Here is a 72,089-nt window from a genome sequence, read left to right on the forward strand (position 1 = left end):
CTTACCTACTCTGAATAATCCTCCTTTTGCCAGATTATTGCCGATGTAATCATAAAAAGCTAATTTTTCAGGAATTTTAGACCAGGCTTCTGAGAAACATTGATGAATTCCAGTAATGTCGTACGGTCGAAAGACAATGTCATTGAAGGGCATAATATAGGACTGCTCACCAAAATTCACACTTGGAGAACTTAGTATACAACTTCTTCTCTGGCAATACCCCAAGAGCAATCCTCAAGTATTTCTCATACTCCTTCCTACTTCTAGAATATACCAGGATGTCATCAATGAACACTATCTCAAAGGAATCTAAACAGGGCTTAAACACACTATTCATCAAATTCATGAACGCAGCTGGTGCATTAGTGAGCCCGAAGGACATAACTAAGAACTCATAGTGTTCATACCTAGTCCTGAAGGCTGTCTTAGGAATATCTTCTGCCCGAATCTTTAACTGGTGATACCCTGAACTTAGGTCAATTTTAGAGAACACAGAAGCTCCCTATAGCTGATCAAACAAATAATGAATATGGCAGATGGGATACTTGTTTCGGATAGTAACCTTATTCAGCTGACAATAATCAATACACATACACATAGACCCGTCCTTCTTTTTAACAAACAACACAGGAGCACCCCAATGAGAGGCACTTGGGCGAATAAACCCCTTACTCACAAGATCTTGCAACTGCTCTTTCAATTCCCTTAATTCTGCTGGCGCCATCCTATAGGGTGGAATGGAGATGGGACGAGTCCCTGGGTCTAAGTCAATCCGAAAGTCAATATCAGGGTCAGGTGGCATACCTGACAAGTCTACTGGGAACACATCCGCAAACTCGCTTACCACTGAAACTGAATCAATGGGTAGAGTATCTACGTTGGTATCATAGATATGTGCCAAATAAGCTAAACAACCCTTCTCTACTAGCTTCTGAGCACGAATGAAGGATATAGCTTTCTTAGGGAGGGGACTAAGGTTACCTTTTCACTCAATCCTAGGTACCCCGGGCATAGCTAAAGTAACTATTTTTGAGTGACAATCGAGATTTGCATAATGCGGGGACAACCAACTCATGCCCAAGATGACATCAAAGTCTACTATGTTTAGGATCATTAGCTTAAGTACTATAGCCCATAAATGTAATAGCACAAGAACGGAAGACTCTATCTACCACCACCGAATCCCCGACCGGAATAGATACATGGATAGGGGCATCAAGAGTATCACATATCATATCCGAACCTACAAAGAAAATATGAAGACACATATGAAAAAATATAACTCGGATCAAATAAAATAGAAGCCATCCGGTCATAAACTGAGATAGTACCAGTGATGATGGTATCGGAGGCCTCAATCTCGGGTCTGCCTGGGAAAGCGTAGAAGTGACCGCGCCCTCCTGTAGCCTGTGAACCATTGCGATTACCCTGTCCAGTCTGAGCCCCGCCCCTGCCGGGCTGTTGTCCACCTCTGCCTGCCTGAGGATCACCTTGGTTAGGCTGGGCGCCACCCCTACCCATGGTGTGGCCGCCCCGCCCTGCCTGTGCACAGTCCTTGCCACTCTTATTTGGTGCAAATGGAGCTTGGGGAGCCTGATACTGAGCCTCTAACCACCCTGTCTGAGTCTAGGGAAAAACCTCTTAATATGCCCTAGTTCACTACACTCGAAGAACGAATGGTCCAGCGTAGGTCACTGAACGGAAGCTTATGAAGCAATATAGCCCCCATGCTGACCCGAAGAATGATAATTGGCCCCTGATGGGCCCCTGGTAGACAGCTGCATAACGGACTGAACCGGATGCCCTGAATACACCTGAGAACTCTGACCCCGAGAGAAGGAGGTGCTGAAACTTCCACCTTTTTGGGCCTTCTTCTCTGCCTGCTTTGCATAACCCTCCTATCTAATCCCCTCAACAACAAGGACATGCTCGCTACCTCCTGAAATGAAGCCCTAGTGGCTACAAGCTGAGGAGCTGACATCTAAAATCCAGTGTTCAATCCTTTCACAAAACTCCCGACCCTCTCCTCCTCAAAACGGCAATTGAAGAGCACATCGGGATAAGGAGCGAAAAGGGGACTTGTACACAACAATAGATGAGTTCCCTTGATCAATATTAGTAAACTTATCCTTCTTCTTGTCCCTCAGAATATACAGGACATACTTCTCTAGAAACACTGAATAGAACTGAACCCAAGTCAACGAAGGTGACCCAGCTGGCCTGCACTCCACATATGCCCTCCACCATAACTTGGCATCACCTAAGAACTGAAAAGTCACAAATTCAACACCATACTTGTCCACCGGCCCTATCTTATGGAGCCTTTCATGACAATATATGATGAACTCGTACGCATCCTCTGACTCAGTGCCATAGAAAATCGGAGACTTCATGTTAGTGAATCTCCAAAATAAATCATGCTCCTCACCGGTCTTCACCGACCCTGCAACTGGCCTTAAAAATGCCTTAAAACCTGGAACTTTATCCAAGCGAGGAACCACTACTGTGGCATGCTGAATTCCCAGAGCCTGAACTCTATCCGGACCTGGGGCTGCTATCCCTGCACCCCTACCTGCTGGAACGGCCGTATCGCTCCGGTCTGTGCCAACCCATGTAACTAGTTCAACACCTAAGCCATCGCATCTGGTAAACCTGGAGCGCCCGCAGCCCCTCAGAGAGATGGGAACCGCCGCCACCGGGCCAGTGCGGCTGCATCTCCCGCGGCCTCAATAGGAGCCACTGGAGGCATGGGATCAACTGCTGGGACTTTGACCCCAGCCGGTGCTGCTCCTCTACCTCCACCTTTACCTCCGGTTGCTGCCGCACGTGTTCTTGCCATCTGCGAGAGAATGAAGGATAGTCAGATACCAATTTGAATCATGTAGATACCAATTGGAATCAAGTAGCACGAAACAAAGAAAGAAAAGGGAATTTTCCTAGTGTCCGATAGCCTCTCGAAAATAAGTACAGACATCTCCGTACCGATCTGTAAGACTCTACTAGAGATGTCCTTGTACGACGAGATTGATGAACCTAATGCTCTGATACCAACTCTGTCACGACCCAACCCGCTATGACTGGCACGCACACTAACTCCTAGTGGGTGAGCCAATACGCTAATCATCTACTCATTCAAGTCCATTTTTATTTAGCCAATTCATAATAAAATAACGCAAGGTTAATCAAAAGTAGTCATGTCAATAAAACAATAATGTAAATGCGGAAGTCCTAACTATTACAACCCCAAAATTCAAAAGTCACCGTACAAGGACTCTAATTCAAAACATGTCTAAGGAATGTATACTGTCTGAAATAAATGAACATCAATGTCTGGAATGGAAATAGGCATTAGATAAGGAAGATCTTTGGGCGGCCTGGCATGGATAGAAGTTCACCCTCAATCTGTCAGCAAATGGCCTCAACGCTAAATGTGAGGTCGGGTAGCAGTCTCTGGATCACAATCTACACTAAAAAGAATGCAACAGGGTAGTATCAGTACAAACACTATGTAGCGGTCGATATCATAGGCCGACTAAGATTAGTATCATGCATGAATCACAAAATCAATAAAATAGACAGATCAGTCAACAACACATAATCAGATAACCAACACTAAGTCAATCAATGATATTATCAATCAAATCAACCAATGATATTAATAATCAAGCCAACGGAAACAAGCAATGGAGTAAGCTTCCCAACAACATTCTCTCTTACTCAGTCACTAATCACTCATGTACATAACTCATGTATATACATGCTAATTAATGTCTAGCCATGACCTGCAGGGACCCATGGTGTTGATGTACCACTTGTTCCAGAACGAACCTCGAACCACGAGCTCAAAACTAGGCCACATCCTCACCCCCTGTCAGATGTGCCTTTTTATAACTAGGTCACATCCTCACCCCCAGTCAAATGTGCCTTTTCATGTATATATATTTATTGTCACATCACTTTCCATGATCGATTATCAAGTAATATCTCAATTTCATCAAGAAGATCATAGTAACTTCTTACCACAATTGTCATCAAAATATAGATCACAACACATCGAGTAATGGCAATAAGCCCACATTATCACTTAATCAATAGCATATAGGAATTCCAACCACACATTATGCCTTAAAATTAGACATGCTTTCTCCTATCAATCTCATAACACATACAATCAACTAATCCAAGTCTAACTCAAGTAGACCATAACCTACCTTAACTGCAGAGCTGGAACAATGCGAATCACTCCGCTATAGCCTTTCCCTTCCGTAATGCCTCGGAACGCTCAAAGTCTAGCAATTAAGATGCTAAATAAGTCACAAACACTCTAGTTAACAATATTAATATAATGAACACCCTTACACCTTACCTCTTTCTAATGGGTGAATGATTACTAGGTATAAATCATTCTAACATTGGCCTTAGCAACCATAACTATCAATTTATAAGGTTATTCAATTAAGTTATCTCTTATAAGCAGTTTCTATGGTCACGCTACCATTTTTATGAAACCCTAAGTCTCAATTCACTTAATTCATGTCCCTAATGGTTCAATTCTTGATTAGAAAGTGATAACCCAACCTTTAGATGATAACCACAGAAAAATACTCATAACCCACCAACTATTGAAGGTCTATTAAGTTCTAGGGTTACTATTCTCAATTCACCATTATAGACCCATTAGAATGATAACAATCTTAGAGATGAAAGCGCAATGAAGGAAGGAATAGTTGAGACTTACCTCTTAAGAATATTCTTGCCCTAGCTTAGAATTTCACCCTAGGTACTCCTTGAAAACTGTTTTGGAGTTCTATGAATAAAGAATTCGGACATAAGTGTTTAAAACCCGAGATTTTATCCCCGTCGACCTCTGCGGCGGTCATTATGCTGTTGCAGCGGTCTCGGTATAGCCGGAAAGTGCCTATTGTAGCGGACCTAACCAAATATTTACCTCCGCTATGGCGAGCCTGGTTCCTCTACAGTGCTACAGCGGTCCAGTGCCCGCCATAGCAGAAACCTTAAATCCCGTCTGACCGCTGCGGCGAGAGGTCCGCTGTTACAGCGGTTCGGCCGCAGCGGTACCACTGAGCCAGTAGGCTCGCTAATTTTCACAGTTTTTCACTCTACCACCCAACACTTCATCCGAGGCCTCACAAACAATAACAAACACATGCACATTAATGTAAAAACACCATATGGACTCACCCGTGGCCTCGGAATCCCAAACGGAGGTCTAATTTCCTACGTCACCCCCCAATGAGCTCAACAAAACCACACAATAATCACAAACAAGCCAATTTTCCAGTTCTTAGACCTCTCCATTTGAGTTTCTATTAGCTCGTTCTACCCTTAGAAGGGTTCTATTTGGTAGGGTGATCCTAGATTTTTCATAACGATCGGGAGGGTCGTTACAGATTGCATTTGGAGGATGCAGTCTGGAAATTGACTTGACTGAGAAGCTAATAGCACCTTCAAAACCTATGCCATACCTAGAAGGCTGAAGTCAATGAAAATCAAGTATGTGAAAACTTACACCTCTACTATGACAAAGATAGCTTGAAAGTGAAAACCCTATAAAATGTTTTCATGAGCTGACATGTTACATTATCAATTTTTTCATTGAAGGATGGATCTTGGAGATGAAAAAGAAATACACTTTGGATTTCCACCTTTAGCTAAGCACCTACCCGTGGGACGGGACCGGCCTTCTCTTTTCTTTGTAGTTGGACTTGCCCGCCCATTTGACAAACATAACAGGCTCTCTAACAGGCTTGAACTGCAAAAAATGTCTATGCTAATCTATTTTTGTCAAAACAATAGTAAGTTTGTTTAGAAGAAACTGGAGAAGAATCTCCAAATCAATTGTAGTAATCTTATTTCTTGGTAATTTAGATTCTATACCCCAGATCTGGGAGTTAAGCAACCACGCAGTCATCAAGAATGTTTTCCATTGGCTATTATGTTTGTTTCAATTTGCTTCGTATCTACTGCCACGTTATTTTCAAAGTTACAGTGTTACAAGGTTAAATTGTTCTCTCTAAATTATCATACTTCAACTTATTCTGTTACGAGATTTCAAACATATAAATTGTAATGTTGGGCCCCTGCTCAGCATGGGCATAGATATCTAGTCTATAAAGAAGAGGTAGATCAAGAAAAATTAAATCTTTCTTGCCAGAATGTGAGATAGATTAACAATAATTTTCGGTCATATATGAGGTTGTACACGAAAATTTAAGGTAAAAGTACCCAAACTACCCATAAACACCAAAATAATTACCCGTATTTGGCTTTACTAAAACTAATTACACCGAGAGCTATTTGACACTAAGTTATTACCCAACATACCTCCCACAATTGTGATTTTTTTAATTTCCCACCTAGTGTTCGTACCCACATTGCGGTCCGACCACATCCGAATTTACGCTGCGTAGGCTCATTTTTGGGGGAAGCGTTCCCTCACAATTATGATTCTACCATTCCTTCTTTTGCTATCTATTTTACTTTGGCTTTTAGTCTTTTTGTTTCTTTCCTTATTTTATCTTTTGTCTTTTTTTTTTTTTTGTTTTTTTTCTTTTCTTTTTAAAGTTAAAAATAAAAAACAAAGATAAGAATATTAACTAATTATTTTTATATAAATAAAAATATAAGAAAATAAATAATTAGACTACAATGAGAAATAATTAAGAAAATACTAAAGTCACTAACTTATTTATTAAAATCTAAATTAATAAAAAAATATTCTTATAATTTTTCTCGCTTGCAAAAGAAAACAAAACTTATTTAAAATATGACTCTATTTTTGTAAATTTTTTTACAAAATTAACTTGCTAAAAATAATAGGAAAAAAATATCAAAGTTAAGCTTAAACTCTATTTGTTAACCTGTCCTTTACGATAGCATGTCAGTATATGATACAGTTTTACTATGTGGGCATCATAAAAGACAAAGGAATATTTTTTTTGAAGGAAAGAATAGTCCTTTATGATATCCTGTTAGTATATGATATATACAATCCGGGTATCATAAAGTATTGAGAAGTATTTTCTTTTTTTAGTGTTTAAGGAATGAACCAGTTCCTATGATACCCTGTTAGTATGTCATATATACCATGTAGGTATCATAGAGGATTGAATAATGTTACTTTTTAAGGAATGAATATGTCATCTATGATACGCTGTTATTATATGATATATACCAGTTTGGTCTCATAGAGGACTGAGTGTTTTTCTTGAAAAAATGAACTGTCAGTCCTCTATGATACCTTGTCAATATATAGTATACTAGGTTGGTATTATAGAGGACTAAGTGAGAGGATTGAGTGCTTGTTCTTGAAGGAATGAACTGTTAGTCCTCTATAACGCCTTGTCAGTATATGGTATACCGAGTTGGTATAATAAAGGACTGAGTGTTTTCCTTGATGGAGTAAACTGTCAATCTCTGTGATACCTTATCATTATATGGTATACCAGGTTGGTATTATAGAAGACTAAGTGTTTTTCTTGAAGGAATGAATTAATCTTCATGATACATGTGAGTATATGATATACACCATGTGGGTATCATAAAGGAATAATATTTTTTGAAGGAATGAACTAGTCTTCTATGATAACCCATCAGTATATGATATGTCAGGTGGCTATCATAGAGGATGAGTTGTATTTTTATTGAAAACATGAAGTAGTCCTCCATGATACCCTATCAATAAATGATATATACCATGTGGGTATCCTAGAGGGCTGAATAGTGTTTCCTTTTGAAGGAATGAATCAATCATTTACGATGCTCTATTAGTATATGCAATATACCATGTGAGCATCATTTAGAACTGTGTAGTGTTTTCAATGATTGAAATTACCATCTATGATACCTTGTCAGTACTTGATCTATACCAGTTTTGGTATCATAGAGGATTGAGTGTTTTTCTTGAAGGAATGAATGGCCAGTACTCTATGATATCCTGTTAGTATGTGGGTATCATAGAGAACTGAGGAGTACTTTTGAAGGAATGAACCGGTCTTATACTATATCCTGTCAGTATATGACACATTTCATGTGGGTATCATAGTATATTGTGACTATATACTTCAAGTGCTAGTGATTTGGTATACTTTATGCTAGAATAAGTTTGTTTTAAAAATATATACTATATCAGTTATCTTTTTTATTGATATAGAAAAAAAAAATAAAGGAGCCAAAAGGTGTATAGAATTAGATTATGAAAAAAAAAACCAAAAATAAAGAAAAAAAATTGAAAAGGGGAAAAAAGTGAATGAAAATCACCCGAAATTTGAAAAGAAGAATAAAGAAAAAGAGCAAAAAGAGATTAAATGAAATTAAAAAAGGAACAAGAAATGAAGAATTTTTTTTTAAAAAGAAAAAAACGAAAAGAAAGGAGGTAGAATTAAATATGGAATCAGATTATGGTGCAAAACGAAAATAAATAATAATATGATTTGAAAATAAAATAATAAAAGAACAAAAAAGGAGAAAACAATAAAGAAAACATGAGAAAAAAGAAAAAAGGAGAAAATAAAGAAAAGAAGATAAGAAGTAGAGAAATAAAAATTACAAAAGCTATAATGAGTAGAAAGATTAAATAGTTTTGGGATAGAAAAGTAAAGGGGTAGGGCTGTCTTATTAGTTTGTGTTTAGTGGGTATTTGTGTTATTTCCCAAAATTTAACAGTAATTTTAAGTCAATCTCTAAATAACCTTTGTATTTTACGCAAAATTAGATTTTTTTTTAATTGTTACGTAGTTAGTTTGCATTATCATTATCTCGGAATAAACTCCACTCAGGGATGATATTTTGTTTAGTTGCACAAAAATAAAATAAAAAGGAAAATAGATTTATGGACTGCTCAACCCGAGTTCCCGCGTTACAGCCCGGTTAACTCGGGATTATTCTGCTTATAAAACAATCCAAAAACAGTAAGAGTACTATAAAAACTAAAAAGGTGAAAGAAATAACAAAAGAAAATGGAAAATACATATTGATCATGAAATTTACTTTCCTTCCTGCTGAGTATTTGCCGCTTCACAGGTACCTATCTCTACTTTCCTTCCCTCTCTGTTCTTGTTTTTGCTTTTCTAATCTTCTGAGTATATTACTAAAATTGATATAAACAAACAGCTACAAACAGTTGTTGAATTTTGTTCCGTTCTTGTGGTTATTATTCTAGTTCTAGAAAAGGGGTGACCTTGTTCTTTTAAATTGACCGAGAGAAAACGTTTAGTCTTTATATCAAGGGTCATTCTTGGATTGATTTCATATTTATGATGAGTAAAGGGGTGTTTGGTTCACTCTTTCTTATGATTAGAGCAATACTTTTCTTTTCACCCCATGATTTAGACTATGTAAGAGGGTTTTAGAGGGGACAAAATGTATAGTCATAAGTACACTTAATTTTGTTAGAGGTTCCTTTTGGTGGGCTTATTTCATTCATCTATGTATCATTTTTCCTTGAATGCACAAATGACTAATTATTTCTGTTGGGTTCTAATTTGGTCTTAGTAATAACCTTTTGATTGTGAAAGTCTGTTGAACTCCTTAATTTATTTTCAATTTTGAAATACAGTGGGTCTTTCATTATGATTATAGGTGCAGCTCTGTCCTAAATGTGATCTTTCTTTCATTCTATTGTTTTTATGTTTGAAGATGACTTCCAGAAATTTACCTGTCTATGGTGCCTTGACATACTAACGTCTAGGGTGCCAATGCTTCTGTTTTGTTAGTTATTGTTAATATAATCATACTATCAAAATGCGTTCTACTTTCACCGTTTGGTCAATGTGGTCATTTTTAATACACAAAACCTACACTTTTATCAAAAATACAAAAAACCCTAAAAGATTTGTTTGATTAGGTTTGGTTTGATATGTTGGGTCGGGTTTAAAAGTATTTACACTCCTACCATATTGCTCATGAGTCATGAGATTCTGTTCTTCTTTAGTGCCATTAATGTTTGTGCTTTTTAACTAGATTTTGGTATATACTTCAATGTAAACAGAATCATTTTGGTTTGACCTTGGCTATATATAGACCTATTGCTGACGACAATTTCATCGCCTTTGTTTTATTGTAATTTTCTAATCAGTATATGATGGCGGGATGGTCGGCACTTCCATATGACCTAATTGAATCAATCGCAAACCAGTTGATCACAGTTGAAGACTTCATTTCATTTTCCTCAGTATGCCGCTCCTGGAGGATAGTCTATAAAAGCAATAAATGGCATCCTAGTCTTCAATTACCATGGCTCATGCTTGGGGAAAAGCAAACCAACAACGGGCCCATACGACAATTCGTTAGTATGTGCAAGTTTAAGTTTCATAACTTGACATTGCCTGAAACTCAAAATTGTCGGTTTTGGGGCGCTTGTCAGGAATCCGTCATCACCATTAACCCAAGATTTGAGGTTCGCCTTGTCAACCCTTTTACTCGTGTTTGCACTAATCTTCCATCGATTAGCACATTAAAAATCCAAGGTGATTGTTGGTTTTCTGCTATTCACAAAGCTAAACTCTTCAAGATTCAAAATGGATATATGGTTTTCATTATATATGGCCGTCATAATGATGTGGCATTCACTAGATTGGGAGATAACAGGTGGTCTTTGGTTCAATCTTTAGCTTGTTTTGTTGATGTTGTGTGCTTCAAGGATCAAATTATGGCACTTTCGTTTGTGGGAACACTCTTTTCTCTTGACAAAAATGGAGTTGATCCTCCATGGATGTTGGAGATTAGTCCTCCTCCCCTACAAGAGAAATCTTGGCAGCGGCTATATTTGGTAGAATAATCAGGAGATCTCTTAATATTATTTTATTATGGAAGTAGATTCAGAGCATACAAATTTGATATCTCGGAAAGGAAGTGGACGATGCTGGAGGACTTGGGTAATAATGTGCTACTTGTCGACGCCTATATTTGTACTTCCGTTCCTGCCTGTGGTCATCTAAAGTGCAATTGCATCTACTTTGTGGATGACAATGTGGACTTGTTGTTGGCACCCGAATGGAAATCTATGGGGAATCACTTGGGTATGTATAACTTAAGAGATGATTACATGGAATATATGCATTTAGGAAATGATACTTCCTTTAGGTATATTTGCCCAACCTGGGTACTTCCTAGTTTGTGGTAGAAACTTATGACATGCTTATTGTTTAACTAGATAATGGAAGAGCGGAAGAGCAAAAGATATCATCGTGTTGCAAGTATTAGTTTTGTGTATATCTTTGCATATCAGTGCCTCATATTAAATAAAGAGCAGGCAAACTCATAGAATGCTGTCTCCTGTTGTGATGCAAAAAAAAAAAAAAAAAAAAAAAGTTAATTGTGGACTGTCAAATAGCATTATCACTTCTGCAAGTAGGGTATTAGAAACATAAAAGTTGCAAAGTAGAAACAAGATAATACCACACTCCCTCCACGTACCTTGTGTTTCATTTGAGGTCCCTAAAGACTAACTCACTCTCGTTTCTTTTCCTCTCTCTGCATATAATCACATAAAAGGAGTTGAAAACTGCTGATAGGGTGATCAGATAGATCGACTTTGTATAGGTCTGTAATTTCTTCATTTTGTGGTAACAAACTTACAATGAGAAAAGAACATGCTCCCCATATCTTCACATTGCAATTTTATACCATACAATTCAATTTGAAAAAGCAGTCAACACAATATTTGTTCATCTGTAGACAGCAGAGAGATGCAGGGTATCCCTCTAACCAAGTATATGGGAAGCATGCTAGAGGAGATCATGTCGGGCAGCAGCTTTGTTTCTTAGTTCATTATTCTTACATGACCAAGACAATCATCCTTTATTTGAGAGAATTTATCTCAAATAAGCAATTATGTCGGGAAATCCCACCTTCTTAAAAAGATGTTCAAATTCATTACTGAAAACAGGGAGGTTGAAACACAAAATTCATTGCTGGAAATAAAGAGGATAATATTGGAGCACAGAAATAACTGAGCAAGGTCCCAATGGTCCAAGAACATGCTCCTCACTTTCCCCAACTATTCTTACTCACTAGAACAAATCGAAAAATAGTAAATTTGATGAATATTCATTTTATACTGTCTCATTTTTATCACACTTCTTTGTCTTCTGTGTCAAAAATAGTTTAGTTCTAAACTCCTTTGAATAAGAAGGTTTTGAAGAAATATAAAAAGGAAGTAACAACAGAAGAAGATTAAGCAAATAAAAGAGACTGAATAGGCATCATGGAACAGTATAATAGACGACAGGTCCTGAATACAAAATTAGAACTTTTAACTTTGAGGGGTCGATATGAAACAACCAGAAACATTCTTTTTGAAAATATCACTCTTCGTCAAGAATTGAGGACAAGATATTAAACAAATGGACTGCGTAGCATTAAATGTTGAACAAGCAAACATACCAAGTTCTAATTTCTAAGGAGCGTCACTGATACATTTTAGTATTTTTCTATTCTAGAAGTATGGCCCAATTAGGTAGCATTAATATTAGTGCAAGATCTGAGTCCAGCTTTCTCTTCTAATTGAAGAGAGTAATCTTCCAAAATAACTTTGCAGAAAAATCTCTTGCATAGTGCTTGAAACACATGTTTAATTCATATGAAGAAATGAAAGAAAACATCAATAGAAGAATAAGGTCATGGCTTCAATTGATGCTTATTGAAGGCCCAAAACAAACAAAGAGAACAAATAAAGTTGTTTGATATAGCCAGGCAAACTAAGAATACAATGACAAGCACTAAGGTAATTTGCCTGTCCTAAGAGAAAATTAATTTGACATACAAGAAGACCTAAAATGGTGGAAAAATTTAGATATAAGTAGAAGTAGGGGTGGGCGTTCGGTTCTTCGGTTCGGTTTTATCAAACTTCGGTTCGGCTATTTCGGTTTCGATTTTTTGAAGGTGGACACCGAACACCGAACCCAACTAGTTCGGTTCGGTTCTTTCGGTTTCGATTTTTTGAAGTTCGGTTTGGTTCGGTTTCGGTATTTTCAATTCGGTTTTTTTAATATGATATTAGAAGCGATTTCATTTACACTAATTCATATTCTCAAAAGCAATAAAATATAAAACTGATAAATTGAAATCAAAATAAATTTTTTTATTAATAATGAAAATAACGAAATCAATTACAAAATGAATAACTACGCTTTGCAAGAGTAAAAAACTATAATCAACCTAAGAGTATCTCAACTCTAAGTTGATTTCACAGAATATGGTCCTACCAAGTAATCGCAAAATAATTAAAACTACTAAGAAAAAATTGGTTCGAGTAGCCTTTACATCAATACAGCTCCTAATTTCTCCAAGCTCTCACCAAATGTGAGAGAATATACTTGTCAAGAAGAGAATAAACTATGGTGGGTGTTCGGTTTTTCGGTTCGGTTTTATCAAATTTCGGTTCGGCTATTTCGGTTTCGATTTTTGAAGGTGGACACCAAACACCGAACCCAACTAGTTCAGTTCGGTTTCGATATTTTTAATGGTTCGGTTCGGTCCGATTTTTTGGCTTTTGGTATTTATGCCCAGCCCTAAGTAGAAGAGAAGAAAAGGCAAAACAGAGAGGGAATAAGTTGGTTTATGCAAATTTTCTTGGTACCTCCTTAAATTAGTATTAGTCCTCGAACACGTGTGTTGCACGTGTACATCATGCAAGTAATATATACGGTATGAATCAATTTAAAACTGCAATGTAATGAGTAACAAAAAATTTGTTGGAAAGTACAAGCTGAAATAGATGAATAGTCAGTCTATTCGAATGACTCTTTGTTGAACTATAGATGATTAGATATTGTCTGAACCTACAAACTTGAACAACTAAATTTAGTTGGTATTTAAAATGTATAATAAGTTACATTTTTATGTTATTAGGTGCAAATGTGTAATATATTCGTATGCTACATGATATTTCTTTATAGATGATGTTCTTAGTGTATGTTCCACTTCATTATTTTGGTTACCGACTTTAGCTATTCATTTCATTTATCCACAGGTTTATCCACTTATGATTCTATAATAAAAAAAGGTTATGAAAAGCATGCAGAAACGGTGGAAGGATTGGGTAAATTTTAACACTTGTATATATCTATCTAATTCAGTATGTTGTTGCAACAAGTCCTGTAATTTGTTGAACTTGTTGCAACAAGTTAACTAGTTGGTCCAACAAGTTACTAAGTTGTTGCAGTAAGATACTTAGTTGTTCCAACAAGTTATCTATCTGTTGCAGCAAGTTAACTATTTGTTGCAATAAGTTAACTACCTGTTGCAGCAAGTGACTGAGTGTTTTGATACTTTTACTGTAGTATGTAGATGAAATCTTGTTACTGATGCGTATGAAGCAGCTCAATTTCCCTAAGCACTATGATTCCTCTGATAGAATCACGGACCTAACTTCTACCATCACATTCGCAACAGGTACTTAGAGTTGACCGATGAGGCTACACATGAGGGTGTTCTTCCCTATAAGGAAAGACTTGCTCTCTTTAGGTGGGACGATGATGATCTCGCTTATCCCAAAGGTAGTATACCCTACCCAGGTGGCTGCGAGTGGATTGGTGCCAAAAGGATCATATCTATTATGAATATTAATGACAACCATTTTGTCACTATTGAGATCATCATTGAGGTGGGTATCATAAATCCTTATGATTACAACATCCTATGTAATGAAGATAGTGTTTTCTTCTACCACATGCAGCCGGTATTGGATTTGTTCCCCAAGTTACTAAAGCAGAGTGGCATGTTCTCACACTTGCCTGAAAAGTTGCTGAATGAATCATGGACGTTTGATCGGAAGAAGAATATCCCCCGCAATGAGACCAATGGGGCATGTGCTTCCAGGTCACTTGCTTTTGTTGAGGCTTTGCTTACCTGCACGAATATGACCAAGCCCGATACTTTATTGAGTGACAATACTGTGGATAAGATGCAATTGAGGTGGGTTTGTGGAATTACTGATAAGGTGTTGGAGCTCTAATGGGGGGACAAACAATTTCTCTTATGTTATGTTTGCATTAAACAGTTTCTCTTATGTTTTGCTTGCATGAATTATGGTGGATGAAGACATTATGTAATTTTGTTAAATATATATTCTATGTTCAATACCCTTATATATTGTTTAAGTTGCTTCAGTAATTTTAGACAAGTCACAAATATATTGGAACAGATACCTAATCTGTTGGTAAAAATAAAACAACTGATGCAAATGTTGCAACAAATGTGACAAAGTTATTGCAACATATTCATTATATGTTGCAACAGATTCCCATATATTGGATAAAACCAAAGAGTTGATAGTAGAATTTGTTGCAACAGATACGTAATATGTTGCAACTGATGCGTAATATGTTGCAACTAATAATGAATCTGTTGCAAATAATCCAACAGTTGCTGAGGATGTTGCAACAAGTAAGGAATCTGTTGGAACATATGGATCTTCTGTTGCAAATAATCCAATAGCTGGTGAAGATTTTGCAACAAGTAAGGAAGCTATTGGAACATATGGATCTTCTGTTGCAACAATACACTTGCATTGTGACTTAAGTATTTTACATTGATTACTAAATATGGTTGATTTCCTTTGTTTGTCACTAAATATGGGTGAATCAGGTAGTTCACATCAATTCACTCTAATGATCCCTCGATTTAGTGCATACTGACTTAGTAGATCATCTTTCCTGACTCAAAATACATAAAGTTGATTAAGTATTTCACATTGATTACTAAATATGGTTAATTTCCTTTGTTTGTCACTAAAAATGGGTGAATCAAGTAGTTCACATCAATTCACTCTAATGATCACTCAATTTAGTGCATACTGACTTAGTAGATCATCTTTCCTGACTCAAAATATATAAAATTGATTAAGTATTTCACATTGATCACTAAATATGGTTGATTTCCTTTGTTTGTCACTAAATATGGTTGATTCCCTTTATTGATCACCAAATATGGGTGAATCAAGTAGTTCACATCAATTCACTCTAACGATCACTCAATTTAGCGCATACCGACTTAGTAGATCATCTTTCCTGACTCAAAATACATAAAACTAATTAAGTTTTTCACATTGATCACTAAATATGGTTGATTTTCTTTGTTTGTCACTAAATATGGTTGATTCCCTTTGTTGATCACTAAATATGGATGAACTAAGTAGTATATGTTGCAACAAATGTATTATATGTTGCGGCAAGTGTAGTATCAATTGCAACAATTGTAGTATCTGTTGCAGCTACTGTATTATCTGTTGTAGCAAGTGTAGTATATGTTGCAACAACTGTAATATCTGTTGCAGCAAGTGTAGTATCTATTGCTGCAAGTGAGTAAGTTGTTGAACAAGTCCTTACTCTTGTTGGATAAAACACAAGTTGTAACAGATAACTTAGTTGGAAAAACCCCAACATGTAACTTAGTTTTACGCAACAGATTTAATACTTCTTAAAAACTCCCATTTTTTATAATATGTTCAACAACTTACTAGTTGCTGCAACAAGGACTGTCAGTTGTTGGATAAAATGCAACAAGTTACTAGTTGCTGCAACAAGTCCTATTACTTGTTGGACAAAACCCAACAAGTTACAGAGCTGTTGCAACAGTTTCATTACTTGTTGGAAACTGTTCAACAATTTATTAACAAGAATACACACACTTGTGATTTGAACACGAATATAAACCAAGTTCACAAACAACAAGAGCATAAATTACCATGCTAAGAAAGAATAATATTAAAATGTCAGAAAGTTCCAACAGATAACTATTATCAATATAATGCAATTTACAACTATAGAGCATTTTGGCTTGGACATGTTGTTTTTTTGTGGCCAGCTATTTTGCATAAGGAGAATTTATTTTTCCTCGTTGGAAATGATTCCCTGATTCCACGCCTCCTCTTTGTCGGCCTTCTTCCGGGTTTGCTTGGATCAGTATATGGAGGAGGTATCTCTCTCTCTAAAATCTCCAAAGGAACTTCCCAAGATTCTTCAAAAGGCACAGGACAAATTTCCTCACAATATGAAATTATGTAATTCTCCACCTTATAATATGGAGATGAGTAATCATAAATCCGCCTTCCAAAGTCGTCACCATATTAGACCCGAAGCGTTGTCATTGCATGTGGACAAAGTATTTTGTCCAGGTCAAAAACTCTATAAGTACAAGATCTACTTTGCAGATTGACTGTCGCAACTACACCATGACCGATGATGCTGAACTTGTAGTTGGCAATTTGAGGGGCCAATAACTTGTTCCCCAAGTTGACAAATTTTGAAAAGAAAAAAAATTCAACTGAAGGAACAAAGATGTTTGGTGAGTCAATGAACTCCATACGCCTCTCATGAAATTTTTCTGCAAACCTCCTGTTTATGGAATCAAATAAAGCAGTAATGGGAAATTCTCTTTCAACATTGAACATTGAGTTCACCGACTCAGCAATGTTTGACGTCATAAGATTATACCTGTGAAAATAAACAATAACGTATTTCATTAACGTACAAAAGATTATAGCTGTTGGAAAATATCAAACAGTTGCTTAAATGTGTTGCAACAACTAAGTGACATGTTGGAACAAGTGAATTACTTGTTGCAACAAGTATGTTAGTTGTTCCAACAAATGTGTTACTTGTTGGAAACGGCTTCAGTTATTGTCTTTGTTTCATAACAAAATGCAACAACTAAGTGAGTTGTTGGAACAAGTGACTTACTTGTTGCAACAAGTAAGTTAGTTGTTCCAATAGATGTGTTACTTGTTGGAAACAGCTTCAGTTATTGTCTCTGTGTCATAACAAAATGCAACAACTAAGTGAGTTTTTGGAACAAATAACTTACATGTTGCAACAAGTAAGTTAGTTGTTCCAACAGATGCATTACTTGTTGGAAACAACTTCAGTTATTGTCTCTGTGCCTTAACAAAATGCAACAACTAAGTGAGTTGTTGGAACAAATAACTTACTTGTTGCAACAAGTAAGTATAGTTGTTCCAACAGATGTGTTACTTGTTGGAAACTTGACTTTAGTTATTGTCTTTGTGTCATATCAAAATACAACAATTAAGTGAGTTGTTGGAACAAATAACTTACTTGTTGCAACAAGTAAGTGACTTGTTCCAACAGATGTTTTACTTGTTGGAAACAATAATGTGTAAATACCTATTTTCGGGAAGAGTACCCTGCTCCATCTGGGGAATCCAACACATTCAAGATGTTCGGCGGCCCCAGGGACCATATCTTTTATATCCCGTGTTTTTGCACATTCGGGAAATTTGGACATAATTGTGATTTGTAAGAATAAGGCCATGCTTTGATTTTATGTGGTGTGTATGTTGTTGCTTATGGAAAATATTGACACGAGAACATTGGACAAGGCCTAAGGGCAAGCTTGGAATTTTGGGAATTAGTCCCGAGAATTTTTAAAATAGGATCCATGATGAATTGGGCTCAAAATAAATAAGAGAAAATGAGGCCCAAAATTAAGGGGGTGGCCGGCCATGTGCCTTGGCCCAACCCATAAAAATTTGTCATGTGATTTTTATATAAGTGAGACAAGTTCAAGAAGTTTCAAGAAAAAGAAAAGGAAACAAATCAAGAAGAAGAAAAAAAGAAGGCCTTCGGCCATAGAGAGAAAAAGGGAAAGAAAGAAAAAATTTTGGAGCCTTAGTCCTTGATTCAAAAATTTGTTTCTTCTTGGCTTCTTATTAAGTTCAAGATTCTCTACAAAGTGATACAAATATCTTGGCAAGAAAGTGCTTCTTTTGGTGAGGAGAATTTATTGGAAGAGGTAAGAATTTCATGTTTTCTTTCATGTTATGGAAGATTTATGAATGTTAGAATAAGTGGAATTGCATGGAAATCATGGAATTGTGATGTGTATGTGTGCAAGCCGTGTGTGTGTGTGTAGGTGTTGTAGCCGTGGGGTACCATGGTGAAGGGGAGATGAGTTGACATTTTTTTAGCATGTTAGTTGTGTTGTTGAAGTCTTGTGATGAAAATGGAAGGTTAATGGTCCAAGTTGGCATGGAAATCCATTGTTAGGTTGTTGTAAGAATTATATGATTTTATTCTAGTTTTATGTTAATATGGAAATGAAGGTGGTAAGGTGCAAATTATGTTGATTGTTGATAAAATTGGAAGATGGAAACATGCTATGAATATGTATGTTAAAGATTAAAAGTTTTGGATGCATTATGGCTTTGATGGAAATTTTGTATATTTTGTATATTTTGTGAATATTCTGTAGAAATGATATGAAATGTCTCCGAATTATATTTGAATGGTTTTAGATTAGTAAATGAATATGAGAACGTTGACATGAAGTTGGAAGTATGAAGTTGGAATGGGAGTTAATGCATTATGTAGAAGGAAAGATTATTTGTGTTAATATGTGTTTGGTAGCGATTATTGGTGTTGTTGATGTTGTTGTTGGGTTGGTTGTTGTCATTTAAGCCGAGTTTAATGCTCGGGGATGTTGAATGTATAGGGGAAATGCTGCCGAAATTTCGGTAGGCAAATATGGATTTAAACTTGAGTTCTTAAAAGCTTGTAACTCACATTTGGTAATTATGACCAATTGTAGATTTTGGTGGAAACAGGAGTTGAGCTCGGACGAGCGTAAGACGTGAATAAGGTATGTAAAGCTTGCTCTTTCCTTCTCTTGGCATGTCCTGGGTATGTTAGGCTAAGACACGCGCTTTGGGGACGACTCTACTCCTCGGAATCCGAGCTTTATTTTGGCCCTTTTCCATTCAATAGAATTGAATTATGTTTTTGGGTTTTGTTGAAAAAAATAGCCTAAGCACCGATAATTTTCACAAATGGGACCGAATTGTCCTAAAACTCTCGTAAGTGACTTCATAAAGGCTAATGTTCGTCGTTCACGTCCGCCACCCCGACCTGATCCGGGGTGGGCCCACAGTCCCGAGACTTTTGTATTGCTCCATTTGACTTATTTTGGTACAATAATTAAAGGAAACTTTTGGGCTGTTGTCCCGACTACCAAAGGACAGTTGTTGAACTCCTTCATTATGTTCTATAGTATACTTTGCTGTGTAACAACGTTACTAATATAATTATTGCTTTGGTTTTCCAAAAATGGCTTCGGAAACGCGTTTGTGGTTCACTAATTATTTTTTTTAAGAACTAGTTTTGTACAAAGAAACATAAAATTGATTTTTTTAAAACTTTCTAAAACCACTCCGAGAGGGGTGCGAGGCTTTACTATTTTATTTCATTTACTACTTATGTTTACGTTATCATTACTAATATGCCGGAAAAGCCGTGATTATTATTATGCTTAGGAAGCGGCACGCCGAAAGGGCCATTATTATTATTATGCGAGCGGCATGCCGAAGAACCATCATTCCTACGCCGGAAGCGGCTGCCCGAAGGGGCCATTGTTGATATAGGCGGGAAGCGGTGCCTGAAGGGCCATTATTGATATCGAGGGAAGCGAGTGCCCGAAGGGGCTATCATTATTTTGCCGGAAGCGGCGCGTGTGATGTATTGCATTACTCCTTTAGAAGAGGTGTTCTAGATTACATTACTTACTCTGGAATCGTTAGTTGGATTGCGATTATTTACTTAAAGCTTGTTTGGGACTCTGTGTATTTATTTATGTTTTCTCTTAAGCGAAGGCTGCAGATATTGGGTTGATTGTGATTTCTTCCTTCCTAAATTGCGCGGTGGTTATTATCTATCCTCGCTTTACATATTCGGTACATATTCCGTCGACCCCCTTTCTTCGGGGCGTTTCATGCCGCCGCGGTACGGGGACGCGACTCGGCGATCCGGTACTTAGGGGGATTCGGCTCTAGGAGTCGGACAACTCCACTCGTTCGGAGAAATTTGTTCCTATTTTGGTATAATTTTGTGTATATATTCTGCAAGTCGTACTTTTAGACGTACGCGAACGGCGTGGGTGTTATAGATCTTGTTTGGTTACGCCGTCTCTATATTGTTGTACGGAGGTAGCGGTAGCCTCTTGGCCCGCCTTGTCCTATGCCATGTATATATTTATGTATGTGTATATATGTCAGAACGTTTTAAGACGTTTTGAGTTATATATCGACTTTAGTATTTTATCTAGAATTTCAAAAAAAAAAAAAAAATCTATTGATTGCCATATTCGAGTGTAAGTAGCAAAGGTTGAGTTCTCAGACGGGGCAAGCCCGGTCACTTGTCATGGCCCCAGGTTGGGTCGTGACAATATCTCTGATTTGATTGAAATAGTGATTGAACTCATCTATATTGTACGATTTTGCTGCTTTATAAAACCAAGATACGACCTTCGCATTGTGAAAGTTGGTTCGGAGATTTTCCCCAAGGTGCCTTATGCAACAGCCATAATGAGATAAAGGGAAGACAATTGAAACCGCCTTTTTGATACTTAGATGCCTATCAGAAATTATGCACAACTCAGTGGTATCATCTGCAAAGCTTCTCATTTGTTCAAAAAAAAAATTGTATGAGGCATCACACTCTTTGTTCACTGCACAAAATGCCACAGAAAAAACATGATTCTCCATATCTTGTGCCACGGTACGACAACAATACTCCTTCGTACTTGCTCTTCAAGAATGTCCCATCGACATCTATGACTTTTCTCATTTGCGCAAAACCAAGCATCCAAGCCGCATAGGCTACAAAAAAGTACTTGAACCTCCCATTAGCATCAACCTTCAATGCTGTCTTACTTCCTGGATTTACGGAACGAAGCATATAACGGTACGCATCAATCACCGCATACCCATGCTCATGTGTCCCCCTTGTCAAATCCTTTGCAATCTCTATGCCCTTCCATACCTTCCAATAACTTACCTTACAACCCAATTCTATGCGGAATGATTGGCTCATATCTTTTGTAGATGGGCCTTTACCATTGGAAAACCTATCTCTGAAGTATTCACTAATGACTTTCGCTGTGGCGTGTGCATTATGGCTAATAATATGCTCAGAACCACAGGTGTGATACTTTATGTAGGTTGTAATACAAAATTTGTCAGAACTTGAAAGCTTCATAACCCTCAGCCACCACTTGCACTCCGGATGTACACATCTAAAGCAATACACAGTGCGCGAAGTAATCACCTTCTTGAGTGTAAAATATTTCTTCACGTAAGCAAGTTTCAACATAGTTGCTAGTTCTTCCTTGTTCTTGAATGGCATTCCTTTGTAAAAACCTGTTTCATCATCTTGAACATGGCTGGACTGGGACGATTATGCAGCTATTGCTCCTAATTTCGGGTATAGGAATCGGTTCACCCCCACTTTCATTATCTGGAATATCCATATCCATATCCATATCCACCCCATCCAATTTATCATTTAACACATCTTGTTGGTTTTGACCTAAATTATGGTTCTCTACCGGGCTTCCAAACACGTATACCCTTAAAATGGGCCTAGCTACATCATTCAAATAAGTACGCAAACGATCCTGATCGGTTATCTTAAAAGGCAAGACCCTCTGGTTTTCAAAAGAGCTATGCATGTAAGTGATGGCAAGATCTTTCGGTTCAGAGGTTAATTCACAATAGGTGATGATTAAGTTCACAAAATCATCAAACACAACATCTCTTTGGACAGTCATCGCTATCGTCTCTAACATGTGACTACCCTTGCATCGCTAAATATATAGATTATTCTTCTCGATCCATTCACCATGGCAATCAACACCTATTGTTATTGAGTCCCCCATTAATGGTACCTGAATATATTTTGTTTTTAAAAAAAGAGTCATGACAGTATAGTAACAAAATGCAATAATTGAATGACTTGTTGGAACAGATGAATCAGTTGTTGCAACAAGTAGACTACCTGTTGCAACAAGTACTATACTTGTTGCAACAACCAACTAATCTGTTGGAGTCAGCTTTAGTTTTTTGGGTTCTGTTTCATCCAAAGACAGTTGAAAATGTCCAACATATTAGTGAGATGTTGCAACAAGTATAGTACTTGTTGCAACAGGTAGTGTACTTATTGCAGCAACTAACTAATCTGTTGGAGTCAGCTTCAGTTTTTTGGGTTCTGTTGGACTGAAGCTGAATCCAATAGATTAGTGAGTTGTTGCAACAAGTAAACTACTTGTTGAAACAGGTATTACGCTACTTGCAACAACTCATAAATCTCTTGCTACTTATTTATACGATGTATTTAGCAACAATTAGTATAGAAGTTGCAACAACTACATAATCTGTTGTAATTATGGTGGCAACTACAATAGCTGTTGCATATACTACAACAGCTGTTGCATAAACTACGACAGTTGTTGCAGAAACTACAACAGTAGTTGCAAAAATTTAGAAGCTCTTATACAGCAGCTTTAGCACTTGTTGCAATAAGTACAATTGCTACTGTAAATTGTTGAAAAATCAGCAGCAAAACCCAGATAAATAATTGAAACAAAACAGCATTATTTTACTTACCAAATGAGCGGAAATCACTTATTAAGTAATGCCCAGTGCTACACAAACGAAATCCAACCAAAAAATTGCAAAATCTGGTGGTTTTGTTTTTTTCTTTATTGAGCAAATTCTTCAAAATGGCGCAGCAATGGAAGAAGAAGAAGAAGCAGGGGAAGTAGCAATACTTATGAATTAATGCCCAAGTAGACACGAACGAAATCCAGCCACAAAATTGCAAAATCTGATGGATTCGTTTTTTTCTTTGTTGAGCAAATTCTTCAAAATGGCGTAACAGTGGAAGAAGAAAAAGTAGGGGAAGAAGCAATGGAAGATGAGGAATAATAATGGAGGGAAAAATAAGGAGAATGAGCGGACGGAGAAGAAGAAGGAAGAAGAAGAAAAATGGAGGGAAAAATAGCAAAAACGAAGCTATTAGCGCCGTTTTTTTTTCTTTACCCATTTTGGTATTTTAGGGTTTATATTGGTTGGGTCAAAGTGTTAAAAATAAAACTTTGGGGTAAGGTGTTAAAAATAAAGCTTAGGGTCAAAGTGTTAAAAATAAATCTATTGGGCAAGTCCAAAACTCCTTAATCGCTAATAAAAAAATCATCACCTCTACTCAATAAAAAAACTTGAGTTACCTCCACTCAATTTTAAAACTTAAAAGTCACCTATAATTAAATAGCCCAATAATGTTTCCTATAGGATTGTCTTATCACATTCCAGGTATATTCTTGAGATTCTCTCGGAAGCGAATATGACAAACTGCAAAGGGGTCGCCACACCGATGTGTTCAAATTCACCACCCAAAGTTGTTGATGGTTCACCTTTGCCGATGCAACCCTATATCGCCACACTCTCAGTAAGCTACAATAGTTATCCTTCACACGTTTAGATATTTTATTTGCAGTAAACAAGTTACCCCAATTTATGCAAGTCTCGAGTTCAGAGCATTAGAAGGCAATAGAATGGGTTCTTTGATATCTCAAGTTATTAGCAACATCGTACTTGCAAACTCTTTGTCATCTTGATAGAAATTTGTGTATGCGTTCCTATGTTGACTAGGCGGGTGATCCAGGTGACATAATCCTACATCAGGTTATATATTTTTCTTGGGAAATAATCTCATCTACTAGTCCTCTAAGAAGCAATAATCAATTGGCTGGTCTTCCACTAGAGCATAATAAAAAATTACTGGCTAATGCACTTTTAGAGATCATGTGGGCCCAAAATTTGTTGGATGAACTACAATATCAAATCTCACAATGCCCAGTATTTTTTGTGATACATTTGTGTTTCATATCTTAGCAAGAATCCATTTCACCATAACAAGATAAAGCACAGTAAAGTGCGCTTCCACTATCTCGATAGTTGGTAACAGAGTGGAATCATGTAACGTTGTGAAATATTCATCTTCCTTGGATCATGTACATACACTCTCACCAAGTCGCTACCTAAACCTCCCTTTCTTCAAAGTTTATTGAAGTTGAGTGGCCAGGGTTTTATTTTTTCAAATTACAAAATTGTATGGTTTCAATTTGATAGCTTAATCCGGTAAAGAAATGTAATTTAAATTGATCCAAAAGATAGGTTTACTTATAAATAAATAAATAAATAAATAATACTATAATAATAATTAGAAGTTCAAAATTAATTGTTTACTTAAGTAATAAAAAGAATAAAGGATTACGTATTAGTGCATTACTGAGCTGCATGGTTAAGCAATTAGATAATATACATTATAGCTTAAAATTAAAATTTAAAACATAAAGCACATAAAACTGAAAGAGAAGATGTAAAATTATTGTAAAAACCATTCACCATAAGGTGGATCAGCACATAGAGAGGAGAATTCACAAAATCACTAATATGAGAAAGGGTTCCTTTCCATTTACCCATCTTGGTTGCCCTATTTTTTGTGGAAGAAGAAAGATTATCGATTATGTTGATTTGGTGAAGAAGGTTATGAAAAGGATTCTTTAATGGCAAAATAGGTTGCTTTTTTGTGGTAGATATACTCTTATTGCTCATGTTTTACAAACCATGCCAATATATCTTCTATCTACCATGAATCCATTATTAGGGATCATCAATCAATTGCACAAGTTGTTTGCAAAAAAAAAAAATTCTTGAATAATGCAAGGGGAAGTAAAACTAAGCATTGGGTGGCATGGGACAAGCTTTGTTTGCCAAAGGAAGAAGGGGGCATTGGCTTTAGATCTTTACATGATATCTCAAATGCTCTATTTGATAAGTAGTGGTGGAGTTTTAGAACTCAAACAATCTATGGAGTGTCTACATGTTACATGTGGAATAAATACTGTAAAAAAGCTGCATCCAAATATAGCACAAGGCCAGGGAGGATCTAATGCATGGAAGAAGATGATCATAGTAAGTGAACATGTCGACCATAACATCTTGTGGAAGTTGAAGAATCGAAGATCTAGTTTTTGGTTTGAAAACTAGACCTGTCACGTCCCAAACAGACGTGAGTGGCACCTACATTAGTCCTATAGTGGGCGAACCAATCCCTTAACCCATTATCAAGCCAATTTCAATTACTTAAATCAATTATAAACTTTACTCACGAATAAATGATAAAATAATCTAATAATAATATAAATAAATAACAAGTGCGGAAATCTAGCTATTACATCTCCAAAATCTGAAAGTCATCGTACAAGGACTCTAATCAACATTGTCTAAAGAGAAGAGATAACTATCTAAAAGAAACATAACGTCTGGGATGAAAATAGACATCTGAAATAAGAAAGATCTTCAGGCGGCATGGCACGGATAGGAGCTCACACTCTGATCTTGGTAACGAATAACCTCAACTAGATGTGAGGTCTGGAAGACGTCTCTGGCTCAAAATACGCACTCGAGAAAAAGTGCGACAAGTGTGTAGGTCAGTACAAACAACACGTACTGGTAGGTATCATAGGGTGACTAAGATTAGTATCATGCATAATGACATAAAATAAATGGAATGGGCAGCCAGGCAAAACAAACATGAAACCACACCAAGTAACCTCGAACAGTCCTCACTCATAAATCAGTCACCAATCATCAACAAGGAACACCGCTAGACAGGCTAAACGAAAAGCAATAAATGATAGAATCTCCCATGTCTGTACACACATGCTAAATGGTAATATTTTTCCAAAATAGCCATGACCTGCAGGGGACCCATGGTGTCCATGTACCACTCGTTCTAGAACGGACCTCGGACCACGAGCACATAACTAGGCTACATCGTCACCCCCTGTCAAATGTGCCTTAAGAAATGTATATGTCCCATCCCAATCATCATCAATAAATGCCTCATAATCACATCACAAGAATAACTCAAGAATACGTATCAAGTCAACACCAATGAAGTATAATCAAATAACACAAGTCACAATAAGACTCACAAATAATCTGCTCAATGATAATATAATATGTAGCTATCTCAATTCGTCTCTGAAGGGTATATATGAACACCTCCCTTTCAACGGTCTCAAGAATACAATTCAAGTTTATCAACCTCAACAATGGAGAATCACTTCACACAATTTATCATACATCTAACAACGATCGCCCAAACTCCATGTCCGAAGACCTAGACATGCTGTCTCCCATAAATTTCTACGACATATACAATCTACTAATCAAAGTCTAACTCAAGTAAACCGTAACCTACCTCAAAGCAGATTTGAGCGATGGAATCACTTCGCAATAGCCTTTCCCTTTCGCAATGCCTTAGAAGGTTCAAAGTCTAAAAATCATAATGTTAAGTAAGTAATGGAGCATTAACTCAATAATAACAACTTGGGGAAGAAAACCCCTCCACTTCTATCCTTAATCAATGGTTCACTTTCCTTAGGAACATATTCATCCTAATTCTAGTCTCAACAATCATATTAACTCCATTTATGGGTTCTATAGTCAATTCAACCTTACAAATCTGATTTTAGCCAAAGTTCTCATTTTTATTGGAACCCTAGGTCTCAACAAGCAATTTCCATCATTGAATAACCAGTTCTTGTCCTAGGAAGTGATAATCTCTACTCTTAGATGATTAAACGACATTAAACAACAATAAACAATAACCCATTAATATTCTCGGGTTTTCTTGGTGTTTGTGTTCTACCCTTCACTTCCCGTTAAGGGTCTTTTGATTGAAACAAGAATCTTATATGAACATTAAGCGAAGAAAGTTAGTGATTAAGGCTTACCTTTGATGGAGAATACTGCCCTAGCCTTAAAAATTCGCCTTTATGCTCTTGGGAACTGTTTTGGGGATTATGAGAAGCGTGGGCATGAAATAACTACTTAAACTCATCATTATACTTAAGTGGTCTTCGTTGCAGCGACCAAAGTCTCGCTCCAACGGACTCGTTGCAGCGAACCCAGTCTTCACTGCAACGGTCTCACTGCAATGAAGAATCATCGTTGCAGCGAGGCGTCGTGAACCAGTGAGCACGAAAATTCCAACATTTTTGTTAGTCTCTCAAAATCATTCTAAGGCCCTATGAACACAAGCCAACAACCAAACCAAGTTAAAACCACATCGCAGAGTCATTTATACGTCACAAAACACAACATACAACACCACCAAATTATTTAGGTCCGCTCATTTCTAGCCTCGAGAAAGTACTAGCAAGGATAGAATGGTCAAAGCACGCATCACGACCAAGTGGATCGTTAGAAGACCAAACTAGGTGCTCGATACTATATGATTCCAGAAGCTAATTTGGAAGAGGAAGTGGAAGTGAAGGAATATGTGGTAGCATGTAGGTGGAATGTGGAGAAACTATCAAAAGATCTACCTGATGATATTGTACTGCATATACATCAACATATCACAGTGCACTTATTTAGAAGGAGATGACAAAGCATGGTGGCAATAGACAAAGAATGGACTCTTTACAGTCAAATCAGCTTGGGATTTCATGAGGCAGAGAGAGGAGAGAAGAGAGGTATTCAATTACATCTGAGAAAAAAGAGTTCCAACAAAGATTATCTTCTTTATGTGGACGACATGGAAGGAAAGAATTGCTACAGATGATATTCTGAAAAAGATAAGAATTTCTATTCCATCCAGATGCTGGTGTTGTATCAACCTCGACAAGAGACCATGACACATTCATTTCTAACTTGTTTTATAGCTGTAAAGATATGGAGAAATTTTTCTAATTGTGCAGGTCTCATTATTGAAGGAAGACATCTAAACCAAATCATCTTATCACGGTGGTCGGCAGATGTCAATAATAAGTTGCAAGCTATACTCAGAGAAATTCCAGCAATAATCATGTGGGAACTATAGAAAAGAAGAAATGCAATCAAACATTTGAATGATATTACATATAGCAGGCTACAATATCAAGTGTTGTACAATATTCATCAATTATGCAAAACTAGATACCCCTAGCTATGTAATATTCCTACGGAATGGTTAGCTTTGATTCAGTACTTGGGCAATTACAAACCAAAGCTATTCCATACCAAGGCATTGTGGAATACACCTATCAATTGGAAGTTAAAATGCATTACTGATGCAGCAAGTATAGGGAATCTACGGAGAAGTTCATATGCTTTTTGTGTGAGGAACCATAGTTGAGATCTTGTATATTCACAATAGAGGAAATACACATGGAAACAAATATGGAAGCAGAAGCAGTGGTAATCAGGCAAGCATTCTTATTTTGCACGTTTCAACAGTTAACAAGTTTTCAGATAGAAACAGATTCAAAGGTTCTTCAGTAAATCATTCAAAAACAATAGAAACCACCATGAGAATTCATAGAAATGATAGAAGCTATTTAAAGGGACATGAAATTTTGTCACGCACAGATCAAACACATATTCAAAGAAGGTAATAACCTAGCAGTTTGCTTGGCCAATTATTTACTGGAAAACACAGGAAAATTTCAAGCAACTCAATTCAAGGATTTACCAACAACAACTACGAATATTATTAACATGAATAAAGCTCAAATGCCGTGTTTAAGAATTCGGACCAGGCGAATACAAGTTGAATGAAGACTAGAAGTGAGAAAAATCCTAGTGACATATTAAGGTTGAGGAAAGACAGAGAGCACCCAAGAAACAACAATCAAAGACTGACAAGCAAAGGAGAAGACAGATACTCACTCAAAGGATGGGAAGAACACCATAGATCTGTGCATTTCTTCAAAGTCCGCCATGAAACGTCAGATCTCGACCGACGAAATCGGTACCTACTCAAAGCTCAGATGGTCAATATATTCAAGGAAGACGATGCACCTGAAGGATTAAGCTTTAAAGATCGCTCAAAGAAGAAGAGATTGAGCTCAATTTGGGAATTTTTGGAATGGAGGCTCCTGGATCCCCTTTTGTTTTTGCTTTTTATTTCCGGCTTTTACGCTTTGTTGTTTTTATCTTATTTTTAACCCTTTGTTTTTTCTTCCTTTCTTTTACTATCTATAAAATCTCCCACTAGGCTTGCTTAGTCGTAATTAATTTTTTTTTTTAAAAAAATAGTTATTGTAGAAATAGGATAAGGGAAAAAGAGCTAGTGGAGCAGGGAAGCGTACGTAGCGGCGAAACGTGAATTCTTTCTCTTCTTTTAATTTTTTAATGGTACATGAATCATTCCTTTCCTTTTTGACTTATTTTTTGCAATCTTTTTCTTATTATTTATATGAGTTTAAGTTTCGTGCATCGTCGATGTACAAATTTTTTTTTACACGATCAGGTAAAATTAATAAAATTGACCTGCAATTACCGGTAACCTATCAAATTTATTTTTCCAGATTTCAAGGTTACTTTATCCTTTTTCTAAAATCAAATATAAAAAAATTGTCTGGTCTCGTTTTTCTCCTTGTAACTCAATATCTTGTAATACTCCATAAATCCGGGTTGGATATGAATGTATTAAATGAGTATTAATGTGACATTTTGGCCATATGAAGTTCTATCAAGATGAGATTCGATGGAATTAGTTGTTCTATGATCAAGACAAACAGTGGGGTGCATAAGATTCCATAGAATCGACTAAGTTTACAATAGGTCTGACTTCCGGCCAGTATATGTGAAAATCCATTGGGAATTTGAGAAAACTTCAAACATGAAAATTGTAGCCCTTTGCAATACCTTTCCAACCATATATGGACTAGCTCAATCGAAGCTTAATGCTACTAGTTATGCCCGTTTTACTGAACGTTGTCGGAAGTCATGACACCTTTGCGTAGCAAGGGTGGCGCGAGAAAAACCTGTCCCTGACAAGTTTTTGGCCTTGTACGATGGGCCTGTGACATAGAGCCATCGCAAGGGCAGTTACCTGCGAAGGGCTTGCGATGCAAGGCCATAGAAACCGCTCATTTTTTTGGTTCCGGACTTTATGAGTTTCTAACTTCATTATAACTTTTTCCCACTTCGTATTGGATGAAATTTTGGTGGAAAAGAACCCTAAGGACCTTTCTCAAACCCTAAGGTAAGTTCTTAATTCATCCCTATGAATTCTAAATCAAATCCAACCTTGTTTAACAGTAGTTCATCTTCTTAATCCCTAGATTTTTTTAAAACTCAAAGAAGGAAGAAGAAGGGACGTTTACGATTTCGTGAAAAAGGTATGACCTTTGATTTTTCTGATGTTATAGAAGAGGTTTAGGCTAGTGTAGAGTATCCTATGAAATTAGAATCCACAATAATTCATAAAGTGGTCAAGAACGTTTTGAGGCTAGGAAAAGCCCTAGCTTCCAAATTAGGAAGAAAACTCGTGGAATGAGCAAAGTTCTAAGCTTTATGATTTAAATTGATTGTAGAACAATTGTTGAACGAAGAGGGTTACGTTTGGTAGCTTTTAGCAGGAATTAAGGTATGTCTACATTTTTTAAACGTTTGGATATATATACATATGCTTTGAAATATCGTTTGAAATATATGTACTCTTAAGAATGTTTAAAAAGTAGGTGTAACCCTATCCCCAAAATGCTCTCTCCTGTCTCCTCTCTCTCTCTCTCTCAAGGCATCTATGGTGTGAATCTTAAAACACAACAAAAGACCCAAAATATGTCAAAAACAATACTAAAACCTGTTGAGTTTATTCATGAAGAACCTAATGTGCGATTTACTATGAAGGAAAGGGAGCAGTTTTCTAGGGAAGAAGGTTTACATCAAGCAGTGATTATCAAATGTGCATATGGAAACCCTGTGTTATCCGAGTTATGAAAGCTTTTACCAAAGCAATTTAATGTTAAAGGAAACTGTAATATCGGACTACTGATTTTTCGTCACCTTTTGGTCAGGTTTGATTTATATGAGGAATTTGTACATGTTCTGTCAAGTTCTTATGGCTATTTTAATTTTGATGGCGAAGAGTATTTGTTCAGAATATTTCTATGGATGCCATCGTTCAACCCTAAGGAGGAAACATCTAAAGCCTTGGTATGGATTTCATTGGCGGAGTTACCTACAGATCTCTTTGCGAGGAGGTCCTTATTGTCGATTGCGGCAGCTGCACGGAAGCCTATTGCAGTGGATAAAGCAACATAAGATCGCACCAGGCCAACTACTACTAGGGTTAAGATAATCCTAGACCTACTGGACAAGCATCCAAATCGGGTACGACTACAGTTTTTGGAGAAAGAATAGGGTAAAATTATTGAGCATTATCAAAAAAATTGTCATGATAATCTTCCACTGTATTGCACTCATTGTAAACATCAATGACATGAGGAAAATAAATGTCGTTTGTTAATGGGGAAGACGATATCTCAAGGTGATCGATTAGGCGATGAAGCTGGTCGTGATGTTGCAGTTATGCAGCCTGATTCTGAGGCTAATGATATGGAACAATTAATGGGAGATGCACGTGATTTTTTGAATGATCAGAGAGCTGGAAAAAAAGATATTGAAAAACCTGCAGGTGATCTAAATATGGGGCAGCAATTGTCTGAGAATTTTAATTCGAACAAGGATAATTCTTTTGCAATTGTTGCAATTACAACTGGTGGAAACCAAATTGTGGTTTTATGAGTTCAAAGTGGTCTTGCTATTGGTGCAATTACTCCTAATGTCGTTGAACAGAGAGTAGAAAAACAGGCTGCTGGTCACGTTGAGAAGGAGATGCCTAGTTTGCCTATTTTGAAACCTACCGGAATTACAATTTCAGAGCCAACTAATTTTGTTGTTGCGGCTTCACGGAATCGAACTCTTGTTCCCGCTGGAGAGATATTGGAGCAGCAAGATGTTTCAGGTGTTTGCAATAATCAGCAGGGTGTGGTTCTTGTAGATCCAGTTCATCGTGTTGGAGTTGAAGTGCAAAATAGTGGAATTATTACAAAAGCTTTGCTCGTAGCGTGGCAAGTCGATTCCGGGCAGCAACTAAATAGCAATTTTGTTGGAAACGGAGTGCTACTGATGCGAGGCTTGGGATTGAAGATACTGCTGGACAGTGTATACAAATTCAAAAGCCTTAGTCGGTACGCGACAAGTTGATTTTGCGCAACAATTAAAATTGCAGTGCTACTGGAAGCAAAAATGTGTGTGTTGGTGATCTTGGACAAGACAAGGAGCTGGTGCTGCAGTCCAGTGGTATCAAGAAGTTTGCTACAGATGGTAACAAAAGAATTGCACAATGCGATGCTTTACAGGTAAAAAAATCTATTGCGCAAGATGAGAAAATGGAAATCATTGCAGCTTCAAAACCTGTTGACTTACAAGCTGAAAATTCCAGCAGTGAAGAGAATGCATCTGGAAATTGGACCGTGATTACACACAAAAATCAGCTGGTAGTCGTATTGTTCCTTGACTAGTCGAAGTAATTCTCCAAGTTGGGAAATTGGTGTCGTAACGGTTCGCATTTCGCGGGGGCTTAGCGCTTGGAAAGCTACTTCGAACTTGTTGGTGCTCTTTCGGACTTTGTTTTAAAAGAGTCGCCACCTAATTTTTAGGAAATTAGGAAAACCAGTTTTGAAGGGTTTATTCATACACCGTGAAAAATCCTTCGTAATCCAAAGTTCTAGATAAGGGTTCTGGTGATCCCCTAGGGAAGGTGTTAGGCAACCTAGTATTAAGGATCCGTATTATACGGTTGACCTTCGAATTCCAATGTATGAGTATTTGCATGAACTGTTTATTTAGTGTTTTATTCCTGCTTTATAAAGTCTTTCATTTTGCAAATCATTTTCTTTTTGAAATAAATTGAGTATATCCCCTTTACATATAGGGCATTTAGGTTCGGATTTATAATATCCGGATACAACTAGTTCCTTTTATATATAAGGATAATAGTAGTTTTGTAAAGATAAAAAGGTTCATTTATTTAAAGTGCAGAATGAATGGGTTTTGTTCATGCTTGACTCATACATGGTTAGGGTTAATCCGTTTAACACGTTTTCATAATGTCCTTATCTAAAAAATTTATGTCTACAAATGATTTATACGGATTTCAATTTATATATAAGAAGTCTTTACATAACAAAAACTAACCTTTTCTTTAGGGAAAAAAACATAACTAGGCAATAGTTAAAAAATAATTCCAAGATCGTAGCAACATTAGTTAGTTTTCATTTCATAGCAATTAAATAATAGCAACTTCCCAAAAAAATCCCTAGAATTAAGTTGAATGAGGATCAATACGAAATTCTTCCTATATTTTTGGACAGAGTATTTATCTTCCAAAATTTTTTTGGTTCTTTCCTTTTCTAAGGTATATTTTGCAGAAAAAAATAAATCCTACCAGCATTTGTGTACATATCTAATTATACTCGTAAACATATATATTTATACATAACAAACACTAGTGAAATATACTTAGTATTTTCGTAAAATATATATTTATACCATAAATATACATGGTATTTTCACAAAAAAAAAATATTTATACCATAGATATACATGGTATTTTTTCAACTAAAACATATTTTTCATGTAGCATATTTATCCCATAGATATACATAGTATTTTCACAAAAATATACCATAAATGTACATGGTATTTTCACAAAAATATATACGATATAATAAAAATATAGTACATGGTATAACATATATAACCAATATGAAATAACGATAAAGGAAATAGATAATTTTATGTTTTGCTCAATCTGAAAACTACGATTCAATCTAATGCCTAGGTCGTAGCGTGCAGTTCGGCAACAACCGAAAAAAAAAAAAAAAGGAAGGAAGAGAAAATTGAGATATTAGGGTGTATTGATTAAAGAAGAACGAGAAAATTAATTGAAAAATAGAATTAAGATAAAATATTAAAAGAATAATTATGGATGTGGATTCCTAATTTAATGGAATGAATTTACTAATTTTCCCTGATTTGGTGGAGTAAATGACCGTGAGTGAGTGTACCCAAAAGTTATAAAAGTTGTTATTTTTGTTCAACTTTAAGAGTTATGCTAATTATGTTTATAACTCTTAAAGTGTGACTAGCTGTGTAAATTTCTCTTTTCTTTATCCTTGCATTAAACTTAAGGCCTAATACTTGTGATAGAAAGATTGTATTTTCACGCGGGGCTTGGCCCAAATTTATTTCTGAAAATTGATTAAGTGTCTAGATGTATTAATATTTTGTTGGGCCTTAGCTCGAATTTTTTTTGTTTTCCGCTTACTGGGCTCAGCCCCAAAATAGGCATCCTTTTTCTGAAAAAGAAAAAAAAATTATTAAATGGGGCTTGAAAATGTGGTTTTAATTGGGCCTTAGCCCCAAAATTCCCATTTTTTCGACTGAGCTTAGTCCAAAAAAACACTTGTGTCTGGTGTATGAATACACTTCACATATATGCAAATTAAAATCATTTTTCTGACTGGGCTTAGTCCAGAAATCTTCTATTCGTTTTTAGAAAAAACTGAGTTCTAAAAAAGATGTTCTTTTGGTTTTAAAAAACTGTAGCACATCTGGAACAAGGCAGCGGTACTAAAACAGTTGTGGTCTATTGCTGAAAAGAAAGATTGCCTCTGGATCAAATGGTTACACATATATTATATGAAAGGTGAATCTGTGGCACAGTGCTCTGTTCCTAGTAATGCTACTTGGGTAGTAAGGAAGATCATTGAAGCAAGAGAGACTATTATGCAAAATCCAACTCTGCAGGGTACTCTTTTTGAAAGACTTGGGTCTGTTGTTCACAATGGCAAGTATTCTATCAAAAGGATGTATACTGCACTACTCCCATTGCATGCTAAGGTGCCTTGGAAATGCATTACTATGCACCCAAGTATTCATCCTAGACACTGTTTTACTGTATGGTTAGCAATGTGGGGTAGGCTGGCCACAGTTGAGAGACTCCTGAAGTTAGGCATTCATGTTCCCCCTACGTGTGTGTTCTGTGGTACTGCAGTTGAGACTTTCCAGCACCTATTTTTCACGTGCATTACCATCCAGACACTCTGGCACAGGTTGCTTAGATGGCTAGGGATCACCAGGGGTATTGGGACTTGGCAAGAGGAGATTAAATGGGTAACAACATGGGCTAAGAAAAAGACTGGCAGTGGTGCTATTGTATGCTGCACCTTTTCCATGTTTGTATATATGGTATGGAGAGAGAGAAATCACTTAAGGTTTCAACAGGGGCACTACTCAGAGGATAGAGTCTGCAAGGAGATTGCCCTGCACTTGCATATCAGAGGAAGGAATCAGAAGAAATGCCAGAACTGGTTGATTCAACACAACTCAATCCCTTAGTTCAGAACTCATTGCTGTTGTTATATGGCTATGCTAATGGAACTGTTAGAGTCTTTTGTCCACAGAGTTTTCCGACTTCATTGTATTGATGCGCCTGTAGGTGTAGTGATTAGGTAGATTCCTAGTATTGTTGAGTCTTGGTAGGTTTATCTTTGAGAAACAGGAGGTCAGACCTGTTTGGCTATGTAATATTTCACTTTGGTTTGAATAAAATCTTTATTTACCAAAAAGAAAAAAAAAACATTCAGTTTGGTTTTTCCTTCATAAGATGACAACATTTCATAATAGTGTAATCCCCTTTTATCCTCTTCCTTGATTTATTTGCTTAACCATTTTTACTTTCAAAATCATTTACTAAGCTCGGGTTTGAAAAAATCGTGTGGGGCCCTAAAGTCGAACTAAACAGCATAGGCACCGTTGTCCTGAGACGACTAGTTCATAATCATAATGATTCCAATAATATACATGAGTTTTACAACTTTACAAATACAGGATACAATCAACTTCATCCAAAGGAAAAACGAATAATGCATGAGTAAAGAGGAAGGGAAGACTAAGGGCGTACCAAGCCCCTAGTTGGCCATTTTCACCCATGGCTGGGCCTTCTTGGTGTCTTTAACAATATTAGCTTCCATTTCTCTTCTTGAATTCAATAATCTTTGAAAGAATTTTCCTATTGGGCCTTTAGGTGGTTGGACTCGGCCCAAGTGGCCATGTAGTGAAGGAGAGGAAAAGAAAAAGGACCCGATTAGTTTATATTTACTGAACTTATTATATGTATAACTATGCACATATATATCAAATTTTTACAAGTTACACAATTAAGGTATTCGATAATGTGCTATGGGCCTTACTGGTCGAGATTTATACAACAAAAGGGGAAAAGTCGTCACCATCCGTATTCCCGACGCAGCACAAGATCCAAGGAGTTTCACGAACCCCAGGCATGGCTAGACATCGGGAAATGGCTAAGACCAGACCCCAAATCACCTCAAGCTCCCCAAACCAGTAAAGCCATAGGACAAATTAGAATCCCATAATCGTGCACACATATGGTATAAATCAACATATGTGGAAATAATTTAATTACAAGCAACACTGAAAGACAAACTCAAGGTCATAGTAAGGGAACAAAAATGGATACTGCAATATGATGATATAAAATAACACAACAACCCCAAAACACTTAATCATAAAATGAACCAAACAGAATCATCCTTTTTTTCTCTTACCTTTGAGACTTAATGAAATACGTCCAATTTTAATTAAAACTGGATTGGGCTAGGCCCAACTGCCTTCTAAATGGAGATTCATTTAAAATTTTAAGGCTTAAATGAGGTTTATATCCCCTTTACTCATTTATATACACTCTATATATGACTAACTTGTTCATTTATATACACATAGTACACTATCAAGTGTATACTATATATATACCTCTCCTCTTTTTCACTGACCTGTACATGCTTTGTGTATATCTAGCCTCTAAGTCCTCTCCCTAAAGTCTATGGCCCGATGAATCATTTAGTTAAACCATGTATTTTTAGCAAAAAATCTATCGTAGACTAAGGCCAGGGTGTGCTTTAGTTCAAGTAGACATCTATTAGGCAGAATTTGCCCCTACTCAACCTTTATAATCTCAACTAATCAATAACTCTTATGACTCTCATGTAGGATCAGACCAAACACATGTGCATATTTCATGAAACTAGACAATAACAGCACATAGTAGAACTTCACGGGCTTGGAAGGTTGAGTATTTTGCAATCATGATCATAAAGAAGATTTGAGCACCAAGAATCAGCACATAGGACAGTTCTAATCTTTCATAGCTCAAATGAATAAAACAGCACATTTGAAGATTGAGTTTAATAGATTCAGACAGCTAGAATAATGCAGGAGTGCTAACAGAAATAAAGACATGTGCAAAGAAAAAGGTACAGGACTCCTATGCATCATGGTTCAGATGAGGTAGAATATATGCCTCTCTGAACTTCTGTACTGGCCTAAGGGAAAGACAATGACACAAAGGACCTAAATAACTCTTTATGATTCAGTATTTCTTAGTTTTTTAAGAGAACACTTATTACTAACAGCTTCAAATTGATCCACCTCCCTTAAAAAGAAAAACTGTCAACTTATTCAAAAAATTTGTTTCTCTTCTTAATTTCCAAAGTTCCTTTAGACATCCAGACAAGTTAATTTCCCCCTTTCTATTTCAAACCTTTGATAAAATGGTGAAGTTTAAGGAGATCAATGCACTCCCATGACAAAGATGCCCCCATGGGTTTACAGAATGTGCCATGACACCCCTCATTTGGAGAGGAGGTACTATGAATCAAGCTAAGCTTGACTCTTCCCTACCCTCTTTTTGAGGTATCTTCGGAAAGGCCATTCTATGCCAAGTGGTTCATAAGCTGTTTAAGAACACTCACAACATCCTTAAACAACAACATTAGACGAACTCTAATTTAGCACTTATTCACAATTTGACACAGAACCAGTGTTTATGTATTTCATCCTAGAGTTCTAATCATGATATGACTTTAGATACACCAATATTATTGAGAAAAACCTCATTAAACAGAGTACACCCTCATCGTCTCGATCCAAGTTATACAACAGTGCATAGTAAGGTCTAAATGTAACAATTCAAGTTCAAAAGCAAGAATCCCTACGAATCTTAACTTAACTAAAGTTTTCTCTTCCCAGATTCAAGCTATGACCATGACAACAACACAGACAGCTCATCATAGAGGACTTTGACAAATTAGAACACAGATTTGCCATTTTTTATTTCTCATCTTACCCTTTTTATCTCTCAGAATTAGGGAACCACTCTCATGAAACAGTTAAGACAAGGTAGAGGTCCCTAGTTTTAAGTTCACATCAAATGAAGGATAGATTAGATCAAACCCTCCCTCTATGAGAATTGCACATAATCATTCAAGGTCAGACAAAACTTCACAACACACTCAATCCTACCAATTCAGGAAATCACATAGAGAGATCATGCATATTTAAGTAAGTTGACTCTTGGTCCAGAATCAGCTAACTACGTTCACAAGGTTTATCCTACTTCTAACTAATGATTAACAAGCAATTTAGTTCAGATATCTGATGACCAAACAAGGTATTCACATTGAAACTGGACAAGCAACAGATGCCATTTATACTTCAACTATTATATTTATTATATTTTCTCAAATGACAAATGACTCAATGTCTATTCTCTGCAATCATAACCAATCCTGAATTTTAACTCCAAGCAGTATCCTTCTAACTTAAGCTCACTTTAGCATTTTTCTCCCATTTTTCTCTTAATCCAGTCTTACTCAAGTAAATAATCAAGACAAAGGATGAATTATTACACTAGTGGCCTTAAGCCAAGCAGAACTACATTTAAACTTGATTTGTAGAGTACTACTGATAAATCATGATCATATGTTTACTATAAATAACCACAAACCAACACAACATCATTAAGATATCAACTTAAACCAAGCATGTTCACATTAGTAACCTTAACAAGTCATCATTCAACTAAACAAGGAAGATTACATGAGAATGATCACAAAATAACTAAACATAGCTCAGATTAGTAATACTTAACAGTCCAAGTAAGCAGAGGAAAACTAAAGAAAATAATATTAAGGTAGATCAACTAAGCATAACAATATTCCAAAATCAAACAGATCATCATTGAAGCTCAAACAAGGAAAATACAAGGAGGCAATAACAAGATAAAAATGTTACCTTTTTTATGCGCAACTGTGTCAAGAGTTGAATTTGGAGCCTTTAATTGTCACAGCCCAACCGGAGGACTATGACAGACACCCAGAAGCTGACCTCTTAGATGCCACTAAACGTACATGACATATCTGCTCATGCTCATTCTGGGCCACCTGAGGGCACTCACAACATGATCTGCTGACTGATAGATGTCATAAATTGGAGGGTCACAGCCCTCAAAGGATATACATATATACATGCATCACTAAACTGAACAGGGGTACAAGCCGACAAGGCTGCCGGAAAACTATGTAACCAAACTTGTGCTTTGAGCGGAACCATCTTGTCGGCCGAATATAAGCGCCTATGAGCCTCTATCGACATGCGGACATGCGCTGCCCGAATGGGACGGGGCCTCCGCACCCTACCCATAACATCAAGACACGTACCTTGCCTAGACGGCGAACTCCCGACAAGAGAGGAGTGCTCCGCTGCATCAAGCCGAAGAAGTAGCCTAAGGATGCGATCTCGTCTTCACCGGCTATGCGAACCGCGCATGAACGCGGTCCCCCATAATAGTGGATTCAAGACGGATAATGTACTGAGTATGTAAGGCAGAAGAGTAACTTACACATAGGAGTCATGAAGAAAATATGAGAATCATAAACTAAGCGATCGATCGAATACATCCGGATGAATGCGTATGCGTACGTATGTCGACTATACGAACATATACGTATGAATTCATCTATATGTCTGCTTACTGAAATTGCCTCTGCGGGCGTATGACATGCATAGGTCATAGTGTCGAGGAACGTACGGCCCGATCCATATCCTGTATAGGCCCCTTCGGGCATCATAGCATAATGGCCCTTTCGGGCATAATAGCATAATGGCCCGCCGGCATAATCATCATCACCGTGCACCACGATCGGTGGTAATGCGTATATAATGCCTCGCCCTTTTCCCCACACCCCATATAATATATATATATATATATATATATATATATATATATATATATATATATATATATATATATATATAATATACACATATATAACGCCTTCGGTCACGGTCAATATGCATATATGTAAATGAATGCAATGCATAAATGTGTGAACTAACATAATCATGATACGCAACTCGAGACCCGTGAACGAAGGGACAATCTCATAAGAGGGTACAGAACATCAAAGCACAAGTACTCCTACGCTAAGGAGTAGAGTAATATGGAAGCTCGTTTACTCGTTGTCCGCTCATATCATAGGATCATGCCAAAAAAAAGAAAGGGAAAGCCTTAACATACCTTTCGGTAGCCTTAGCCACTTAACGTTTATCCTTCCAAGCTCGTAAATCTACACGTAAACCATCCATATTATCATTAGGCTCAATATCATACACTTGTCTCAAGCATCCAAATGAAATCCTTTTAGAATCTGCCGAAATTCGGGCAGCATCTCCCCTGTTCATATGCCTAGCCCAAAATTATAATCCAGCAACCAACAAAAATAATAATAATACCAACATCAACCACAATATTATCAACACCAATAGGTTCCATAAAATATCCCACACGATGTTTTCCAAATTTCTCAACTAACCATAACCATATCCACAATACCATAATCAAGGAATTATATTTAATTAATCTCAAATTAGTCCAAAATCTTCTTTCAAATTCACCTCATGGCCATCAACTTCAATTCAAAACTTTATGATTTTTCTCCTATGATTCTTTCCTCTCTAAGAATTGCTAAACCTTTACATCATCTCAATCATGTAAATAATAGGAAGAACATACCTTATAGTAGAAGAACTTCACTTTATTCACCCCTTTCCAAGACCAAGTTCATCACCACCTTGAAGAGAAACAAGAACAATGACCTTCCATGGATTATCCTTGGGGTTTTGATGTTGGTATTCTCTCTTAATAATATGGAAAGGTTATGTAAGCAGGGGCGGATGCAGCCATTGCCCAGGGTGTTCACCCGAACACCCTGGACAAAAAATTACAGTGTATATTTAGAGTAAATTTTTTGTGTTTATGTACATATATTAACTTTTGAACACCCTGAACAAATACAAAAGACTAGCTCAAGCGATTCAGTTATTTTTTCCGAACACCCTAAATGAAAATCCCAGATCCGCCACTGTATGTAAGATTATGGAAGGTTATGGAGGATTATGGAAGATTACGGAAATTTATGGAGAGTTATGGAAATTTATGGAGAGTTATGGAACCCTCAAGAGCTCTCTAAAACTCTGTAGAAGTGTGGTGAATGAAAAGATGATGAAAAATGATGGGTTAGAGGGATATTTATAGGTGTGTTGGGTCGGTACTGTAGCAATCCGGGTACTGTAGCAGTCCGTTTCTGCTTTGTCAGCCTAACTTATAACGTCCATAATTCTCTATTCCGATGTCGTATCGACGAGCGGTTTGTTGTGGTGGAAACTAGACTCGACGAACTTCATTTTAAGTTTTTGAAACACCTTAAAACTCCCAATATACTAGGAGATATATCCCTCCAAAGTTAAGCTAAAATTCTGTCAACTTTTTGTCCAAATTTTCGACAAACTTATTTTCTCCGATTTGCTTGATCCTGAAACCTTTAGACGCTTGCTTAACACTTGGTAAGAGTATTCATTAACCTTATAAGTGTTCCATGACCTCTTCGAGCTTACGTTAGTTTACTCATAACGCACATGACGCGGAAATTTTTTCGAGGTGTAACATTAATGCTTCCAATCCTAGGACTCAGCCCCACACACACAGAAAAGAAACAATTTTAGAACTAGGGAAAGACTTTGTCTTGTACGGCTAAGTCTAAAAAATTTACTAAAAAACTTAAATTCGAGTTGGAACTCAAGATTCAAGCTCTGGTAGGTCGTGAAACTTCTTCCCCTTTTTTTCTGGGTTGATTTATAGAACCCCACAACTATTACAAAACCTAAGACCAACGATGTGGGACAAGTAGTTTTTCTAGATGCAAAACACTTAATTTATGAAATTAACGACTAGGATTTAAAGAAAACATGCATATATGGTAAGATTTGCTCCATGTTAGGTCGATCCGAACCAATACTTCATGAACTAATGAGAATTAAGCCTTTAAAAATTCAAAAATAACGACATCACTACTAGGATTTGCAATATTTGACTTAGAAAAGTGGAAAAAAAAAGGTGGTTTTACCTTGTTTGGCAAACACATTGAGAGTTTGTACAAGAACATTAATTGTTCTTTCCCAAACTAGACATACAAGGACTGTAAAAGCAATGTGCATCTGCCAAATTTCCATTTTGATAGTGTATGACGAGGAGAGAGAAGTGTAATCGAGGCGGCAACTATTAGGGTTTTAGGTAAAAGAGATGAGAGAGGGAAGAGAAAAGGAAGGGGCGTGTTTGGTATAGGAAAATGAAGAGTATAGAGGCATGAAGAGTATAGAGGTTGTTTTGCCCCTCTTATCTCCGTACTAGGCCGGGTCAGTCCTGGTGTTGGGCTCCTCGGTCCGTCTCACTTATTCACTGATGGGCTGATCTTTATACATGTGATATACATGTATGTTACATGTATATCCATGTATATATGTGCATTCGTACCGTATTTCGATGCTCATTTTAGTATATAACCATAGGTAAGAAGAAATTAATTGACCTAGACTCTTAATAGTAATTAAAAAGCTAATTGAACAAATAAAGGTTAATTTTGCAAATATGGGCTTGATTTGCAAATACAACCTTAATTGATTTAATCTGATTGATTATTTTAACTATGGCCATATTTGGCCTAATTAGCCAATTTAAAATTAAATTATACTAATGACTCTAATTAATTTGTGCTAATGAATTTGTTTATTTCAATCAAGGCCATTAAGAGGCTAATTTTACAAACTGACCCCAATTTCCTTAAACCATGAATTGGTTAATTTAATTGTGACCATAACAAAAATAATTAAACAATTAAAAGTCAATAATGACCATGATTGACTAATTAACTAATTATCATGATTAAATACTAGAAATAATTAATTCTACCAAATTGTGCCGATGCATATTAATGATACAGAATTAGGATTGAAAGGTAAAATGGTCAATTCTTTTAATTAATAAAATTCCTTGGATTAAAGGGAGTAAAATATTTGCTAATTTGATTTTTCTGACAATTTAATCAATTAAATAAATAATTATTTAAATTTATTTTCTTTTGGTTAAATCTAACAAATAGCTTATAATTGTTGCAAAATGTACCCATTAATTCCTAAACGATTTATGATGTTATAGAAATTATTTTGCCCAATAAGAATGGTAAAATATTTACCTAAATAATTTTATAAAATCATTCTGACCTCTAAAAATGCATGATTCACTTTGTTTATCATCCAAGGACTCTAATTAATTAAAATAAATTACGGGAGGTCAAAAATTAGGTGTCAACAGGAACGACCGCGAATTTTGAGTTGTGCGTTGATCCTAATTTAATTTTACAAACTCAAAATGTTTTTGAACCATTATCCGCTAATAAAAAATTTTAGCTAGAACATTGTATGGAGATGAGTGGTCCTAAGTGGGCTGATTTAGTTGATGAAGAACAGCAGGTTTCACCTCCTCCTTTGAATAGTAAATTAAGTCCAGAAGCTCCAGTATTTGTGCCTAAAAGTGTGATTGCAAAGAAGAATGAGCCAGGGGCCTTAGCGACAGGACTTAGTCCAACAAATGCTTTTGCTATTGATTTGGGCGAGGATTCTTTTGACAAGGATGAGGAAGATAATATTTTGGACATATGCTTTGATAAAAGGGCTAGGTTTGGGGAGATCTCACCTAGGAAACAAAGAAGTGGAAGCAACAAAGCAAAAAGAAGACACATGGAAGGCAGCATAGTCGGGATGGTAAAGTGCCTGGCGAGTTTGTTCCAAGGCACCTACCGGTGCGACTTGCAAAGCAGAATCATACGACAGTGTTAGTATTTACAACAAGATCCAACGAATGCAAGAAGAAATGATGAACTATCAAGAGATGCTGGACAGATTTGAAGAAGAAGACAAGAAGAAAATACTTCAGGTTACTTTAGACGAGAAATCTATCTTTTTTGATTCATACATTTGTAAAAGGAAGTTTGAAGTTGATAACTCAACTTTCTTCTTGGCTTTTGTATTTTTGCATTATTTAAGCATCCTCATTTGTAATATCATCATAGAGTGTATTACAAATTCTGTGATGGTCATAGAATACCTAGTTCTCTCTAGCTCTTATTTTATTCATGTTTGTTAATTAGTAGAGGTTCGTTACGTCATTAGGATTGGTAAGGTAAGGCTTATCCCCACTTGCTTGTACTTATCCCTATTAAGAATTTGTTATTTTTAATAAAAGGACGCTAGACACTCTGTCTAGTGGTATAAATTCGTCAAAAAACAACTCTTAAGAATGTTTTAAAAGCATGATTTGTTATGAAAATCCTTTTTTGACTATTTGAACATGTTAAAACTCTAGTTTGGTGGTTTAGAACTGGAACAAGGATCTGTATCTACACCCAAAGAAAGTGCAGAAAGTGTACTATGAGTATAACCACTAGTGCTCGTAGGTATCATAGGTTGACAACGAAGGGAAACACATATACAGAATGTAAAGATTGAAGATAATCACTCAATACGTCAATTCAACTTAGCTTCACCCACTATGCCCTTTAGATCATATTTCACACTAAGATAGGTAAGCACATACACTAAGACAGGTAAGCACAAACCACATAAGGAAAATAAGAGACAAATGGATATATGAATGCGTAGATGCAATGCGTTGGCCAATGTCAACCTGGTACACACATGCTAGCGGTTACTCCGTCCAGTCATGATCCATGGGGGACTCGCGAGGTCCATATACCTGTTACTATACCACCTGAGGTCCTTTTCCTTCGGACTGTGACCACTCACTGTACTGCCCAGTTTTACCACCGAACTGTGAGAACAATATCTTTACCTCATTCCGTTCCTCATACCATACCGTATCCTCCTTTTACCATAACTTATCCATAATGTGCATGTAAATAGGAAATGAGTGCAACATACATAATATCTTATGTCAACAAAGATTATGAATTTCAAGAATGAATATAATCAAGCAAGCATAAGTCAAATCACAGCTATCATATCCCATATAAACAACAATCATACCAACCTAAGTGGATTTATCACCACAACCACGCCCGAAGGCTCAACATGCTTTTTCCTTCATTCTAACTAGGCAACAGTATACATCGGTACCCACTTAAGTGCTCATCGAATTCACTAAGGTGGTACCCCCATCACGCCCAATATTTATAATCTATAGATGCCCTCCAATCGGAGTCTAAAGAATAAACTGTAACCTACCTCAAGGTCGAAGAGGAGCTACGAACCCTCAAGCCAACGCATTTCCTTTCCGAAGTGCTTCCAAACGGTCGAAGTCTATCAAATATGGAATCTACATCAAAATACGATTCTATGGATACCCATAATGCCATACTTTTACCCAAAACCCAAAACTGAACCCGAAATAATCAAACCCGAGCCCCAAGGGTAAAACTGGAATTTTAATGTGGAAATAGTTTACCCATAATCTAAATAATCAAGATCCTAAATAATCATCACATGCACTTGTGGCTGGAAGTTTGGAGTTGCACAAAACCGATTGCCAGAAAACAACTCAAGAGAAAAAAATGAGGAGAAGAATTTTTTTTGTGATGGCAATTCACCAAGAAGAGTGATTTATGTAGGCAGAAAATCTGAAGGGTCAAAGAAGGACTTAATGAGCCATTAACCAGCCATTAAAGAGGATTTAATGACCATTAACCTGACCATTCAAACCAGTCAATAAATCAGCCATTAAAGGGATTTGAAGAGGAGAGAGGATAATTTATTTATTCTTTGCATTACAAAAAGTTATTTTCAACAATCCCCAACTAATGCAAAGAAAAAGAGTAAGAACAATTTTGGGCAAAAAGAAGGAATACATAGGTGTATATCTTTTTCAATTTAAATTAACACATACTGAATGAAGCAACAACTAATATCCACAAAGTGAAGTACTCTTGAACTGAATTGACATAAGTTGAGACCTCACAACACATATCATATTCTTAATTCCGTGCAAACTCTACGATACTAACACAGTGCTTTTATCCATACACCAAACACCAGGTCTTTGTAAGGTGGTGATTGACACATAATATTTCGCTTTTCTCGAAATAATTTTCCGCTTTATTTATAATTAGTGTTTGGTTATAATTTGCAAGGTGGCAATTGACACATAATTTGTAAGGTGATAATTGACACAATTTTCCATGGAATTATTACACTTTTTTTCCAACTTGAAATTGGATTCCAAATTTGGAACGGTGTTCCAAACCTATTTTCAACTTCATTTTCATAAATTTCAAACAAAGCACTCTTTTTTCTTCTTTGCAAAAGTATTAACCAAACACAAATCTATCTTCAACTCCAATTTTCTAAATTTCGAATATATTGAAAAATATTTGTAATATATGGCCAAATGCCTACATAAACAAATTAATAAGGAAAAATAGAAATGGACAGAGTAACTGATTAGGTATTTGAAACTTAGCAATTAGATAAATCATTTTATGTACCTTACTTTTGTATAGTTCATTTAAAAAAAAAAATACTTATGTACAAATTCTTTAATTTCATCATTAGACCTTACCATTAACAAGGGGTAAAACCTGTGCTGGATATGAAGGATGAGTCGTGTGAAATTAAATAAAATGTTCAAAGCTTGATGCCAATTTGAAAGTAAACAATTCATATGTGTGTGGGTTTTTTTTTAACAATTTTAGTCACTTTTAAATAAGTTGTGAAATGCAGACATATCAAAATTGAAAAAATAAGTTTACTACCATATCACTTTGGAGCTATCCGGTAAGGAGCCAAGTTATACAAGATGTTTGAAGATTTACAAGACACTTATTTACATGTTAAGAAAATGTAATGCATCAACTTGAAGGTCAACCAAGATATGCAGTCGTTAGCCTCGTCTATTGCAATCTTCGACAAGAAAATTGGGACCTGTTACATGACGCAAATAAGTGTTGTGTAAGAACATGAAGGAAAAACAGTAGCAATATGTCGCGTGATAAGTGCAAAATCAAATACCAGTCAGCCGGTAATAAAGAAAAGGGAAAAGGGTCAAAAATACCCCTCTACTTTTATAAATTGACTACTTTTACCCTCCGTTACAAGTTGGGGCCAACTATAGCCCTACCGTTAGCAAAGTTGCAAAAATACCCCTCAGCAAGCTTAGTCATTAGAATTGAATGACATAGATGCGACATAACATTTAACTTATTCTATATTGGTGCCTGCGTGGCAATTTTTAAAAAACAATCTGAAAAATTAATTTTTTTTTAAAACAAATCTGGAAAAAATGGCTTTTAATAAAAATCTGAAACTTTTATCTTTTATAAAACACGTTTTTTAAAAATATATTCTCCAAAAATTTGAATTTTTTTATTAAAAAATCTGAAAAATGATTTTTCTTAATTTGAAAAACTGTGAAATTTTTTTTTTTAAAGTGTCATAAAAAACTTTCTTTTTTTAAATCTGGATTAATTTTTAAAAAAAATTATTTTCCAAATTTTTTAATATTCAAAATATTATTTTGTAAGAAGCGGGTTTTATAAAAAGTTTAAAAAAAAAAAAAAAGTCAGATTTTTAATAAAAAGCCATTTTTTCCAAATTGTTTTTAAAAAGTTTGCCATGTAGACACCACACATAATAAGTTAAATGGCATGTGGCGTCCATGTTACCCAATTCCAATGACTAGACTGGCTTATGTGTGAATATATAGAAATGAGGTATATTTTTGAAACTTTGCTAACTGTATGTAAGGGTATATTTGGCTCCAACTTGTAACGGGAGGGGTAGATTTGGCCCCAACTTGTAACGGAGGGTAAAAGTAGCCAATTTATGAAACTAGAAGGGTATTTTTGGACCTTTGATGTACTGCCACTAAACAACCTTTTTATAGAAGAGCTGCACTCTTCGATGACAACATAAGCTCTCTATATAAAATTCCAAATGCCAATCTTCAGAGTATTGGGAAAGTACTTTTATGAAGTACTTCACCCACACAGACATTCATATATATAGCAAATCACCTACATTACAAAGCATTTGCCCAAACCAAATCCAAGCTCTTGAACTTGATAAATAAATTTTGTCCAAACGAACTCATCAATGGACACATATATAGTCCATATTGCAAAAAATTAAATGAGTTGAGCAAATTACAGCTTTGTTGTCTAAGTACGAAGAGTTTAACACGTAATCTGTTGTTACGACAAGATGTATGTGTTAAGAATTCATCACCAACTTAATTAATATCGAAGATATTTCAGAGAAACATTCTATAGGACTCGTGGACACTAGCAATAAAGCAGAGAAGCAAAACCTTATAAATGAACATTATATAATGCAAGTATGAAGATTCATTGTTGCTATAGCTTCTCTTTATCAACTCCGGAAGCGTGTAAAGGAGAACCTAAAAGTAAAAAACTTACAAATTAGCCACTGCCAAAGTAGGAAAGCTCTTCTAAGGTATGAAAACCGTGTCACCAATTACAAATATCATTTGAGCTGAAGCTAAAGCATATTTACGCTATAAAGAAGCTAACCAAAACGAATAATTGTTAAATATATATGCATACTTCTACCATTACATTATACTCCAGCAGGCCAATCCTTTTGACATGTTCGAGCAATCACAGATTATGCGTACGTATAAGTCAATGATCAGTATGCAAAAATAAAACTCCAGATGGTAAATTCCTACCTGAGTAGGTCCTGGAGAAAGACATTTTTTCACATCAGTGACGTAAAAATTATGAAATTTGCTAAACTTGGCTTCCAAGAGAGAAGATACCTCTGAGACATGAAGGTCATTAACAGATAGCATCTGAGACATAATTTAAGATAGTAAACAAAGTGAGTAAGAAATCATCAATGCAGCAAATATAATTTAGCTTTGTGATATTACCAATCAATAAATAATTATGCAGCAACGTGATGAAAAAAATTCAGAATAAGCAACAATAGAATACAAAGTTCATCTCATAGCTCACCCTCCAAACAAATCCACCTGTACGCAGAGACACAATAAGAAGCGAACATTATTAACATTGGTTCTTTCCTCAACATGACCCACTACTCTTAGTGACACAGCTACTACCAAGAAAATTGATTCTCTCTCTCTGTGCAGGAACCTTTAAACATCTCGTTTTCAATAGGAAGAAATTTAGTAACTAAAAAGAAGTTCTAGTTGAGTTATGAAATAACAATCAAAGAGATCTTCTCAACTCTGAAATGACAGTCAATGTCATTTCATTAAATGAAGAAACTACCATCATCAAAACAATAGTAATAATAGGAAAATTCAACCCCTTCACGGTGGGTCGGAACAACTTAAAAGAGGGTGTGGGTAATTTCAATAGAAATTGGGTGATTTTAAGTCGATTTGGGGATTCCATCCAATTGAGTTATTTTTGTTAATTTTCATAACGGCAAGGGACGTAAATAGCCACAACTTGGTAACTGAGGGCAAACTAAGCTAATAAATGAAAGTAGAGGTATATTTTTTACCCTTTTCCCTAAAAACAATTTATTGATTTCAAGTTCCAACAAATATAAAGTATAGACCCTTCATCTTCATATTCAAAACCACGCCCTTCTTTGCGCAATACACTTTTCTTCTTCATCCCATCGAATCCATCATCTTCTTTTATTTCCCCTTCCTTGTTTCTCTCTCTAACAACAACAAAAAAAGTTGTAGGAGTTTGTGGTTTGTGCCTGAAAACAATAGTGAAAAATGAAAGCACAGGTTTAAGAAATTTTAATTCCCATGTGAAGGAAGAAGCACAAGAGTTTGTGTTGAACCCAAGAGAAAAAGCAGAAAGGAAGGGGGCAGAAAGAAAAAATCTTTAAAAAAAGGACAGAGATTGAAGAAAAAAAGCCTGCTACAGAGAAAGAAGCTAATGCCACAAGATTATTTTATAATGAAACTCCATCCGATAATGAAGAATAGAAAAGTGAGAGGGTATTGCCTTTCTTTGGACAGAAAAAAATCTTAATAGAGTGTTGAGGGTGGAAGTGGTTCTTTTAACACTCTTTTCCCTTAATCGTTGTACCTTTTCCTTAATTGGACCATCATAGGTTGAAGAACAAGTGATTTAAGGATAGATGGATGAAATTTCACCTTATTTTGTGCGGCATCACAACCTGTTTCTTCCTTGAACTTAATCATACATTTGAGAATGATAATTTCATCTTCATTGCCCGACACATTTGAAAGAGGGCGAGGCTTCTTTGTTTTGAACCTCTTCAGAGAAGGCAATACCCTCTCATTTTCCTCGGATGGAGTTTCATCATAAAGTTACTGCCTTTGTCCTCTTTCACTACAGTTGACTCTTTTTCTTCCATATCCCTATTTTTTCTTCCTCAGATTTTTCTGTCCAGAGAAGGCAATACCCTCTTAACTTTTCTCTTCTTCATTATCGGATGGAGTTTCATTATAAAATAATCTTGTGGCATCATCCTCCTTCTCTATAGTCGACTCTTTTTCTTCAATCTCCTTATTTTTTCTTTTCTTAGATTTTTTCTTTCTGTCCCTTCCTTTCAGCTCCGGTGCTTCTTCCCTTGGCTTCAACACGAACTCTTGTGATTTTTCCTGGCATCATCCTCCTTCTCTATAGTCGACTCTTTTTCTTCAATCTCCTTATTTTTTCTTTTCTTAGATTTTTTCTTTCTGTCCCTTCCTTTCAGCTCCGGTGCTTCTTCCCTTGGCTTTCTGTCCCTTCCTTTCAGCTCCGGTGCTTCTTCCGCCCGGCTTCAACACGAACTCTTTCCTATTCGTGTTGGCTAAGCCAGCACCAAGCCGAAAGGAAGTGGGCGAAAGAAGCCGGGTGGAAGAAGCACGGAGGCGAAAGGAAGGGATGCAACCAAGGGAAGAAGCACCGAGCCGAAAGGAAGGACAGAAGAAAAATCTAAGAAAAGAAAAAATAAGGAGATTGAAGAAAAAGAGTCGACTATAGAGAAGGAGGATGATGCCGAAAAAATCACAAGAGTTCGTGTTGAAGCAAGGAAGAAGCACGGAGGGTAAAAAGAAGGGACGAAGAAAAAATCTAAGAAAAGAAAAAAATAAGGAGATTGAAGAAAAAGAGTCGACTATAGAGAAGAGGATGATGCCACAAGATTATTTTATAATGAAACTCCATCCGATAATGAAGAGAAGAAGTTAAGGGGTATTGCCTTCTCTTCGGGACGTAAAAAATCGAGGAAGAAAAATAGGGATATGGAAGAAAAAGAGTCAATCAGTAGTGAAAGAGGACAAAGCAATAACTTTATGATGAAACTCCATCCGAGGAAAATGAAGGTATTGCCTTCTCTGAAGAGGTTCAAAACAAAGAAGCCTCGCCTCTTTCAAACGTGTCGGGCGACGAAGATGAAATTATCATTCTCAAATGTATGATTAAGTTCAAGAAGAAACAGTTGTGATGCCGCACAAAATAAAGTGAAATTTCATCCATCTATCCTTAAATCACTTGTTCTTCAAGCTACGCTGGTCCAATTAAGGGAAAAAGTACAACGATTAAGGGGAAAATATGAAAAGAGCGTTAAAAGAACCACTTCCACCCTCAACACTCTTTTAAGATTTTTTTTTTTTTTTGGTCCAAAGGCGACAATACCCCTCACTTTTCTCTTCTTCATTATCGGATGGAGTTTCATTATAAAATAACCTTCTGGCATTATCCTCTTTCTCTGTAGCATGCTCTTTTTCTTCAATCTCTTTGCTTTTTTTTTTTTTCCAGATTTTTTCTTTATGTCCCTTCCTTTCTTCTTCTTCTCTTGAGTTCAACACAAACTCTTGTGCTTCTTCCTCCACACGGGAATTAGAATTTCTTAAGCCTGTGCTTGCATTTTTCGCCATTGTTTTCAGGCACAAACCACAAACTCCTACAACTTTTTTTTGTTAGAGAGAGAAACAAGGGGAAATAAGAGGATATGATAGGATGAAGAAGAAAAGTGTATTTGTGCAAAGAAGGGCGTAATTTTGAAGATGAAGGGTCCAAACTCTATGCTATATAGGGTCGTTTGGTGAGCGGACTAAGTTTTCCCGGTATTATAGTCCCGGGACTAATTTACCCACGTGGGAGGTGGGATAAAATAATAGCAAACTTGGTGGGATAAGATGGGTTATCCAAGACTAAGTTTGGGATAAAATTTATACCTTGATTGGTTGAAGGTATAAATTTATTTTATACCTTCAAGGTATAAATTTTATCCCAAAGTTACCCCGAGATAACCCACCTTATTCCGTGTACCAAACGACCCTATATATGTTGGAACTTGCAATTCAATACACAAAAAGTAAAGTTAGTCTCCTAATTACTGATTTAGTAGCCTTTTTGTAGGGTTCCTCGATATTTCCTTTTCTATTGTTCTATTTTATGTTTCTTTGTTGTTATTTGTTGTATCAAACTTTCATCGGGGTTTTATTTAATTTTTAAATTTGAAAAGAACGTATTTCCAAGTTAGTCCCTCTGTTTCAACTTAATTTAAACTAGTTATAAAATTTGAGAAAGGACTTTCTTTTTTAATAATTTAATGGAGATAGAAGAGATAAATTTCATGTACATAAATAAAAAAACTATCAATATTTTTATTACATTTAGAGCTTAGATTGACAATACCTTACACTTTGTTTGGATGATTGTTATATATGGTTTCATAATGTATCGTACTATATGGTAATGTATTGCATTGGATTGTATTGTATTGTTTTATTAACACAACGTTTGGATAGATTGTATCGTTTCCCATCATTACATAATCTCACACATCAACGATTTGAAGGATAATCTACAAAAAAAAAGTAGGGTACAAGATAGAGCTAACATAAAAAGTAGGGTAAATGATAAAATAAAATTATTAGATAATAAAAATGAGGAAAAAAAAAAGGGTAATGACACAATAACACCAAATCGGTCATTACATAAAATGGGACTTTTCGTTGTTACGTAACGATGGATTTAACGATATGATACATTAAAATTTAAGTAAAAATCAAAACAAACATTGTATTTAAACTAACAACACAGTACAATACGGTAACAACCATCCAAACAAGCTGTTAGACCTTATTTTTTATAGTAAGATTTCTTAAGAAAAAACTTATCTTTTTATACAACTCCAAAAAAAAAAAAAAAAAAAAAAAAAACCTATACTTTTTTTTCACTTATATATGAGTTACAAATGATAATTTTAACGACTGCACTCAGTGAACCTTCAACAGTAGGTGGAGCTGATCCATTTCTATGCATATTCAAATCTTTTTTGTAATCATCGGCTTCTTGTCATTGTTGGTCAAGAAGTAAAATCCCAATTTCTGTCTCAAACTCATCTCCAACTGAATTTTCATTGTTTCCCATCGTTGGTCTCCTACCCACTTCAGATACCATCTTCACAAACTCATTCCACAACAAATATAATCAGTACCCACAACCCTTAACAACCCAAGAAAGCTATCAAAACCAAAACTTTGTCCTATATAATCAGCACCCACAATCCTTTACAAACCCAAAAGCTATCAAAATCAAAACTTTGTCATATAAACCTCAAAAAGCTACAAACCCCACGTGGACAACCTCAGAATATAAGCCTTCAGCTCATAAAAATCCAATCTTTAATCGAGTAAAATTCCAAGAAAGCTCGCTTCTCAATTACACAGTCCAGCGAGTTAATTTGTTTCTTCCTAGGCAAGTTCAACTATTCTACCACATCATTTTTCTTACCAGCTATATATCAATTAAAATATGTTTTTTTATCAGAAGATCTGTTTAAAATTATTGTAGAACCAAATGCAATTTCTAAGCTTCTATAAACGAACACTTAGTATGCTTGAGTTTCACAAGGAATACAACCCCATATAAAAATCACGAGATATACAGAATGAGAATTGAAAAAGCAGGAATAGTACCCGGAATAAGGTGATTGGGACCACCTCCGCCATCACCATAGCCTTGGTTTATATTCCTCCGTCCTCTCGCACTCCTGTTTCCTTTTCTGCAATGTACCATGTCGAATTTATAGAGCTATGTGGAATTTTAAAATTAGAGTTTTGGATATTTGAAATTCTTTGACCTGCTGTTTCGGACAAAATTTGCATCAAATAGCCACTCAAAAGATTCAGATCAATCAAAATCTATTGATTCCATAAGAGTCATAAGGTATATGAATTTCATAATCAGAAACCCAAAAGAAGCTTGCTGCATAGTCTGGATTATACAGAAAGGAGGGTAAAACATATGCAATATGAGAAGGAAAAGAATTAAACAAGTGGGATAAAGTAGATGAAACTACCTCTATGCTTTCTTATTTCAACGATTTCTGAGTTCCAAATTCCAATCCAGAAGTTACAAACATCATTTATGAAGATCGGTTGCCTAAAGGAGTAAAGAATTTGTCTTCATACACTACAAACAACAAATTTGACGTTAAAGTGTTGTGCATAATAAATTTAAAATAGGAACACACACTTCAGATTTTTCATCCTCTTTGTAGGGTACAAAATTGTGCTAACAAAACTAACCAATTCCCCTTCAGATATCTCCAAAATGCCACCACCAAGAAAATCGGCACAAAGGTATAACAACATTTTGCTCTTTATCCAGCCAAACTCCTAATCCATGGTTAGAAAACTAATGTTGACTCGGATTCTACATCTTTTTTTTTTTTTTTTTTTGGCTGCTAATAGGATAATTCACCAATAGACCAACTTAGTCGGAATCTTTGCTTGCTTATTTAGTTCTTTTTTGTTCTCCATATCTTCATTAGAATAAGTTCAACGTCATCATCAAGCTATAGCAATTGGAAGGACAAATTAGAGTGACGAATGCAACAAAGGCTCGAAAAATAGGCATCTACAAAAATTCAAAAGAGTCCATGAAATTATCTAGAGAAGACCTGAAATATGCCTTTTTATAATTTTCCTGCAAGTCCAGCCTTGTATCTAAAACACAGAATTAAAGAGAAAAAGACTAAATGGTCGTTTCAAATAGAGAAGCAAAAAAGACGAAGTTAAAAATCAAAAGCAACAGAAGGTTTATGAAATCTGACAAAATTTCAACATACAAACAGTGAGCTTCACCTTATAATCCTAAAGCAAATGGAGTAGAGACAACTTTGTATATGGGGTAGAAGATTTGGCTAATTTTCGAGATAGGTTTGATGGATGAAGCTAGGGCAATTTTGTTGGGTTTTCTGCTGAAGAAATTGGGTTATGGGTATGGAATGAAAGATATGATAGTGGTAGGCTCTTTGTCGACTTTCAATGGTCCTAGGCAAGGAAGGCAACCGGACAGCGAAGGCTCTTATCTGCGCTACGTATGCAGCGAAAAAAGGTTCGAGAATTAAAGTCAAAAGGAGGAGAGAAACGGCGGCTATTTGATGGCCCAGTTAAATGACGAATATAACCCTGCTTCTGAATTTAATGCCATTAAACTAACATGTCGAACTCAGTATTTCTATAATTTTTTTTTTTTGATGACATGAGAACCCGCAGCCGCTACCCTTCGGGTGCGCACGGGGTAAACCCAGCTCCTGTACAATAGCTCGCAAACCACACAGGAGAGGTAACCCGCACTAGGCAAGCCCCGTGCGACGAGCTCGACTAGGCAGGGGGTTTCGAACCTGAGACCTCCATTATGAAAGCCCCATGCTCAACCAACTGAGCCACCCTTGCGGGTAGCATTTCTATAATATAAAATATCCAAAAGAGCAAAATCGTTCCAGAAAAGCGTGAGAGATGGAAGATATTCAATTAAAGAGAACACTTATAACAAATTATATTCTCTAATAGCATAAAGCCACAATTCTTTGGAAACTACTTACTCATAACCTGTAAATACTTAAAAGCAACTATAAACTTAAAAGTCCTTGTCAATGCTCCAAAACCTATTTCTGGCCGTCTGTGTTGTTGAAGATACTCATGATCTCAAAACTATAAAAAAAAATAAAAAAAAATCAACATACAATATGTATGGGACCTCAGGGGTAACATATTACCTCCGCGGTAGAGATCACTAAATTACGACTCAAAAATACAATGGCGTGATATCTCGACATGAATTAAATTCATTTGTTTGATAAAATTCCCACAATGGCGCAGTCTTTTCTTCATGTTCCTGTGAAACCAGTACATATCTGTCAATTCTTTTCCAAGAAAACATAGCCACATTTAACTCAAAAAAGATATAGCTACACTCCAAGCCATAGAAAATGTGTGCATGAAGTGCAAAGCCAAAGTATAATAGTGTTGTTAGTTTATAGGTCATATAAAACCAAATTAACTATAAAGCCGGACAGATTAACATCATTTTTTATGATTGTGAGTTTTAAATTACTTAAACAGATCGCATATCATCTCACGAGCGCCAAGAGCAGGGGAATAAAGTTTCAGATGGAGATATGAGTGTTAATCCTTGTGAATTTCAAAGTAAACCTGGTGATTACCATGTCGAATTTATAGAGCTATGTCAAATTTCAAAATTAGAATTTTAGATAATTGAAATATTCTAACCTGCTGTTTTGGATAAAATTGACATAAAATAGTCACCCAAAAGATTGACCAAGCAAAATATGTTGATTCCATAGAGATACATGTAGTTCGGATTAAACAGAAAGGAGGGAGAACATATGCAATTCTTATTTCAATGATTTCTGAGTTCCAAATCCAACTTGACAATTCTGACTTCTAGGAAAGCAAAAAATCGAATGGATAGAGCAAACCTGAAAATTGTGAACAATCTGGAAAAGGATGAAAGGGTAGAGAACGACCTCCGTACGTCGAGGAAGACCACCGGACGGTTAGGATTTTTCTGGCGCAGCGAACTAGGGTTTTTGAAACTAGGGCAAAGCTGCTAATATATATACCCATCAACTCTTTGATTTAGAGCACCATACCCTGTTAAAAAACAAAAAGTGATCCGTGCAAATATAAATAGTGCAAATATACTTTTTCATAGTTAGAACTTTTTGATATTTTTTAATTAAGAAGAATATCACGTGGATTTAAAAAAAATATACCCATTTTTTTTAGTTCCCTTATTTTCTAAAGCCACGAGGAAATTTTTTTTTCTAGTGGGTTGTCTCATTGGTTAAAAAAAAATATCTTCTTGGATTTTAACAAAAATGAGTCTACCCATTTTTTTTAAAATGAACTAGACTCGAACCACCAGAAAAAAAATTACCACGTGGTTTTAAAAAAATACGTCTACTAAAAAAAACAAGTAGATTTATTTTTTAAAGTCATGTGACATTTTTTAAATTAAAAAATAAGCTAAATGATTTTTTTTTAAAATCTGTTTGCGAAAAGGGTATATTTACAGCATTTGTGTAACGGCAGGGGTATATATGTACCACTTTTTCAACGAGGAGTATATCTGCTCTAAATCACAAAATTAAGGAGTATATTTGCACCTTTTCCCTAAATAATTAAAAGCCATGCATATAGCATTAAGAAGTGCGGTTCAATGACCAAACTACCCTCGTCCTTTTCTAGAAATGGCAATAAGCAGCGAATTGAACCCTCAATTTCATAAATCTCATGCATAGCCATTTTATGAAAAACCTTTAATCTAATCACTAATAAACACTTAAATTAGGTTAAGAACTTATCCTAATGGAGAAACTTGAATCTAGCCCTTGAAATCTCTCTAGTCTGAGCTTTATGGTCTCCAAAATGGGTTTAGAATGAATGAGATTCGAATTGGGAACTTATGAGATTCTGTCCAATGATTTTCGCAGGTGTAGACGAATTGCCGCAGGTGCAACCTCGCTTCTGCGGAGAATTTTCCGCAGAAGCAGAAACCACTAAATATTTTCCCACGCACAGGTGCAGGGGAAACTATGCAGGAGCGGCCATGCAAAAATTTGATCTCTAGTCTTCTTCTTGAGTTGGGAAACGTGAAAAATTAGGCGGATTTTAGATCCTGGTGGTAATTTTTGTTCATAAGCGACTGAGCCCAGTTTTCGCTCCACTTTATAAGGACCAAAAAACCCTCGTCAACGACTTCAGGTTTTGATGAACAACCACGGAGCTTTGACGGTATGGTTGTAGTTTTAGAAACACCCTGTCATAGCCCAACCGGAGGGCTATGACGGACACCCAGAAGCTGACCTCCTAGATGCCACAATACATACATAACATACCCTGTTGCTCGTTACGGGCTACCGAGGGCACTCACAACATAATCTGTTGTCTAATAGGTATCATAAACTAAGTATGTCACCGCCCTCGAAAGTATATACATACACGCATCACTGCGCCGAGCTGGGGTACAGTTCTAAGCCAAGGCTGCCCGATAAAAAAACTATATAACCAACAAGTGCGCTGGCCGCCATGCTTGTACGGAATATAAGTGTCTACGAGCCTCTGCCGACATGCCGGACATCGCGGACGGGGACGGGGCCACGCCCTACCCATAAACATCAAAATATATGCCGTGTCTAGGCAATGCAACTCCCGTGAAGAAATGAGTGCTCCAATCGAAATTTGAAGAAGCGACCTAAGGATGCAATGTTGTCTTCACGGCTATCCGACCTTGAGGGCGGAACGCGCCCCCCCCCACCCCCCCCGAACAATAGGGAAGTCGATGCGAAAAATGTACCGAGTATGTAAGGCGAGTAGTAACATACACATAGGAGTCATAAAAGAAAATTTGAAACTCGTAAACTAAACTTGGTGGTCGAACGCATCCGTAAGTCCGATTATACGAATATGTCGCGTGAATGCATCTATATGTGCGCTTATATCGAAAATGCCTGCGGGCGTGTATATGCATGTCATAGTGCCAAGGAACATACGGCCCGATCTATATCCCATATAGGCCCCTTGGGGCATAATAGCATAATGGGCCCTTCGGGCATAATAACATAATGGCCCCTTCGGGCATAATAATCATCATCACTGTGCACCAGCTGATCAGGTGGTAATGCGTATATAATGCCTCGCCCTTTTCCCATATGTTACGCCTCGTAGTTTCGTCTGTTGAGATTCGTTAGGTGTTAGTTGTCCTAATCGCGAAAACGGGAGTTACCTTAGGATATATGAGATTACATATTCCCATATTATGGTTATGGGGGTTAAAGCCCATGAAATGATCTATGGAAGGATTTAAGAACAAACAAATAAAGGAATTGAGTTTGTGGGAACTTTGGTAAAACTTGGCAAAATTTTCGGACAGAATTTTGGTCCAAATTGGTGGGGGCATATCTCCTAGAATATGAGGAGTTTTAGTGTGTTTCTTTTTCCCAAATTGAAGTTCATCGAGTCTAGTTTCCAACGCAACAAACTGCTCGTCAATGTAACATCGGAGTAAAAAGTTATGGCTATTCTACGACGGACATCGTCCGAGTAGAAAATTTCTGCGGACCATTTGACGGCCGCGAATTTGACGCCCCGCGTAAAAATTCTGCGGTTCGTCAAATACCCAGTGTCAAATGGTCACAGTGACCCATATTTGACTGGGCAGTTCTACGGACCATTTTGACGGTCCGTAGAAATTTATACGGCCCATCAAAATGGGCGCAAAATTGCCCGACGGGAGTTTAAGTTCCGCTTTATATAATTCTTTCCACTTCATTTGGACATTTCATTTCACCAAATCAGATCCAAAGGCTCTCCAAAAACCCTCTCTTCCACTCCATAAACTAATCTAAGTCAAAATCCAAGGGAGATTAAATATCAAGAGGCAAGAATCAAGATACCCATGTGCTAGAGGTCTTGCTAGGGTTAATAAACTCCAAGAACTCTTTGGATATTGAAGCTAGGGGTTTCATATAAGTTGATAGCTTGCTCCAAAGCTCATTCTTATGAGATAAAAGGTTAGTTTACATGCTTATTACATATTATCAAGAATGTTTAGTTGTTGAACAACTTGGGTGGGAGGAGAAAGGAGAAAATGAGTTCTAAATGTAGTTTTTATGATATTTTTGAGTAGTAAGCTAACTTGAGTTATGATTCTTAGTATGATATGGATATAATCTTGCTATGGAAAGTAATAATGGTGATGAAGAAGCATTATATGAAAATGTGCTAAAATGGGTATGAAGTAGCTAGCATAAGTTGAACACAAGGATGAATTTTGAAGGCTAAATCGAATGTGAATACTTGATTATGATATTGTGGATATTATTGTGGTTGTTTGGGAGTTGTTTTGTGATATAGTGAAAGTTGACGAAATAGGGGAAATGCTGCCCAATTTTCATTAGAACATGAATTATCCTAGTTTGAATTGAAGAGTATCATTAAAGCTTAACTATGGTATAAATACTTCTAAATGTAGATTATTCAAGCTTTGACGGTGAACGCTAAATAGTTAAGAAGTCGAAGAGGTATGTAAGGCTAACCCTTCTTTCATTAAGGCATGGTTCCCTTGCTATATGTATCCTTTCATGAGCTCTATATTGTCTTCCAAATGACTCTATCTCTAAGATTACCAAAGCTTACGATTCTCGATACGTTCACAATTCTATTGCCTCTTTTATATGATAGTTGATCCTCTAAGGATAGATATAACAAAAATGACGATGTCAATGATGTCGATGATACTCATGAACTCCTTCGTATACGGATTTAAGTATGTATGACCATAATGTAACACCGAGCTCATATGGACGGGTATGATACCTATCGCGCGCACACCACTACAGTTGGGTACGGATAACACTGGCCCTTCGTAGGGCCAGGTATGTATGACACCGAGCTTCGTCATGATCGGGTATGTGAAACCACCGAACCTTTATGGTCGGGTATGCTATGGTTATGAATATTTATATGAATACAGATACAGATATGGCTATTTGTATTTGTATATGTGTATGTACACGAGCACGCACTAGAAATGGAAGGTCCCTATGAAAGACAAGTAAGTAATTATGATGATGGCTACTATCTACTGATTCTCCCATCTTATGCTATTTCTTATGCTGTCTCTTATGCTCCTATTATGATGTTGATTATGCTTTACATACTCAGTACATTATTCGTACTGACGTTCTTTTGTTTGTGGACGCTCCATCATGCCCGCAGGTAGACAGGGAGGCAGGCTTGATCCATAGATTTCTTATTCAGGGACTATATAGAGGAGCTCCATTTCATCCGGAGCTACAACTTTTGGTATTTATTCTTTTGTGTACATACCTATGGGCATGGCGGGGTCCTGTCCCGCCTATATGATATGACGTACTCTTCTTAGAGGCTCGTAGATAGTTATGTATGATTAGATGTCCTTAGCCTTGTCGGCTTATATTTTGTATATCTTTTTGATAGCCTCGTCGGCTTATGTACATTGATATGGGCTTAGTTGTTAATGATGTTATGAATGTATTGTCGCCTAACGAGATTAGCGTGAATGATGGATAGGAATTATAATTAAGCTATGTGGCTCACCTAGATGTAAAATGTGAATGTACGATGAGAGGCGCTTTCGGGTGAGTTAGGCAGGGTGCCGTCGTGGCCCTCCGGTTGGGTCGTGAAAAAAAGTGGTATCGGAGCGGTTCACGTCTAGGGCGTGTCTACGATCCGTGTCCAGTAGAGTCTTGTTTATGGGTGTGTTGCGCTCCACACTTATAAACAGGAGGCTGCGGACATTTTAGGAATGAATGACCTTCTTTCTTCATAAGATCGTGCGTTAGACCCATGATATAAGGATTTCTTTTTCCCTAACCGTGTATTATGTATTTCGGCCCCAAAATCGCTCTTTTGTAAAGAGAAAAGCTACGGCAGCCCAAAAGGGCAAGACAGTGGCAGGAAAGCGGGCTGAAAGAGCATCGCCAACAGTTGTAGAGGAAAGTGAGTCCCAGAATGCGGCTCAATCTCAGTCCTCCCACTCATTGCCTATTTCTGAGGAGCATGAGGGAGCCTCGATGACTCCAGCACCCCAGCTTGTCCACCGGATGCTTCAGGCCAAGATGTAAAAGGGCCATTCATTTACTTACGGTTGGTTGCCGCCCGGGACTCGCCGACAAGGTACGGCAAGGTGATGGGGTCATTGAGTGCAAGGGCCCGGGACTTTATTAGCTTGAACCCTCCAAAATTCTTCGGGTCGAAGCCGGATGAGGACCCCCAAAATTTTATTGACGGGATGTTGAGGACACTTCAGTTAATGCATACTTCGGACATTGAATCAGTGGAGTTAGCATCCTATAGATTGAGGGATGTCGCGGTTCATTCGTACATTACGGTTGGATGGCTTCGTGGGGAGTCAATGCACCTCCCCCGATATGGCAAGAATTGTGGATGCCTTGGACACTACTTACCACACGAGAGGTTAGGGCGAGCTGGTACGATAAGTTTTTAAATCTTAGACAAGGAAGTATGAGTGCTTTAGAGTATAGTCTCAAACGATTCTTTGGCTAGGTATACTCCCATGGTAGCGGATATGGGTGACCGAGTGCAGGATTTGTAAGGCAGGCCTAGGGCCACATTTGATGGATAGGTGCTTGTTGCGTCCTTCAGGATAACATGGATATTTCACGCATTCAAGCCCATACCCACAATTTGGAAGAAGGCCAACAACAACGAAAGGTGAGCGTGAGCATGATATGGGGTATAACAAGAGGGCTAGATCTTCGGGTCCAACAAGTGAGTTTAGAGCGGGCCGAGACGAGCGATTTTCTAGGCATTCAGGCCATTCTATGACTAGTGCGCCTCCACGATTACAGGCCAGAGATTTGACAGATCTACTTATTCCGGGCCGAGTCAGAGTTTCAAGGCTTCGTGTTCTTAGTTCAGGGGTGATTCGGGTCAGGCTAGGCCACTCGTGCCACGATGTTCCTAGTGTGGGAAGTTACATTGGGGTCAGTGTCGACTAGGTTCAGAGGTTTGCTATACATGTGGTCGGCCGAGGCCATATCGTGCGTGATTGCCCTCGGTTGGTGGTAGGGTAGAGTTCGGCCTTCGGATCGGCGGCGGGTCTTCAACATCGATACGCCCTATGGGGCAAGGTTCACGACACAGATCAGCCATGGTAGAGGTAGAGGAGAGCTCCCGGTTCTAACGGTCCTCGGTCACCGTATTTATGCCTTGGGCCGGACGCCAAGATCTTGAGTGCTTCTCGATGTTGTCACAGGTATACTATCGGTATTTTCTCATGATGTATATGCTTTGATAGATCTGGGCTCCACATTGTCTTATGTTACTCCATATGTTGCGGGTCGGTTTGGGGTCAAATCGGAGTCGATCAAACCTTTTGAGGTATCTACACCCGTTGGTGAACCGGTAATAGCTAGTCGAGTATATAGAAATTGTGTAGTTGTGATTTGTGACCATCGTACTATGGTTGATTTACTTGAGTTAAAAATGGTGGACTTTGATGTTATCATGGGCATGGATTGGTTGGCTTCTTGCTATGCCAATGTTGATTGTAGAATGAAAATGGTTCGCTTCTAATTTTCGGGAGAACCAGTTTTAGAATGGAAAGAAAATACTGTGTCCCCAAAAGGTAGGTTTATTTCCTATCTCAAAGTAAGGAAAATAATCGCCAAAGGTTGTATTTACCATCTAGTTCGGGTTCATGATGTAGAAGCTGAATGGCCGACTCTTCAGTCTGTCCCCATGGTGAATGAGTTTTCGGATGTATTCCCGGAAGAGCTTCCAGGCCTCCCTCCAGAACGGGAGATTGATTTTGCTATTGATGTGCTACCGGACGCAAAACCTATATCTATTCCGCCTTACAGAATGGCTCCCGCAGAGTTGAAAGAGTTGAAGGAGCAATTGAAGGACTTGTTTGAGAAAGGCTTTATTAGGCATAGTTCATCCTCGTGGGGAGCACCCGTGTTGTTTGTGCGAAAAAGAGATGGCTCCTTGTGAATGTGCATTGACTATCGACAGCTAAATAAGGTGACGGTCAAGAATAAATATCCGTTTCCGAGGATTGATGATTTATTTGACAAATTGCAAGGCGCCAAATGGTTTTCAAAGATAGATTTGAGATCCGGTATCATCAAGTGCGAGTTAGGAGAAAGATATTCCTAAGACGTACCTTGAGTAACCGTACACGACCATTTTGAGTTCCGGGTAATGCCATTCGGGCTAACTAATGCACCGGCAGTATTTATGGATTTGATGAATAATGTGTTTAGGCCCTTCTTAGATTTATTTGTGATTGTGTTCATTGACGATATCATGGTATATTCTAGGTCCAAGGCAGAACATGCGGATCATTTGCGTACCGTTCTTGGAGTTCTTCACACTCAAGAGTTATTTGCCAAATTTTCTAAGTATGAATTTTGGTTGAACTCAGTGACCTTTTTGGGGCATATTATTATAGCCGATGGTATTCAGGTAGATACCCAAAAGATTGAAGCGGTGAAGACTTGGCCAAGGCTCACAACACCTACGGAGGTTCGTAGTTTTCTGGGCTTAGCGAGTTATTACAAGAGATTTGTAGAGGGATTTTCTTCTATTTACGCACCACTCACGAAGTCGACTCAGAAATTAGCTAAGTTTCAATGGACAGATGCTTGTGAACGTAGTTTCAAGAGCTAAAGGATAGATTAACCACGCCCCGCCTCTTGACACTTCCAGAGGGATCGGAAGGTTATGTTGTCCATTGTGATGCTTCAGGCGTTGGGTTAGGCTATGTGTTGATGCAACATGGTAAGGTGATTGCATATCTTCCAAGACGATTGCGGAAACATGAGAAAAATTATCGACCCATGATCTTGAATTGGTCGCAAAGATGGTCATGCATTGAAGATGTGGAGACATTATTTGTATGGAGTCCATGTTGATATTTATCGGATCATAAGAGCCTTCAAAAGATATCTTCAAGTAGAAAGAACCGAATTTACGGCGACGGCGATGGTTAGAATTGTCGAAAGACTATGATATTGACATCTGTATCATCCCGGAAAGCAAATGCGGTGGGGATGCTCTTAGCCGTAGATCTATGGGAAGTTTATGTGATGTTCATCCGGAGAAAGAGAGATAACTCGTGAGCTCCGGCGGAGTTAGCTAGCCTAGGAGTTCGAGTAGTGGACTCGGGTAGTATGGGAGCTATCGTTCAAAATGCGGCGGTCTCGTCGGCTAGTAGTGGAAGTGAAAGAGTGTCAATACGAAGATCCCATGCTAATTCATTACGAAATACACTCCCTCGGAGGAGAGTCATGATTTGAGATTTAAGGAGATGGAGTTCTCCGATGTCGAGGCGAGTTATGTGTTCCCGATGTTGCGAGTTACGCCACCAAATATTGAGAGAAGCCCATTGTTCCCATTATTCTGTTCACCCAGGAGCAAGGAAAATTTATCATGATCTTAAGTCTATATATTGGTGGAGTGGGATGAAGAAAGATATAGCGAAATTCGTAGCTCAATATCCTAACTGTCAGCAAGTGACAAAATTGAGCACCAAAAGCCGAGTGGATTGTTGCAAGCTATAGAAATTCCAACTTGGAAATGGGAAGTAATTAATATGGATTTCATTACAGGCTTACCCCGTTCTCGACGTAAGTATGACTCTATATGGGTGATTGTGGATAGACTCACGAAATCGGCTCATTTCTTACCGTCGAACTACATATGTGGCGAAAGATTATGTAAAGCTTTATGTTAAAGAGATAGTGCGACTTCACGGTATTCCAGTATCTATTATCTCCGATAGAGGGACTCAGTTTACAGCCAATTTTTGGAAGTCTTTCCAAGAAGGTTTAGGGACTCAGGTAAGCCTTAGCACGGCATTTCACCCACAGACGGATGGGCAAGCTGAACGTACCGTTCAGACTCTTATGACGAGCATGTGTATTGAATTTTGGAGGTAGTTGGGATGATCACTTACCACTTATTGAATTCGCTTATAACAATAGTTATCATTCTAGCATCCAAATGGCCCCGTATGAGGCTTTATATGGGAGAAAGTGTAGATCTCCAATTGGGTGGTTCGAAGTAGGAGAGACCAAATTGATAGGGCCAGACTTGGTCCAGCAAGCTATAGAGAAAGTCAAGCTTATACAGGATCGATTATTAACAGCTCCGAGTCGTCAGAAATCCTATGCCGATAATCGTCGAAGTGACTTATAGTTCCAAGTGAAAGATTGGGTATTCTTGAAGGTGTCGCCGATGAAGGGCGTCATGAGATTTGGCAAAAGGGCAAGCTTAGTCCCCAGTACATTAGACCTTATGAGATCGTACGCAAGGTAGGCCAAGTGGCTTATGAATTAGACCTATCTGCGGATTTGGAGTCAGTCTATCCAGTTTTTCATGTATCGATGCTTCGTAAGTGTATTGGAGATCGTTCTAGAATTGTGCCAATAGATGATGTCCAAGTTACTAAACAATTGTCTTATAAAGAAGTCCCCATTGCCATTTTAGATAGGCAAGTACGAAAGCTCAGAACCAAAGAGGTAGCTTCAGTTAAAGTTTTATAGAGGAATAATAATAGAGAGGAAATGACTTGGGAAGCCGAAGAAGACATGAAGTCCAAGTACCTGCATTTATTTTCACCTTCAGAATAGATTCAGGCAGAGACGCCATCAACCTCAGGTATGTAATGCTTTTCTTGATGTTTTCTTAGTCGTGTTGTTATAGCCCTGTGAGGCGATGTATTTTGGGTTGCTGTGCAGGATGGTAGTGCTATATTATAGGGGAAACTCTGGCAAAATTTTTGTAGAATCCCTAAGAGTCTATCATCTATAATTCGAGGATGAATGTTTCTAAGAGGGGGAGAATGTTACACCTCGTAGTTTCGTCCGTTGAGATTCGTTAGGCGTTAGTTATCCTAATCGTGGAAATGGGAGTTACCTTAGGATATATGAGATTACATATTCCCATATTATGGTTATGGGGGTTTAAGCCCATGAAATGAGCTATGGAAGGATTTAAAAACAAACAAATAAATGAATTGAGTTTGTGGGAACTTTGGTAAAACTTGGCAAAATTTTCGGACAGAATTTTGGTCCAAATTGGTGGGGGCATATCTCCTAGAATATGAGGAGTTTTGGTGTGTTTCTTTTGTCCAAATTGAAGTTCATCGAGTCTAGTTTCCAACGCAACAAACCGCTCGTCAATGTGACGTCTGAGTAAAAAGTTATGGCTATTCTACGACAGACTGTCTGAGCAGAAAATTTTTGCGGACAATTTGACGGCCCGCAGGAATTTTGACGCCCCGCAGAAAATTCTGCGGTCTGTCAAATTGACCCAACCTAGCGCCAAATGATCACAGTGACCCATATTTGACTGGGCAGTTCTACGGATCATTTTGACGGTCCGTAGGAATTTATACGGCCCGTCAAAATGGGGGCAGAATTGTCCGACGGGAGTTTAAGTTCCGCTTTATATAATTCTTTCCACTTCATTTGGACATTTCATTTCACCAAATCAGATCCAAAGGCTCTCCAAAAACCCTCTCTTTCACTCCATAAACTAATCTAAGTCAAAATCCAAGGGAGATTAAATATCAAGAGGCAAGAATCAAGATACCCATGTGCTAGAGGTCTTGCTAGGGTTAATATACTCCAAGAACTCTTTGGATATTGAAGCTAGGGTTTTCATATAAGTTGATAGCTTGCTCCAAAGCTCATTCTTATGAGATAAAAGGTTAGTTTTCATGCTTATTACATATTATCAAGAATGTTTAGTTGTTGAACAACTTGGGGGAGGAGAAAGTAGAAATGAGTTCCAAATGTAGTTTTTATGATGTTTTTGAGTAGTAAGCTAACTTGAGTTATGATTCTTAGTATGATATGGATATAATCTTGCTATGGAAAGTAATAATGGTGATGAAGAAGCATTATATAAAAATGTGCTAAAATAGGTATGAAGTAGCTAGCATAAGTTGAATACAAGGATGAATTTTGAAGGCTAAATCGAATGTGAATACTTGATTATGATATTGTGGATATTATTGTGGTTGTTTGGGAGTTGTTTTGTGATATAGTGGAAGTTGACGAAATAGGGGAAATGCTGCCCAATTTTCATTAGAACATGAATTATCTTAGTTTGAATTGAAGAGTATCATTAAAGCTTAACTATGGTATAAATACTTCTAAATGTAGATTATTCAAGCTTTGACGGTGAACGCTAAATAGTTAAGAAGTCGAAGAGGTATGTAAGGCTAACCCTTCTTTCATTAAGGCATGGTTCCCTTGCTATATGTATCCTTTTATGAGCTCCATATTGTCTTCCAAATGACTCTATCTCTAAGATTACCAAAGCTTACGATTCTCGATACGTTCACGATTCTATTGCCTCTTTTATATGATAGTTGATCCTCTAAGGATAGATATAACAAAAATAACGATGTCAATGATGACGATGATACTCATGAACTCCTTCGTATACAGATTTAAGTATGTATGACCATAATGTAACACCGAGCTCATATGGCCGGGTATGATACCTATCGCGCGCACACCACTGCCGTTGGGTACGGATAACACTGAGCCTTCGTAGGGCCAGGTATGTATGACACCGAGCCTCGTCATGGCCGGGTATGTGAAACCACTGAATCTTTATGGTTGGGTATGCTATGGTTATGAATATTTATATGAATACGAATACAGATATGGATATTTGTATTTGTATATATGTATGTACACGAGCACGCACTAGAAATGGAAGGTCCCTATGAAAGAAAAGTAAGTAATTACGATGATGGCTATTATCTCTGCCCCGATTCTCCCATCTTATGCTATTTCTTATCTTTCTTATGCCCTATTATGATGTTGATTATGCTTTACATACTCGCACATTATTCGCATCGACGTCCTTTTGTTTGTGGACGACGCGTCATGCCCTTGGCAGTGGACGGGGAGATAGGCTTGATCCGTAGATTTCTTATTCGGGGACTACATAGGAGCTCCATTTCATCCGGAGCTACGGCTTTTGGTATTTATTCTTTTGTGTACATACCTATGGGCATGGCGGGGTCTTGTCCCGCCTATATGATGTGACGTACTCTTCTTAGAGGCTTGTAGACAGTTGTGTATGATTAGATGTCCTTGGCCTTGTCGGCTTATATTTTGTATATCTTTTTGATAGCCTCGTCGGAACAAAGTGGGAGTGGCCTCGGTGGAAGACAAGATGCGGGAAGCGAGACTGAGATGGTTTGGACATGTGAAGAGGAGAGACACAGACGGCCCAGTGCGGAGGTGTGAGAGGTTGGCCATGGATGGTTTCGGAAGAGGGTAGGGGAGTAGGCCGAAGAGTATTGGGGAGAGGTGATTAGACAGATATAAGCGATTCTGACTTACCGAGGACATGACCTTAGATAGGAGGGTATGGAGGACTCGGATTAAGGTAGAAGGCTAGTAGATAGTAACGTTTATCCTTTCATATTAGTAGTCACATTATCGCAATATAAGTTCTTGTGCTTTGATTTCTGCTACTATTTGTTATTCTGTACTTTGAGTATCTTATTTTATCTGTGATAGCTATCGCTCCTTTACAACCGCTTCATCATGGCTTGACGTTTAGTTATTTGCATTTTCATATCGCTTTGAATCTACGGGGCCTTATCTGACCTCTTTTTATGCTTTCTATTGAGCCGAAGGTCTTTCGGAAACAGCCGTCCTACCTTGGTAGGAGTCAGGTCTGCGTACACTCTACCCTTCCCAGACCTCACGTTGTGAGATTTCACTGGGTTGTTGTTGTTGTTGTTGTTGTTGTTGGTGTTGTTGTTTTGATAGCCTCATCGGCTTCTGTACATTGATATGGGCTTAGTTGGTAATGATGTTATGAATGTATTGTCGCCCAACGAGATTAGCATGAATGATGGATAGGAATTATGATTAAGCTATGTGGCTCACCTAGATGTAAAATGTGAATGTACGATGAGAGGCGCCTGGGTGGGTTAGCACCGGGTGCCCGTCATGGCCCTTCGGTTGGGTCGTGACACCATACCCCATACGTATATATAATATACATAATATACGCGTATATATCACCTTCTGGTCACGGGTCAATATGCATGTATGCAAATGAATGTAATGCATAAACATAAACTAACATTATCATGATACAATAATTAGGACCCATAAAGAGAAGGAATAATCATAATAGAGGGGTACAGGATCATCAATAACTGAGATGCTCCTAATACTTCTAAGAGTATGGTCATATGGAGACTCGATTACTCGATGTTCGCTCGTATCATAGGATCATGCCAAAAAGAAAGAAAGGGAAAGCCTTAACATACCTTGAAGCTGACTATTCGCCCAACTTCTACTTCTCGAACTCGCAAGTCTACAATCAAGAGAAGTTATACTCTTGTTAGGCTCATCTTCATGTGCTCACCTTAATCCTTCAAATTAAATCTTTCTAGAATTTTTCAAAATTCGGGCAGCATCTCCCCTGTTTATATCCCTAGCCCGAAATCACAATACCAACAAAACAACAACAATAGCAACCCTAATATCAACAACATCATTATCAACACCAAAATATTCCATAAAATATCCCACATGATGTTTTTCAACATACAACAACAATATACACTTCATTTCTTCCCAATCAAAGAGAATAATCTCATCAACACACCAACAACATTAGATACCATCCTTATACATGTAAATCAGCCCAACCACACGGCCACAACATGCTCAAAACAGTCCATAACACAACAACGACAACACAACACTTTATGACCTTTCCTCCATAACTATTTTCACTTTTAAGACTTGATAAACCTTCAAATCAACTCAACATAAGAGATAGGATGAAGAACATACCTTATAATTGAAGCAATTTAGCCACACCAACTTTCTTTCCTTCAAGACCAAACTCACCACAACATCAAGTAGAAGCAAGAACAATCACCTTTCATGGACTAGTTTGGTGTAATCTTGTTAAATTCTTGATTTAATGGGCTATAAATGTTTGGGGGATGTATTGGGAAGTTTCTAGGACTCATGAGAACGTAAAATACTGAAAAAATGGGGTTGGTGGGGGGTTTTTATACCCCTCATAAGTCGGTTCCATCGACTTTCCCAAGTGGGACCCGTGGAAGCCATTTGGCAGCTTGGAGTCTTTATCTTAAAATGGCCATAACTCCCTACTCCGATATTTTTTTGACGAGCGGTTTGTTGCGTTGGAAACTAGACTCGACGAGCTTCATTTTAGGATTTGGAAACACCTTAAAACTCCTAATATACCTGGAGATATACCGCTCCAAAGTTGACCCAAAATTTTGCTAACTTTTTCCCAAATTTTCGACAAACTTATTTTCTTCGATTTGCTTAGTCCCGGAATCTTTCAAGA

The 72,089-nt window shown here is 37.2% G+C and overlaps 3 long non-coding RNA genes across 3 annotated transcripts; 2 read left to right on the forward strand and 1 right to left on the reverse strand.

Annotated features, from left to right (window-relative positions):
• Positions 1-8,977: 8,977 nt before the first annotated feature.
• Positions 8,978-11,169, forward strand: LOC132054342 (uncharacterized). Its single transcript, XR_009414252.1, has 3 exons — positions 8,978-9,042; positions 10,097-10,361; positions 10,418-11,169. It is a non-coding gene; the product is annotated as an uncharacterized LOC132054342 (long non-coding RNA).
• Positions 11,170-30,626: 19,457 nt separating this feature from the next.
• LOC132054344 (uncharacterized) lies at positions 30,627-45,105 on the forward strand. Its single transcript, XR_009414253.1, has 3 exons — positions 30,627-30,990; positions 31,669-33,206; positions 44,229-45,105. It is a non-coding gene; the product is annotated as an uncharacterized LOC132054344 (long non-coding RNA).
• Positions 45,106-49,154: 4,049 nt separating this feature from the next.
• On the reverse strand, positions 49,155-55,190 carry LOC132054345 (uncharacterized). Its single transcript, XR_009414254.1, has 3 exons — positions 54,813-55,190; positions 49,704-49,736; positions 49,155-49,624 (listed from the first exon to the last, which is right to left on the reverse strand). It is a non-coding gene; the product is annotated as an uncharacterized LOC132054345 (long non-coding RNA).
• Between the last annotated feature and the right edge of the window lie 16,899 nt (positions 55,191-72,089).

The sequence above is a fragment of the Lycium ferocissimum genome, chromosome 4 (assembly GCF_029784015.1).
Source record: "Lycium ferocissimum isolate CSIRO_LF1 chromosome 4, AGI_CSIRO_Lferr_CH_V1, whole genome shotgun sequence".
In the NCBI taxonomy this organism is placed as follows: Eukaryota; Viridiplantae; Streptophyta; class Magnoliopsida; order Solanales; family Solanaceae; genus Lycium; species Lycium ferocissimum.